We start from the raw sequence: 65042 nt of genomic DNA on the forward strand, positions 1-65042 counted from the left end.
AAATTGAATTGACCTGAAACTAACTAAGTTTAAATTGGGCAGTCTGTGCTACAAATTAATTGAACTTGAATGGACCTGAAACTTACTAAATTCAAATTGGATAGTCTGTGCTACAAATTAATTGAACTTGAATGGACCTGAAACTTACTAAATTCAAACTGGGCAGTCTGTGCTACAAATTAATTGAACTTGAATGGACCTGAAACTTACCAAGTTCAAATTGGGCAGTCTGTGCTACAAATCAATTGAACATGAATGGACCTGAAACTTAGTAAATTCAAACTGGAAAGTCTGTGCTACAAATCAATTGAACTTGAATGGACCTGAAACTTACTAAGTTTAAATTGGGCAGTCTGTGCTACAAATTAATTGAACTTGAATGGACCTGAAACTTAGTAAATTCAAACTGGATAGTCTGTGCTACAAATCAATTGAACTTGAATGGACCTGAAACTTACTAAATTCAAACTGGGCAGTCTGTGCTACAAATCAATTGAACTTGAATGGACCTGAAACTTACTAAGTTTAAATTGGGTAGTCTGTGCTACAAATCAATTGAACTTGAATGGACCTGAAACTTAGTAAATTCAAACTGGGCAGTCTGTGCTACAAATCAATTGAACTTGAATGGACCTGAAACTTACCAAGTTCAAATTGGGCAGTCTGTGCTACAAATCAATTAAACTTGAATGAACCTGAAACTTACCAAGTTCAAATTGGGCAGTCTGTGCTACAAATCAATTGAAATTGAATTGACCTGAAACTAACTAAGTTTAAATTGGGCAGTCTGTGCTACAAATTAATTGAACTTGAATGGACCTGAAACTTACTAAATTCAAATTGGGTAGTCTGTGCTACAAATTAATTGAACTTGAATGGACCTGAAACTTACTAAATTCAAACTGGGCAGTCTGTGCTACAAATCAATTGAACTTGAATGGACCTGAAACTTACCAAGTTCAAATTGGGCAGTCTGTGCTACAAATCAATTAAACTTGAATGAACCTGAAACTTACCAAGTTCAAATTGGGCAGTCTGTGCTACACATCAATTGAAATTGAATTGACCTGAAACTAACTAAGTTTAAATTGGGCAGTCTGTGCTACAAATTAATTGAACTTGAATGGACCTGAAACTTACTAAATTCAAATTGGATAGTCTGTGCTACAAATTAATTGAACTTGAATGGACCTGAAACTTACTAAATTCAAACTGGGCAGTCTGTGCTACAAATTAATTGAACTTGAATGGACCTGAAACTTACCAAGTTCAAATTGGGCAGTCTGTGCTACAAATCAATTGAACATGAATGGACCTGAAACTTAGTAAATTCAAACTGGAAAGTCTGTGCTACAAATCAATTGAACTTGAATGGACCTGAAACTTACTAAGTTTAAATTGGGCAGTCTGTGCTACAAATTAATTGAACTTGAATGGACCTGAAACTTAGTAAATTCAAACTGGATAGTCTGTGCTACAAATCAATTGAACTTGAATGGACCTGAAACTTACTAAATTCAAACTGGGCAGTCTGTGCTACAAATCAATTGAACTTGAATGGACCTGAAACTTACTAAGTTTAAATTGGGTAGTCTGTGCTACAAATCAATTGAACTTGAATGGACCTGAAACTTAGTAAATTCAAACTGGGCAGTCTGTGCTACAAATCAATTGAACTTGAATGGACCTGAAACTTACCAAGTTCAAATTGGGCAGTCTGTGCTACAAATCAATTAAACTTGAATGAACCTGAAACTTACCAAGTTCAAATTGGGCAGTCTGTGCTACAAATCAATTGAAATTGAATTGACCTGAAACTAACTAAGTTTAAATTGGGCAGTCTGTGCTACAAATTAATTGAACTTGAATGGACCTGAAACTTACTAAATTCAAATTGGGTAGTCTGTGCTACAAATTAATTGAACTTGAATGGACCTGAAACTTACTAAATTCAAACTGGGCAGTCTGTGCTACAAATTAATTGAACTTGAATGGAACTGAAACTTACCAAGTTCAAATTGGGCAGTCTGTGCTACAAATCAATTGAACATGAATGGACCTGAAACTTAGTAAATTCAAACTGGGCAGTCTGTGCTACAAATCAATTGAACTTGAATGGACCTGAAACTTACTAAGTTTAAATTGGGTAGTCTGTGCTACAAATCAATTGAACTTGAATGGACCTGAAACTTAGTAAATTCAAACTGGGTAGTCTGTGCTACAAATTAATTGAACTTGAATGGACCTGAAACTTACTAAATTCAAACTGGGCAGTCTGTGCTACAAATTAATTGAACTTGAATGGACCTGAAACTTACCAAGTTCAAATTGGGCAGTCTGTGCTACAAATCAATTGAACATGAATGGACCTGAAACTTAGTAAATTCAAACTGGAAAGTCTGTGCTACAAATCAATTGAACTTGAATGGACCTGAAACTTACCAAGTTTAAATTGGGCAGTCTGTGCTACAAATTAATTGAACTTGAATGGACCTGAAACTTAGTAAATTCAAACTGGATAGTCTGTGCTACAAATCAATTGAACTTGAATGGACCTGAAACTTACCAAGTTCAAATTGGGCAGTCTGTGCTACAAATCAATTAAACTTGAATGAACCTGAAACTTACCAAGTTCAAATTGGGCAGTCTGTGCTACAAATCAATTGAAATTGAATGGACCTGAAACTTACTAAATTCAAACTGGGCAGTCTGTGCTACAAATTAATTGAACTTGAATGGAACTGAAACTTACCAAGTTCAAATTGGGCAGTCTGTGCTACAAATCAATTGAACATGAATGGACCTGAAACTTAGTAAATTCAAACTGGGCAGTCTGTGCTACAAATCAATTGAACTTGAATGGACCTGAAACTTACTAAGTTTAAATTGGGTAGTCTGTGCTACAAATCAATTGAACTTGAATGAACCTGAAACTTAGTAAATTCAAACTGGGCAGTCTGTGCTACAAATCAATTGAACTTGAATGGACCTGAAACTTACCAAGTTCAAATTGGGCAGTCTGTGCTACAAATCAATTAAACTTGAATGAACCTGAAACTTACCAAGTTCAAATTGGGCAGTCTGTGCTACAAATCAATTGAAATTGAATTGACCTGAAACTAACTAAGTTTAAATTGGGCAGTCTGTGCTACAAATTAATTGAACTTGAATGGACCTGAAACTTACTAAATTCAAATTGGGTAGTCTGTGCTACAAATTAATTGAACTTGAATGGACCTGAAACTTACTAAATTCAAACTGGGCAGTCTGTGCTACAAATTAATTGAACTTGAATGGACCTGAAACTTACCAAGTTCAAATTGGGCAGTCTGTGCTACAAATCAATTGAACATGAATGGACCTGAAACTTAGTAAATTCAAACTGGAAAGTCTGTGCTACAAATCAATTGAACTTGAATGGACCTGAAACTTACTAAGTTTAAATTGGGCAGTCTGTGCTACAAATTAATTGAACTTGAATGGACCTGAAACTTAGTAAATTCAAACTGGATAGTCTGTGCTACAAATCAATTGAACTTGAATGGACCTGAAACTTACTAAATTCAAACTGGGCAGTCTGTGATACAAATCAATTGAACTTGAATGGACCTGAAACTTACTAAGTTTAAATTAGGTAGTCTGTGCTACAAATCAATTGAACTTGAATGGACCTGAAACTTAGTAAATTCAAACTGGGCAGTCTGTGCTACAAATCAATTGAACTTGAATGGACCTGAAACTTACCAAGCTCAAATTGGGCAGTCTGTGCTACAAATCAATTAAACTTGAATGAACCTGAAACTTACCAAGTTCAAATTGGGCAGTCTGTGCTACAAATCAATTGAAATTGAATTGACCTGAAACTAACTAAGTTTAAATTGGGCAGTCTGTGCTACAAATTAATTGAACTTGAATGGACCTGAAACTTACTAAATTCAAATTGGGTAGTCTGTGCTACAAATTAATTGAACTTGAATGGACCTGAAACTTACTAAATTCAAACTGGGCAGTCTGTGCTACAAATTAATTGAACTTGAATGGACCTGAAACTTACCAAGTTCAAATTGGGCAGTCTGTGCTACAAATCAATTGAACATGAATGGACCTGAAACTTAGTAAATTTAAACTGGAAAGTCTGTGCTACAAATCAATTGAACTTGAATGGACCTGAAACTTACTAAGTTTAAATTGGGCAGTCTGTGCTACAAATTAATTGAACTTGAATGGACCTGAAACTTAGTAAATTCAAACTGGATAGTCTGTGCTACAAATCAATTGAACTTGAATGGACCTGAAACTTACTAAATTCAAACTGGGCAGTCTGTGCTACAAATCAATTGAACTTGAATGGACCTGAAACTTACCAAATTCAAACTGGGTAGTCTGTGCTACAAATCAATTGAACTTGAATGGACCTGAAACTTACCAAGTTCAAATTAGGCAGTCTGTGCTACAAATCAATTGAACTTGAATGGACCTGACACTTACCAAGTTCAAATTGTGCAGTCTGTGCTACAAATCAATTGAACTTGAATAGACCTGAAACTTACTAAATTCAAAGTGGGCAGTCTGTGCTACAAATCAATTGAACTTGAATGGACCTGAAACTTACTAAGTTTAAATTGGGCAGTCTGTGCTACAAATCAATTGAACTTGAATTGACCTGAAACTTACTAAATTCAAACTGGGTAATCTGTGCCACAAATCAATTGAACTTGAATGGACATGAAACTTACCAAGTTCAAATTGTGCAGTCTGTGCTACAAATCAATTGAACTTGAATGGACCTGAAACTTACTAAATTCAAAGTGGGTAGTCTGTGCTACAAATCAATTGAACTTGAATGGACCTGAAACTTACCAAGTTCAAATTGGGCAGTCTGTGCTACAAATCAATTGAACTTGAATGGACCTGAAACTTACCAAGTTCAAATTGGGCAGTCTGTGCTACAAATCAATTGAAATTGAATTGACCTGAAACTAACTAAGTTTAAATTGGGCAGTCTGTTCTACAAATTAATTGAACTTGAATGGACCTGAAACTTACTAAATTCAAATTGGGCAGTCTGTGCTAAAAATCAATTGAACTTGAATGGACCTGAAACTTACTAAATTCAAACTGGGCAGTCTGTGCTACAAATCAATTGAACTTGAATGGACCTGAAACTAACTAAGTTTAAATTGGGCAGTCTGTGCTACAAATTAATTGAACTTGAATGGACCTGAAACTTAGTAAATTCAAACTGGATAGTCTGTGCTACAAATCAACTGAACTTGAATGGACCTGAAACTTACCAAGTTCAAATTGGGCAGTCTGTGCTACAAATCAATTGAACTTGAATGGACCTGAAACTTACCAAGTTCAAATTGGGCAGTCTGTGCTACAAATCAATTGAACTTGAATGGACCTGAAACTTACTAAATTCAAACTGGGAAGTCTGTGATACAAATCAATTGAACTTGAATGGACCTGAAACTTACTAAATTCAAACTGGGTAGTCTGTGTTACGAATTAATTGAACTTGAATAGACCTGAAACTTACTAAATTCAAACTGGGTAGTCTGTGCTACAAATCAATTGAACTTGAATGGACCTGAAACTTACCAAGTTCAAATTGGGCAGTCTGTGCTACAAATCAATTGAACTTGAATGGACCTGACACTTACCAAGTTCAAATTGTGCAGTCTGTGCTACAAATCAATTGAACTTGAATGGACCTGAAACTTACTAAATTCAAACTGGGTAGTCTGTGCTACAAATTAATTGAACTTGAATGGACCTGAAACTTACTAAATTCAAACTGGGCAGTTTGTGCTACAAATCAATTGAACTTGAATGGACGTGAAACTAACTAAGTTTAAATTGGGCAGTCTGTGCTACAAATCAATTGAACTTGAATGGACCTGAAACTAACTAAGTTTAAATCGGGTAGTCTGTGCTACAAATTAATTGAACTTGAATGGACCTGAAACTTACCAAGTTCAAATTGGGCAGTCTGTGCTACAAATCAATTGAACTTGAATGGACCTGACACTTACCAAGTTCAAATTGTGCAGTCTGTGCTACAAATCAATTGAACTTGAATGGACCTGAAACTTACTAAATTCAAACTGGGTAGTCTGTGTTACAAATTAATTGAACTTGAATAGACCTGAAACTTACTAAATTCAAACTGGGCAGTCTGTGCTACAAATCAATTGAACTTGAATGGACCTGAAACTTACTAAATTCAAACTGGGTAATCTGTGCTACAAATCAATTGAACTTGAATGGACATGAAACTTACCAAGTTCAAATTGTGCAGTCTGTGCTACAAATCAATTGAACTTGAATGGACCTGAAACTTACTAAATTCAAACTGGGTAGTCTGTGTTACACATTAATTGAACTTGAATGGACCTGAAACTTACCAAGTTCAAATTGGGCAGTCTGTGCTACAAATCAATTGAACTTGAATGGACCTGACACTTACCAAGTTCAAATTGTGCAGTCTGTGCTACAAATCAATTGAACTTGAATGGACCTGAAACTTACTAAATTCAAAGTGTGTAGTCTGTGCTACAAATCAATTGACCTTGAATGGACCTGAAACTTACCAAGTTCAAATTGGGCAGTCTGTGCTACAAATCAATTGAACTTGAATGGACCTGAAACTTACTAAATTCAAACTGGGAAGTCTGTGATACAAATCAATTGAACTTGAATGGACCCGAAACTTACTAAATTCAAACTGGGTAGTCTGTGTTACAAATTAATTGAACTTGAATAGACCTGAAACTTACTAAATTCAAACTGGGTAGTCTGTGCTACAAATCAATTGAACTTGAATGGACCTGACACTTACCAAGTTGAAATTGTGCAGTCTGTGCTACAAATCAATTGAACTTGAATGGACCTGAAACTTACTAAATTCAAACTGGGTAGTTTGTGCTACAAATCAATTGAACTTGAATGGACCTGAAACTTACTAAATTCAAACTGGGAAGTCTGTGATACAAATCAATTGAACTTGAATGGACCCGAAACTTACTAAATTCAAACTGGGTAGTCTGTGTTACAAATTAATTGAACTTGAATAGACCTGAAACTTACTAAATTCAAACTGGGTAGTCTGTGCTACAAATCAATTGAACTTGAATGGACCTGACACTTACCAAGTTGAAATTGTGCAGTCTGTGCTACAAATCAATTGAACTTGAATGGACCTGAAACTTACTAAATTCAAACTGGGTAGTTTGTGCTACAAATTAATTGAACTTGAATGGACCTGAAACTTACTAAATTCAAACTGGGCAGTCTGTGCTACAAATCAATTGAACTTGAATGGACCTGAAACTTACTAAATTCAAACTGGGTAGTCTGTGTTACACATTAATTGAACTTGAATGGACCTGAAACTTACCAAGTTCAAATTGGGCAGTCTGTGCTACAAATCAATTGAACTTGAATGGACCTGACACTTACCAAGTTCAAATTGTGCAGTCTGTGCTACAAATCAATTGAACTTGAATGGACCTGAAACTTACTAAATTCAAAGTGTGTAGTCTGTGCTACAAATCAATTGACCTTGAATGGACCTGAAACTTACCAAGTTCAAATTGGGCAGTCTGTGCTACAAATCAATTGAACTTGAATGGACCTGAAACTTACTAAATTCAAACTGGGAAGTCTGTGATACAAATCAATTGAACTTGAATGGACCCGAAACTTACTAAATTCAAACTGGGTAGTCTGTGTTACAAATTAATTGAACTTGAATAGACCTGAAACTTACTAAATTCAAACTGGGTAGTCTGTGCTACAAATCAATTGAACTTGAATGGACCTGACACTTACCAAGTTGAAATTGTGCAGTCTGTGCTACAAATTAATTGACCTTGAATGGACCTGAAACTTACCAAGTTCAAATTGGGCAGTCTGTGCTACAAATCAATTGAACTTGAATGGACCTGAAACTTACTAAATTCAAACTGGGAAGTCTGTGATACAAATCAATTGAACTTGAATGGACCCGAAACTTACTAAATTCAAACTGGGTAGTCTGTGTTACAAATTAATTGAACTTGAATAGACCTGAAACTTACTAAATTCAAACTGGGTAGTCTGTGCTACAAATCAATTGAACTTGAATGGACCTGACACTTACCAAGTTGAAATTGTGCAGTCTGTGCTACAAATCAATTGAACTTGAATGGACCTGAAACTTACTAAATTCAAACTGGGTAGTTTGTGCTACAAATTAATTGAACTTGAATGGACCTGAAACTTACTAAATTCAAACTGGGCAGTCTGTGCTACAAATCAATTGAACTTGAATAGACGTGAAACTAACTAAGTTTAAATTGGGCAGTCTGTGCTACAAATCAATTGAACTTGAATGGACCTGAAACTAACTAAGTTTAAATCGGGTAGTCTGTGCTACAAGTTAATTGAACTTGAATGGACCTGAAACTTACCAAGTTCAAATTGGGCAGTCTGTGCTACAAATCAATTGAACTTGAATGGACCTGACACTTACCAAGTTCAAATTGTGCAGTCTGTGCTACAAATCAATTGAACTTGAATGGACCTGAAACTTACTAAATTCAAACTGGGTAGTCTGTGCTACAAATTAATTGAACTTGAATAGACCCGAAACTTACTAAATTCAAACTGGGCAGTCTGTGCTACAAATCAATTGAACTTGAATGGACCTGAAACTTACTAAGTTTAAATTGGGTAGTCTGTGCTACAAATCAATTGAACTTGAATGGACCTGAAACTTACTAAATTCAAACTGGGTAATCTGTGCTACAAATCAATTGAACTTGAATGGACATGAAACTTACCAAGTTCAAATTGTGCAGTCTGTGCTACAAATCAATTGAACTTGAATGGACCTGAAACTTAGTAAATTCAAACTGGGTAGTCTGTGCTACAAATTAATTGAACTTGAATAGACCTGAAACTTACTAAATTCATACTGGGCAGTCTGTGCTACAAATCAATTGAACTTGAATGAACCTGAAACTTACTAAATTCAAACTGGGTAGTCTGTGCTACAAATTAATTGAACTTGAATAGACCTGAAACTTACTAAATTCAAACTGGGCAGTCTGTGCTACAAATCAATTGAACTTGAATGGACCTGAAACTTACTAAGTTTAAATTGCGTAGTCTGTGCTACAAATCAATTGAACTTGAATGGACCTGAAACTTACTAAATTCAAACTGGGTAATCTGTGTTACAAATCAATTGAACTTGAATGGACATGAAACTTACCAAGTTCAAATTGTGCAGTCTGTGCTACAAATCAATTGAACTTGAATGGACCTGAAACTTACTAAATTCAAACTGGGTAGTCTGTGTTACAAATTAATTGAACTTGAATAGACCTGAAATTTACTAAATTCAAACTGGGTAATCTGTGCTACAAATCAATTGAACTTGAATGGACATGAAACTTACCAAGTTCAAACTGGGTAGTCTGTGTTAGAAATTAATTGAACTTGAATGGACCTGAAACTTACCAAGTTCAAATTGGGCAGTCTGTGCTACAAATCAATTGAACTTGAATGGACCTGAAACTTCCCAAGTTCAAATTGGGCAGTCTGTGCTACAAATCAATTGAACTTGAATGGACCTGACACTTACCAAGTTCAAATTGTGCAGTCTGTGCTACAAATCAATTGAACTTGAATGGACCTGAAACTTACTAAATTCAAAGTGGGTAGTCTGTGCTACAAATCAATTGACCTTGAATGGACCTGAAACTTACCAAGTTCAAATTGGGCAGTCTGTGCTACAAATCAATTGAACTTGAATGGACCTGAAACTTACCAAGTTCAAATTGGGCAGTCTGTGCTAAAAATCAATTGAACTTGAATGGACCTGAAACTTACTAAATTCAAACTGGGAAGTCTGTGATACAAATCAATTGAACTTGGATGGACCCGAAACTTACTAAATTCAAACTGGGTAGTCTGTGTTACAAATTAATTGAACTTGAATAGACCTGAAACTTACTAAATTCAAACTGGGTAGTCTGTGCTACAAATCAATTGAACTTGAATGGACCTGACACTTACCAAGTTCAAATTGTGCAGTCTGTGCTACAAATCAATTGAACTTGAATGGACCTGAAACTTACTAAATTCAAACTGGGTAGTCTGTGCTACAAATTAATTGAACTTGAATGGACCTGAAACTTACTAAATTCAAACTGGGCAGTCTGTGCTACAAATCAATTGAACTTGAATGGACCTGAAACTTACTAAATTCAAACTGGGTAATCTGTGCTATAAATCAATTGAACTTGAATGGACCTGAAACTTACCAAGTTCAAATTGTGCAGTCTGTGCTACAAATCAATTGAACTTGAATGGACCTGAAACTTACTAAATTCAAACTGGGTAGTCTGTGTTACAAATTAATTGAACTTGAATGGACCTGAAACTTACCAAGTTCAAATTGGGCAGTCTGTGCTACAAATCAATTGAACTTGAATGGACCTGAAACTTCCCAAGTTCAAATTGGGCAGTCTGTGCTACAAATCAATTGAACTTGAATGGACCTGAAACTTACCAAGTTGAAATTGTGCAGTCTGTGCTACAAATCAATTGAACTTGAATGGACCTGAAACTTACTAAATTCAAACTAAGTAGTCTGTGTTACAAATTAATTGAACTTGAATGGACCTGAAACTTACCAAGTTCAAATTGGGCAGTCTGTGCTACAAATCAATTGAACTTGAATGGACCTGAAACTTACTAAATTCAAAGTGGGTAGTCTGTGCTACAAATCAATTGAACTTGAATGGACCTGAAACTTCCCAAGTTCAAATTGGGCAGTCTGTGCTACAAATCAATTGAACTTGAATGGACCTGACACTTACCAAGTTCAAATTGTGCAGTCTGTGCTACAAATCAATTGAACTTGAATGGACCTGAAACTTACTAAATTCAAACTAAGTAGTCTGTGTTACAAATTAATTGAACTTGAATGGACCTGAAACTTACCAAGTTCAAATTGGGCAGTCTGTGCTACAAATGAATTGAATTTGAATGGACCTGAAACTAACTAAGTTCAAATTGGGCAGTCATGTGCTGGTAATGTGAAAAACCCTTGTTTTATATGTGTATGAAACGATGATTATTTGAAAATAGATTGAAATTGATAAACACAATTCATTCTCGCTAACTAGAGTGTGTTGTTTTTCTACTCGCTTGAAAATGTATGTAGAACGGATTAGTATGTTGCCGCGAGAGGGCGTGATCAATGACGATAACACAATATTCAAGTTGTTGACTAAATGTTTTATTATGTTGAGCCATTTCTATGGGGTATTTTAAATCATGTTTTTTAGGTGTGGAAAGGGGAGTCTTCGGATGAGTAGATCATCTCTAATTATCACATTATATATACATGTATTAAGAAACCCGTAACAGATCCAGTCTCTGAAATTCAACAAATTAAATTACAATGTGTACTTAACACAATGCAAAAAGCCACAAAGGTTGAATCTCATTGGTCATTCTTGATAAAATGCACAATATGAATGAGATTGACAATTATATATGCAGGGGGTGGGGTATTATTGGAGCTTTCAAGTTTTGTTGTCCGTATGTCATGAAAATCTCAAGAATATTTTAAGGCAATCTGGTACAAGTGTGCTTTTGGATACTCCTCAGATCTGATTAGGTTGTGTACCAAATATGTTAATTTCAGAAATTAGCTAATTTGCATATTTTTGGATCAAACTTAGTTGGAATATGAATGGCATACCAGTTTACATTTTAGGAAAATGTGGGAACGTCTTCTGCTCAAACAGCAAAAAGACGCGCAATTCACATTGATTTACCGGGTAAGTAATTGTGAGTATCGGTCGTCGTTTCGACGACTCAAAAGTGTCACGATGCAGTGGCGAGAGATGTCAGCCTTTTAAAAATCACAGATGAAATGACATCCAGCTGAAATGTATGCAACAAGTAACTAATAATACACAAAATCGCTGCACAATGCAAGAACTACTTTGCGTGACCATAGTACATTTACCAATTACGCCCGCTACGATCGTCCATATACAAAAATACATTTTACCCACATTTTATTATTTCCCACTTTTATTTTTCAAGTAAGTAGATCATTAAGACCTGGATTATGATGTTTTAAATGTTTAAACATTAAAAAAATGTTATTCGATAATATTAATATTATCCTTTGATACTTAACCTCTGACCTCTGTAAAGTCAACCACACCGTCTTTACACAGATTTGTTCAACCATTTATGAAAATAACAATTATTTTTAGCTTCGCTGTCGACTTTGTCGAGCGGAGATTATCGACTTCGTCTTGAAAACTACAAGCCTGAATGCTTTGATACTTGGGTAGACCTCTCTTAGATTTGTTCATTTCATGATAATATCTTCAATTTTCTAATTTTGGTGAATATTTTTGTAATTTTTGGTAAAAAGTGATATTTTCGACTTCTTGGTAAAAACCGTAATTCCGATTGTTTTGATATTACATATATATGTAAAACATGTGTACCTCTCTCAGATTTGTTCATTTCGTACTGATATCTTTAATTCTTTCATTTTGGTGAATATTTTTGTCATTTTTAGTAAAAAGTGAAATTCTTGAATTCTTGTTGAAAATAACAAGTCCGATTGCTTTGATACTATACATAGTGTTCATTTTCTAATGATATCTTCAGTTTTTTAATTGAAATGTGCATTGCTAACAGCGGAGCTATCTCAGCCGATAGGCTGCTTGTTATTATATTGTTATACTTCATTGCTTTCAATGCGCGTCACAGGTCATGAGCCACATATTAAAATAGGGCGATTCTGAACGAAAATGTTATTCTTAGATTACGAATAGTATATATTCTTTCTGCTTACATAACCTAACACATTACTCTGTTCGGGAACATATCAGTAGTTCATGGCGGAGAAGTCAGAAATAGATGACCTGTCATGTCAAAGTTATCGTTTTCAAACGTTCTCGCCCACGCGAGATCTTGCCAGAAACAGGAAATCCACTGCTTGATTACCCGAAAACATTTGTATACGCCATAGTTAAAGGGTCACAAGTCCATTCTGATGTTCACAGTGAAGAAATCGCATCATCTTCGTCGGCAAAGACCTGTTTATGTAGCCATTCTATCACCACATTCTCGGGAAGAGTATGTTTATTTCGAGTTCGGAAAACCACACGATTCGAACGAAGCCATCGCACACGACATAAGTTGTTGTTGGACTTTGAACTATTGCACGATCTTACGGTCAAAGAGTGCTATTGATTGCTTACTTGGGCAGACCATTACCCCGAACCTTTACTGACATACTGCTCTACTTGCCGTATATACGTCCCGGAATGAAGCGTTTATGTAAAGTCGATGGAGAGTGGTATGGTTGGCTTGTTGTTGGTGCGAGTCATTTAACCTTAATGTTAATCATGGGATCAGTCGTTAGCATGGGGGTTTTCCTGGTGGTATTATTGGACTATTTTGGTGAGAGCACTGGCAAGACGGCTACAATTCAATCATTGCAATCATTCATGATGCTTTTCCCAGGTAGGAAAATATGATGTTATAACAGTATCGATCTCGGCAGCAACAAAACGCAGGTTAAAGGTTACAGATCAGATTGCAGGTCAGGTTACAGGTTGTCGATCAATAAAAAAAATTCTCAATATTTAATCTTTTTCACGATTTTTTTAATAACAGCGGTCACGATCCCGGGTCGTCCTCGTCATCGAAAGCGATGGTCATTTAAGCCGAACTCAGACAGCCTTGCTCGACACCACAGGAAAATCTTCTGAGACCGCCATTTTAGAGGGGCGGCAAAGGGGGTAGCTGGTACAGTTTTACGGGAAATAAATAGGTTTTTTTTTTACAATTTACAAGGAAAAAAAGACGTTTTTACAGTTTACAGTGAAAATTGAATGTTTACAGTTTACAGAGAAAATAAAGGTTATTTTACATTTTACGGAAGATTAAGAAAAAAAACCTAGAAAATTCTTGTACGTACCGAAAAAAATGAAACATTTTTACAGTGTACGAAAACAATATTTGATCGATTACATTGTACGTCTAGCCTGTGATTACAGAATTACGGAATTTATTTTTTTAACTTACGTTGTACGAACAAAAAAAATATTGCAATTACGTTGAACGAAAATAACCCTTACCCCCTTCATCTTACACTACTGTCGCCGACGAACGCGGGGACGAACGTCTTGTCTAAAATATTAAACACGGGTCGTCTTGTTTTGCGACAACTCACACTGAAGCGACGCGACATCCGTATTCGTCGGTGAACGTCGGGCGAAGCTGTCTGAGTCGGCCTTGAGGGGTGAACCATTTGAGATCTTGGGGGGGGGGGGGAGCTTGGAAAATAACAAGTTTGTAATTTTTTCTCGTATAAATCTTGGGTCAATTTTTTTACATTAATACCTATGCTTCCTAAAATGAATATTACGTTCTATTTTTTCTACTTGGATTGGTATGGACATTTGTTTGTCCAAAATCTTTCAAGCCCCCCTGGATTTCAAATATTCCGCACCTTATCCACAATCCCTAATTGTACCATTTTGTAGCTTACAAAATAGTATTTTATCGCATCGTAATACTGCTGACACGTTGTACTGTGTAACTCCGGTTGTATTCCACATGGTTGTTGGATTAATTTGAATTACAGTTTTAGAGTCTATTTTTTTACAATTTTTAATATGTTTACAACAAAAAGTCGTCCAAAGTGCATAGGATAGTGCAATATTCAAAGATTTATGGCGGGAAAGAATGTGTAAGCTTAACGATTCTAATTTGAGTTTAATTCAATGTTTTAATGACTTCTAATTTTAATGTGTTGTTTGTTAGGTTTATTCCAAACCGAAACAAAGTTTGGAACTGAACTCGAATGAGAGCGCCCTCATGTGTTTGAAGTGTTTGTTTATTTATACACACCTTCGTCTGAATTTTGACTAAAAATAAGTGGTTAGATTTCTTAACCGCCAAACAGAAATGTTTTTCTTTTTCTAAACTTGCACTTTATATTACAGATACATTTTTTTTTCAAAACCGCAATATATTAATTCTTTTTCTTTTATATTCAGAGCTACGGGTGTGGTCATTTAAACAAAGTATATTTTCTTTTCTGAGAAAATTTTGTTTTGTTCATATTTTTTATCACATTTCTGACCTCAATATGAAAAGGGCAAAAGTTGCAATACTTATTATTTATCTTATAACAGCCATCTCCGAATTGTGTACCCTCCAAAATAGTGTATATGCTATACATCAATGTTATACATTCAACAACTTTCAACTGAAAAAAGATGGTCACAAGTTTGTATAGTTACCGAATTCTTAGATAGCAAATCTAGAGGGCAACATCTTTTGAAATCCAGCATTTCAGCAGTACTAAGGAAAGGTTAAAGGGTTAAAGTTGCAGCTATTACCCCTTTAAACGGCCCAACCATGATAAAAGTATAGACAGCAACATCATTCCATAGAAACTGGTTGGAACCTGCTCACTGTTAACTATATGAATCAACTGAACGGATTAATTCATATCTAAAACGTTTATTGATATTAGTTACTCTTTTTTATTGTCAAAGTTTTGTTTATGACTAAACAAGTACACAAACTAAAGTCAAACGAAGCTTAGAAAGAACTCCTGCGTGACAAAAGATTTGAATGTCTGAAATAAAATAACAGCAAATTATGGAAATATGAATAGCTGCTTTGTAATCACAATTGTGAAAACAGAGAAATAAACACTGTACATCTGTGGCATGTTAACATTTTTAGTCCTCGTTTTGACGTAGTCTGAAAACGGAGACTTATGGACTCCCCAGATCTAGTACGTCGATGATATATCAATGCACATTCTTTTATTTCAAAAATATTTTAAAGTTAAATATTGAGAAAAATTTTATTCATCGACAACCAGTAACCTGACCTGTAACCTGCGTTTTGTTGCTGCCGGTATCGATCTCATGTCAACCCTAGGTTAATTACGCACTGGCTGACTATATACTCTACGGTGTCTTTGTAATAACCCCTCTCGCCCACAGGTGCTCGGAACGTTTCCTGGATAATAAAAATGACCTAAAGTGGGATCTTTATTATATGAGTAGTAGGGGAATGTACCGGCGACTGACTAACTATGCCGATCCCAATTTAGGTCATTTTTTATTATCCAGGAAACGTTCCGTGGCCTGTGCTCTCGCCCGCTCGGAGCGCTCGCTATAGTATTATTTATACTAAACTCCAAAATACAACGACAGATCTTAGATTTTTGAAGCTGTTATTTGCATATTCATGAGTAAACGTCATGAAAGTAAATGATCAATTAGTGCTTGTTTAACACGGGGTCACTGACCGCCTTCTACATGTACCGGTATAGATTTAGTTCTGAACACCTAGTCCCCTTCCCTTCCCTTCCTATCTATTAATGTGTAATTAAAAGGTGGTGGTCGTGACGCCGCGTTCTGTTCGATACGGGACTGATAGTGACGTATACAACGCGTGTAAAATACGTTGTTTGTTTACATGAAATTCCAACACTCGCTGCACGAAGACCACCACCCTGTACAAAGAATTGGGAAATCCTTGTTTAGCGCTTTCTAACATCACACAACTGATGTATCACATTATATTTGGTTTAAAAAAGTCCGTTACCAAGATATGTTTAAATTAATGTTTATTTTTTTTTTCACAGGTCCCGTGATAAGCAGTTTGAATAATAAATTTGGTACCAGACCGATGGTTGTTATTGGTGGAATTTGCTCAAGTGCTGGTTTACTACTATGCTCATTTGCAAATAGCATTAATGCATTACTCGTGACGTATGGTGTAATTGTTGGTAAGAAATGAAATATCCACGTCAAACAACGTATGATCGGTGGTATGTTTTCCTGTGTTTTCTGGTTTGATTATTTTGACATTTTGTAGACTAAACTTCCACACGTACGCAATTTAATATCACAGCATTGTGGCATGACACGACTGCTATAAAGTTACTTAAAAGTTGAGCTACCTTTCTGACCAGTGCTCATTCATTGCCTTAACATTATCTGTCTGTGTGGAAACTAAAACTAATAGTACAGAACATCTAAAGCCTTTGCCCCCTAAATATATTTGGAATCAGGAGTCCAAAAAAATATAGACTGGCATGTTATGTAGCCATCAAATAGAAAAACAATTTTCTGACTACTTAAAAAATAATACAGAAGAAATAGATGTGAATCTACAAATTAGTAAAGAGATATTAATAAATACAGCTGAAACTTGACACACAAAAACAGATTAGACAACCTTGGTTTGACAAATCTTGTAGTGAATTAAAGCGAGGGAGTTGTCACCGCACATGCGTCAGATGGCCATAGCGTGTTATGTGTACAAACAAGCGTCGAGTCTTAAGCCTTTGCGTTGGGACTCGATTTCCGCGCATGCGCAAGTGACGAGAAACTTACCAAAGTATCAAAACTGCTTTCTAAAGAACCTCTATATGAAACACAACTTTTATTTTATTAAAAAGGTTTATAAACTTTCACTAACTAATAAGAAAAAAAGAATTCAAACGTCAGATGATCAAAGCGGGAGGGTCGTCACCTGCGCGCGATAACAACACACGCTAACAACGCAAAGGCTCATAGGTAGACGATTGTTTGTAAACAATGACACGCTATGGCCATCTGACGACTCCCGCGCTTTAATCAATTAGAAATATCAGACAAGAACAAGCAGAAAGAGTACTGCGCAATATTGAAACAACTACGCTGTCACCAAACTTAGAACAGTCCATTTTAAATTCTACTAGGCTGAGTCATTTCAAAAAAATTTATAAGTTAGAAAATGTAAATAACAATGAAATTAAACAAGAACCGTTGAGCAAAGAGAAATAAACACAGGGAAATTGTAGATGCAATAAAGAGGTGAAAAATCTAGTGGTGGTGATGCCGTTACAAATTATATGCTAACAATAAAAAACAAATCACTTATTCAAAGTCTATGCAAATTATTTAATAATATTTTAGTTAGTACATTTCCGAATGCTGGAGTCAACTTTCTTAAGTCCCTTTACATAGATCTGGTGAAAAGTCAGATCCGGGAAATTATAGAGCAATGTAATATCCAGCTATGCTTATCTAAATTGTTCATGAATATTCTGAATGGAAGATTAGTTTTATATTTGGAATCAAATAATTTGCTAAGTTTGGTTTTCAAAAACAGCGTAAAACCACAGATGTCATTTTTCTCTTAAAGACATCTGTAGAATAAAACCTTGTACAACAAACAAAAATAAATCCAGAAAATAATATGCTTGTTTTATCGACTTTAAATAGCATACGATAGTGTCTGACGAGAAGGTTTAGTAATATGTAATAGTAATATGAAATACAAAGTAAAGTTACCAACCGGTTATCTGATGATTTTATATCTAGATGTGGAGTAAAACAAAGTGAAACCTTTCACCAACTCTCTGCTGTATTTGGTGAACAAAATCCTGTTTTAATTAATAATACACCACTGAATGACATTTCCTATGCTGATGACTTGGCTTTATTATCATAAAGTGCTGAAGGCCCACAAAACTGTTTAAATAAATTATCAAGTTATTGCTCACAGTGGAAATTAACGATGAATATAAAGAAAACTAAAATTATGCTATTCAATAAAAGTAACTATTTATTAAAAAAATAACTATATATTGAATAATGAGACTATTACAACAATGAAAGAGTTCTGTTATCTTGATGTAAGCTTTACACCAAACGGAAAATTTAAACTAAATCAAGAAATGCTAAAAAAACAAAGCATTGAAAGCACTGTTCACTGTCAGACATAGAGTGTTGCATCACAAGATGTCTGAAATTAATTTCACCAGTTCTGTTATATGGATTGGAGGGTTAGAATTCAAATGCTGCCAAATAATCACATCATTAAGCATTAATGTTCTAAGCATTGTAGAACAGTGTGAACTTGAGGATTTAAAGTCTGACAACCTTAAAGTAAATAACATAAAACAATTATCAGATTCAATAAAATAAAAACTATACATTAAATATTCTTTATTCTGGAAAGATCAGCCAAATAAATCAAGTGGTAATACAAATGGGGAGGGAAATAAGCTGAGCAAGTTATTCAAAAAAAGATTATTTCAGACAACATCATTAATTTCAATCTACCGAAATTGTTATAAAAATTTGGAGTAAGTGATCACACTCTAATAGAAATAGAATTAGGTCGCCGAAAAAAATCCACAAATCCAATTAAGGATAGAAAGTGTAAGAAATGTAATAATGATGTGATGAAATGCATTTTATTCTGGAATGTGCATGTTTTGAAATTGAAAAACGATGTTTATTTCTAGATTGTAACATTACTAATAAAATCACAGGCAAGCTAACTGCAGATGTTTTTCTTAAAATAATGAAGCATGACCTTGCCCTCTCCAAACTTTTGAAAAATACATTATTCGATTATATAAATACACATCTAACCCATGACAGAACCAATGCCTTTTCCCCTAGTTTTTTTCTTTTTATTTATTTAGTATTATTATTTTAGTCTTTTGTTATTTACCATACAAAGCCCTCTGATGATTTTGGTTGTGTAATAACATTATTATTATTATTATTATTATTATTATTATTATTATTATTATTATTATTATTATTATTATTATTATTATTATTATTATTTAACATTCTTGGAACACAATGCTGATATCTGTTTAGCTGAATGTGTATTAGTCACAGTTGAAACAAATACCTCAAGATGTATATAATGATATGTGAGGTAATTAGTGACTGAATGAATTTAGCACTGTAAGCATCTTTACTATGAAGCTAGACTATTCTCATGTACATATATGTCATGTGCACTTAATTGCAATATACGTTTATATGTATTGATGAATACAATCTATTTCTCTTCTGTATCAGGCCTGGCTAGTGGAATGTCTTATGGACCTAGTATTGTGATTATTGGACACTATTTTCACAAACGACATGCCGTAGCCAATGGAATTGTCTTTGCTGGTACAGGTACTGGCATTATGGTACTCCCACCCTTGTGCCAGGTATTAATCGATACATACGGATGGAGAGGAGCAATCATTGTAATTGCAGGAATTAATTTAAATATTGTTGTCTGTGGAATGTTGATGAGAGCACCAAGGCAATGTGTACGGGAGAGAGAAGATGGCACGAGAACTAAAGACAATATCAACACTAACGTGGAATGCATAGATGATGATAATGCTGCTGCTGATGATGATGATGATATAAACAAAGAACGTCTGCTCGAAGCAGGAGACGTGGTAGGCACGAATAACATCCAAATCGACCACTATAGAGATAGTTATATGTTATCTCAGTCTACTAACGAACAGACAGATGACGTCCAGTCTATACACAATGCTAAATCACCATTGAAGAAAATCGGGGTCATCCTGGCTCTGCATTTATTCACCAATTCTTGGTTCAGAATATTATTGTTTTCTGTATTGTTTTGGAGTACTGGTCATCTTCTATTTCTTTTCCATTTGGTAAACAGGGCAGTATCTGACGATATACCAATACTTGATGCTACGTTTGTAATGACAATTCTGGGTATATGTTCAATACTTGGCAGAGTATTGCATGGCTGGTTCGTAGACCTCGGATATTTTTCCCCAATGTTCCTTTCGTCCTGTGCCTTTTGCGTGTGCGGTCCTTTTGCGTGTGCGGTGCGTCAGCACTGCTCGTTCTTGTCGCCAATGGTAACTATTGGGTATATGCTTTGATGGCGATATTATACGGTACCTCCTGTGGTATTGGGGTCGCATTACACGGTTCTGTGTCCATGAAAGTATGCGTTGGCACAGAACATTTATCAAGTGCATTCGGTTGGTATTTATTTTCTGCTAGTTTTGGAAACGCACTTGGACCATTTCTTGGAGGTATGATATTTTTTTTACTAATGTAGTATGTAGATTATATTAAACCTTTATATTAATTAATGACACTATAAAGTGAACTGACGCATGAAGCAATGGAAAAAAGCATTATGGCTTTGGTTCAGAACATCTACATTCAAACTTGGTGGATCAAAGTTGGTTCATTTCGTAATATTATGCAATGCATGTCACATAATGGTATGTAGGATTTAAGATTCCAATTTATTCGGTTTTGCTAAGATTATGCGATTATTAAGTAATACAACCCGTTATATAGCTTTTACATGATATATTATGTACATAAGATAAATGCGATAAAGAAGATAAATGCGTTTTACCAATATAAGTTGAACCATTAGAAGGAAATGTTCCTTGGCCTTTCTAGTGGCTATACAAAAACAATAAACATCATTTCAACACCACTCTTGTGGTGGAGTTGGAATTTTGTCTATTTCACGTACACATTATAACCTTACTTTCAGATTGGATATATGACATCTCATTGAATTATAATCATTCATATTTGCCGGTTGTGTATTTTTGTTACCAACACTCTTCATTTTTATGCAAATTGTCCCCAAAAGATGCCAATCAAATTGTCTCTTTTTCTTTCAGGTTGGGTATACGACACTTCGTCGAATTACAATCTATCATTCATATTGGCGTGTTGTGTATTCTTGTTTTCAGCACTCCTCATGTTTATGCAAATTCTCTACAAAAGGTGCCAATCAAATCGTTACTCGCGTCACAAGGCAGATGTACAAGATCAACACAATGACAACACTGAGTTGTGAGACAAATAAAGTAATGGAGGACCGTTGCGCCACATCAAATATTGTAATATCAGACTTCATTTTCTACGATTTACAAATGACCACATGCAGTTTTTCAAAAACGCCACATTTCAGACAGATTACTTAGGTGCAGTCAAATCACCGAGACACTCGTTGCACCAGAAATGTGTTTATTCCAGTATTATTCCGTAGTGTACGAGTATGTGAGTGTAACATTGTTATAAAAGAACGTTGAATCATGAAACATCCAACGCCCAACTAAGTTATTGTATATTTCACTGCCATGTTCTAATTTATGCATCCTTTGCAAATGTCGCGCTGTTTTAATACCAAAATAAATGGAACTTCAAAACGCTACAGATAACCGGTATTCTTTCGTTTCGTATAGACGCATGCATGATGCGTGCTGGTCTAAAGTAAAACAAAATAGCAAAAACAAGTTGACCAACATTTTTCAAAGCACAATATCACTTTTATGGTTTTCCATAATTTGAAAATGCCAAAATTGCGAGTTGCCAGTAACCGTGCCTCCACGCAGATGAAATTTAAACATCTATGTACATTCCGATCAGAAATTTTCAGACGCACATTATCATACGTCGTCGAATTACAACGTATCATTTTTTATCTTGTGGTTACACACATCTCGTTTATGCAAATTACTTACAGATGATGTAAAGCAAAACGGATGCATAAACCATCTCAATGACAAAAAGGAAAAAGTAACGCAGGAGCATTAGGTATACATAGTACTACTATAACCTTGTCCGTTGTATATGCCAAACGATGTACATCTGTTTTTGTTTTCAGTCAGTAAACGATCAAATGATAATTTAAAGGGCGGTGGTCGTCGCTCCGCGTTCTGTTCGATATGGGACTCATAGCAACGTATACAACGCGTGTAAAATACATTGCTTATTTACATAAATTTCGAACACGCGCTGCGCGACGATCACCGCCCTTCAAGGCGAAAATAAAATGGCACACAGGGTACCAGTAAATCAAATACTGAATAGAAATATTATCAGTGGTTTTAACATTAACATCAAAGGGCGATGGGCGTCGCGCCGCGTCCTGTTCGATATGGGACTCATAGCGACATATACAACGCGTGTAAAATACATTGTTTACATGAAATCCGAACACGCGCTGAGCGCCGACCACCGCCCTTTAAGCTGGTGGTTTGTGAACAGGTTTACGACGATAAAGCTGTTGATGAAGTGCAATACACACCTTCCAAACATTTCAGTAGCTTACCTGTTTTATCATTTGAATCATTCATAAGCCCCATTTTCGCACAATGTTGGCAACATACAGTTGAAAGCACTTTTATTTTTTATAAATAACTTGGTAAACAATGAAATCTGAATGTTACAACGTTCACACATTTTACTAATCAAAAGCTGACATATTGTGCCGTTATGAGTTATTGTTTATCTTCATTACAATAAATACTGGCCTGGATTTCGAGAGGAGTGTAGTAAACACAACTAACCTAGGAAGAACGCAATGTCAGCAAATAACGCCGAATTAGCGGTGTGATAAATACTATGTCAAATCAAAGTAAACTTGAAGTTCGCTTGAACACCGTAGTAACACGGGTAAAATAGTCGTCCAATAAACTTCAAAAGAGGGAATATTTTGATCACAAACAACATGAAAGCCTGTTAGGGCCATATTAGTTCAGGAAAAATAAATATTATCACGAAATCACGAGATACTGTACCGAGATCACGAGATACTATCACGAGATCACGAAATACTATCACGAGATCACGAGATACTATCACGAGATCACGAGATACTATCACTATCAGTATATAGAAATCACTTTTCCTGGCAGCAATGTCCGCGAGATGAGTGGAATTTGCAGTAATACATTTTTTAAATCTAATTTCTCAAAATTTAAAGAGAACTTAGAAAAAGTTCCTTGCTCTATCTTAAACTTACAAGTTCAACATATTTTTAAAGACACAACTGTAAATTGTAATTAACTTCACTCGAAAAGAACAATCCGGAAAAAAACGAATAACACAATATATAAACCAAAACAATCTATTATTGTATTTCACAATAGACTCAGTAATGGACAAGGAAAACAAGTTAGTTGGAATGCAATATATAAAATAATTAAAAAAAAAACCTCCAGAAATTTGACACTAATGGCGTTCATATCTTACCATGGAGATCAGAACTGTTACTTAAATGACTGGTTTATGAATACGAGCGGGAAAATAGTTTAGTATAGTTTAAAGACTGCTGAAAAGACTGAAACATCATATGTACCAATCAAGAATTGAATAATAATGGTCATTGTGTTCTATATGGGCCCCAGGACAACATATATAGCATAAAATACAATGTTTGTTCACAGAAAATTTCAAAACATGCTGCTCTGTGGTTGTATTGTAAAGATTTACATGTCATTATACAACAAATATTTCCTAATGAAAAAAAAACAAAAAAAAAAAAACGAAAAATCTAATGGTTGTTAAAAGTTATTGTAACCTCAAAAATGCACATGATAAATATATTTAAAAATGGCCAATTATCGCCACGGACAGTTATTATAATTTCAATTTATTACATGCTTCACGCATGATTTGCTTAAAGAGGGAGGGATGTCACATGCGCACGCGCGGGAATTGAGTCCCAAGCGATGATAACAACACACGCTAAAAACGCAAAGGCTCATGGGTATACCCTTGTTTGTAAACAACGACACGCCATGGCCATTTGACGTATGCGCAGACGACGACGCTCTCGCTTCAAATAGTTATGAAATGGTATAAACTTGAAAACAACAGCCTACAATGGTTCACGGTCGTCAAACCCCGCCAACGCATGCAAACGTTGTACTCGAAAATCGAACATGCAGCACGACCACACTGCCTTGAAAGTATACATCACTTTTTGTGCATTTAGTATTTATCCAATATTTACATACTATAACAACAATTTTAATTCATAGTGATAAAACCGGAAATTTGATAGTTGAAAATAAAACCACATCACTTCTGGTAACAAATATTACTTTTAAAAAAGCAAAAAAATAATTCACATAATTATATCAAAGAAAACTTAAAACAAGCATAGGCTGACGTATTGGAGGTACATGAAGCGAAATTAAGGAATATTTAAAATTATTTCAAACATTCCCTACCTACTGTTACAAATAGTATCACATGGGGGTGGGGTTGATTTGAGCGGATAGAGAAATGTTTACTAGAACGAAATACACAGCACACCATTGAATCAATAACAAATATACGTAATTATAAACACTTAAAAACAAACGAACGCGCAGTATAATATTCTATACAGACGCTCTTATTCTCTACCCTATCTTACTGTCTTTGATTCGCACAATGCCAATGATGGCAAATCAGCCTACATACTGACAAGTTGATGTGGGCCGTCAGCGGTGAAATAAGAAGGATGGTCGGTGTTGCTTCACTTTCCATTTATCACAAATCGCCTATGCCAAATGTTAAGTACTTCACTAGTATTACATTGTCTGCGTACGCTGTATATGCACAGAAAATCTGCATTCTTCGCGTTCAAGACACTTCCTTGTGTGGCATTATTACATATCCATCTATTAAATCTGGACGCGTTGAATTAGTCTTGGTTAAATTAGGAGCACATCTACTTAATAATATATTCTCCGCCGTTTTGATGGGCGCCCTGGTGATGAATCTGGTCTTTTCATGAAACTCCTAGGAGACGGTTGTTCCGATGTCTACAGGATGAGAAACATACATACAGAAACACATAAATACCTTTGAAACATAAATCGCCAGAATAGATAGGCAGGCAAACACACGGACTTACATACATATTCATTTTTTTTATCTACATACCAATCTGCGTGCTGTTGGGGACCAGAAATGTGGATCTGATCGTGTTCTTGTTGACGTTGACGGCGCATGTCCCTGCAATATAATATAAAACAATGCATCCATATGTGAGTGTTTCAATAAATATAGACAAACACTCGAACAGACGCTGTGTTAGTTGACTGTTGAATTTTACTCAAACGTCGAGTATTATCATTCAATAAGCGTCTAATTATAAATGAATTTTAAAGTCAAGTAAGACAGTTCTTTGTTTCCTGTTATCTGGCAACAGTTTTGTTAGAGACAGATCTGTGACATACCCAGCTTTGATTTGATGTAGATGCTGACGAATCATTTTTCAAATCCCCTAGAAGATATACTCTATTTTGGATAGTCGTTTGATGCTTAGTTTGGGGTTCATATTCAGGATCGACCTGTAAACAAAATAAAAGAACTTATGAAGTTGTAGCTAGATGACGAGTAAAATGGAGCTAGGAGCTATAACAAGGGATTGCTTTTGTGACCTTGTTATCAAATCTACGTGCTGTGAAGAAAATGGGTGGTTTTGTATCATTAGTATTTATTGACAACTAAAAAATACGAACAAGAGTTTTTTTGTAGGGCTTAAATTATTAAAGCGTCAATAGATATCTTACGAATATTTCCTTGTAAATATAACCACATTAAGATGGCCAAATATTAATATATACACATTGCATGGGCAAAGTAACATAACATGCGATGCGGAAGCTAATGGTCCAAATAGACGACAACTGTTACAAATTGACACAAATGTCATTAGTCATTACAGCTACTGTCGCTTTATTTTGTCAACACGCACATTATCAATATGTTTGACATGTTTTCCATTCAGTCGTATATAGTTTGTGTCAATCTAGTTATACTATGATGAAAAACGAAATATGAAACACAAACCACACAAATATTTAAAATATTACTAAAGATGCAAGTCGTTGATCGCACCACTATATTTTAGAATTTTAATTGAGACCAATTCCAAGACTTTCATTCAATTCCTTTACTGGATCAGTTTACTGGATAACTGTGCAATATGAATAATCAGCGATTAAATGAGAATGTAGTCACCGTGTATACACTTACCATGCTTCCCCCTGTGTCACGTGGTTCAGCTTCCTGTGTACACTTGGGACACTTTGATATTGGTAACGTAGAAGCATCCTCCACTGATGTTTGTCTGCAGGGATTGAAGAGAAAATGTCCTTCAGAGCATTTGTACCAATCTCCCATTACTAAGGACTTGTATTGATCGGTGGATGTACAATTCATTCTAGAAGGTATGTATAGAGCCCCCAGAAGCTCGTGATGTCGTTGTTTTAGGTGAGTGAGAACAGTGCTTCTTGCAAAAGTATCCAAACCAGTGTTATCCCACAGTTCTGTAAGTCGATGTTGCAGGTTGTCACAGGTTTTATAATTTAAAAACGGACTTTTCGATTCCATAAAATCCCGATGTAGTTCTCTTTCGGTTAATAGCACATCAGCATAGAATATACTACTCTTCCATAATAGATCGTGAATATGGTTATCAGGGTTGAATACAGTGTTCATACAGTTTGGGTCGCGAGTATGTTCTTGTGAATCCAGTGTCACAATGGAAGACTTAGCTTTCAAGATTTTGGTCAGTAAACTGTTTACAACCTCTTCCATATCTCGTAGATGATATTCATATTTAGTATATAATGTGTCGTTATCTTTGTTGGTTACTCTAGGCAGTAAAGGTAGAACTTTGGCAACCTGCAGTTGAGCAATAGCAAGTTGTCTGTACTGCATGATGTTTTGTTCAATCAAGCATATTTTTTGTAGCGTACTTGCGGAATGAAGACGTATCTTCAGCTCTTTTTGGTAGCGTGTGGGAACCACTGATACCATCAATTGGTGCACTTGTTTTCTTGCTGCTTCGATGAAAAAGCCCTCTGTGTAACCATTCAAAATGTCCTTCACTTTCTTAATATCCTCACGGTTTTGCCAAATAATATTGTTATATCTTTTATTATTTATAGCTTTGTGACACCTAGGACATACTTTAATTCCCACAGGAACGGGACAGTTTGAGCCAGCAGACAATCTACCAGACATCCAGCTGTCTAGATCGGTAACTTCAAATATATGGCCACAGTTCAGCTGAATAAAATGAATGTTTTTTCTGTTGATCTTACCAAAAAAGGCAGCTGCAGTTTGAAGTACATTAGGGTTACATTTCCAACAAGCATCTGGGCATGATTCACCGCATAAACCAGCACATCGGTGACCACATCTCAATGTAAGTCGACATGGATGATCACAAGCTGGCCTATCACATAGTTCACTACACTGTTTAGTGCACTTGTAATGTTTACATGACCAGGAACATCGCCTTATGCACTGTTCTTTGTTTCGCTTGTGTTCACACGTGTAGGTGTGGCTAGCAGAACATTTAAATGGAACTTTATCACATGATTCAAAGGATGTGTGCCCACAGATAAGCAATACCCCACACTGATTGGTGCAACGTGCATGACTGCCTACAGCTTTACATATTCCACAGCAACTAGTACATCTATGACCACAATTAAGAATTATATCACATTGAAATGGGCATATAATTTTGTCACAGCATTTCATATGGACAACATGTCCACACTCCAGTTGTCTTGTAACCATTTCAACACACACAGTAGAACACAATTCGTGGCATAGCTGTTGACACAAGTGACCACATGATAGACGTTTTGGACAATCACTCCTGCAATCTGGGTGTGAACCATTTTCTGTACATTTGCCACAATAACCTCCACACATGTGACCACATGACAGTCTGTTCATGCATTTCATTCTGCATAATGGATGCGATGCTTGTCTTTTGCATTCATCACAAAAACCTTCACACCTATGATTGCATGGAAGCATTTCTTTACACATCCTTCTACACACCCGATGAGATTCATTTGTTGTACATTCACCGCAATATCCATTACACTTATGACCACATGGAAGCATTTCTTTACAAATTTCTCTGCACACCTGATGTAATCCATTTGCTGTACATTCACCACAGCATCCTTGACATTTATGACTACATGATAGAACCTGTTGACACTCCATTGTGCAAGTTTTTTCCCAACATGGTCTATACTTCTCATGCATACAGGACCTGTCATGCAATACCCTGATTTCACACTTTGTTGGACACTCCATACTACACAACTTCGGGCACTTATGGCCACATGCTAAGGACAGTGGGCAAGGAATTTTGCAATCAAACTCTTGAGGATCTTGACAGCACTTCATATCTTGCATATGACCACAACTGGGGACAATCTTCTCTACTATTGTGTTACATTCTTTTGAGCAGGTTTCCGAACAAGTCAAAGTGCATGCATGTCCACAAGGCAGTGTTTTAGAACATTGCTCTTTGCATTTGAATTTCTTCTGGTTAAGGTGGCAAGGAACCAATTGGGTGTGTTGACAATCTGGTATTGTTTTTTCAACTGGTACCATACAGTCATTGAATACATCAACATAGCAGGGTAGAATTTGCGTGTGTTTACAGGTCGGAATCATCTTTTGAACCTTCACTTTGCAATCTCCACACTCTTGAAAACAATAGTAATGACACCCATGCCCATTAGGACACTTTCGTGGACAAGGTTCTTTGCACTGCTGGTTCTTATGCTCATGGTCATCTGGGTGACAATGACGTTTACATACATGCCCACAATCCTTACGAAATTCGCATGGAAGATGACATCCTCCATCAGGGACAGCTTCAAAGTCTTTTCCACATGTAACATTGATCCTTTGTATTGGATGGTTTCCACATTGTAGTTGAAGCGATGAACCAATGTTACCAGTAGTCTCTAAATCACTTACTATTATTTTCCATAATTCAGACTCTGCTGCAAGTAGCTTGAAATTCCCAATGCAGTAGAAACCCATACGAGCTCTACTGAGTGCCACACATACCCTGTTTGCAGTACTAAGAAAACCTATCTTTCCCGTGGTATTACTACGAACCAATGATAGCAAAACAATGCAGTTCTCTTCTCCTTGGAAATTATCAACAGGACATACTCGCACATTATGGTAATCATGTTGCTTCATCAGTTTCCTGAACTCCAACAGCTGAGCTGTGTACATGGTGAGTATTGTTATTTGAGAAGGGTTGTATCCTTGCTGTAAGAAGTAGTGACATAGAGCAATAAGGAATTCAGCTTCATGACTATTTGAACGACTTTTTGTTTCTTCCATAAACTCCTCTTCTTTGTCATGTTTTATGAAGAAGATATTCTGGTTAACACCTCTGATGTTTTCATAGTCTTTGACTGAATCATGATTTGCAAGATTGGTGTAAAAGTGTTTCATCAATTCTGCAATCTCAGGTCTCATCCGATGCTGAAGGCTTAGTTGTTCATGATGTAAATTATTTCTAACCAAACGCTCAAAGAGAGAAATTTCCAAATTATAAATCTTTGCTAATTTGTACACTATGGGATTCGGTCGCAGCTGTTGATGATCACCAATAAGAATTAAGTGCTGACATCCAGATGAAAGAGTTGTTACTATGTGAGACTCAAGAACTTCAGCGGCTTCCTCAACAATTACTATTTTGGGACGTATATGCTGTAGGATAGATCGATATTTTGCAGCACCTGTTGTTGTCATTCCAATTATTTGTGCAGCCTTCAGAATTCTCAAATCTTCTTCTGTGCGGAATTCTCTTCGCCTCAGAGCTAGTTCTTCAAATTTATATAACATTTTATTCAGTTCACTTGATTTATTTATATACCATTTGTTATACCAATAGCGACATAGTTGCCAGCGTTCTTCCAGCCCTAAAGCCCACACATCTTTGATACGAATAGCCTTCTCCTCTTCCATTGAAGTAGTAGTTTGTATTAGTATGTCAATGTGACGTTTTGATGAACATTGTTTACCTCTGTTATATTGTTTATAATCGTTGTTTCTTCTCTGTCTTTCTACAAACTTATATGTAGAGTCATTGGTATCAGTATGTTGCTGCCCCATGGTTAGGTCTTGTGTCCAATCGCCCTCTAGATATCTCTGATCGGCAAGGAAGTCTGTTTCAAACTCAACAAGAATTCTATTATCATCTTCATCATCGTCATTTTCTATTGCTGCAGCAAGTTTTGTAGAATCAGAGTTTGGATATTCCATGTGCATTTGCTTGCTATTTGTTGCGTCTCTTATTTTCTCCATTAACCAATAATCCAAAATGGACTGCTCATCATTCAGTTGCCATCTGGACTTTCCAGGTTTTACCGTCAGAAGGCTATGTCGGTGTTGTTGGGGTACACACAAATTCTGACAATAAATCATGCAGGATGGATTAAATCTGTGTTTTTCAGTCCACGTCAGAATGCGCTCCTGATATTCCTTCAACTCTCTTAAAATTAAACGACCAACAACTCCACCCTTTTTTCTTTTCTCAGAGATCAAAGACTTTTCTAATGCTTCACTTTTGCTTCGGCCTCCAACACGGACAATTTCAGTTCCTTGGAATTTGTTGATACCTTCTAAAAATTGGTCAAGGGCGTGGTTTGTATAGCATACTATGAGTATTGGTGATGGAGCTGGCGGATTCATTGTACCAGACCACACTTTATGATTGTCAAGTAGTATCTTGACAATTTCAAGGCCAATGTAAGTTTTCCCTGTACCAGGTGGCCCTTGAATTATTGCAAGCTCCTTGGTAAGGGCAGTTTTTAGAGCCTGCAGTTGAGATTCATCGAGACCTAATTCTCTTGATGTTGGCCAAGAGCTAGTGTCCAAAACAGGTGCAGAGATACTTCGAGATTTAGTTACATTATCATTACATAATTTATATGTTACATCTTCAGAGTTGATATATGCTGGAATTCTCACCTCTTTCTCACACTCAACAAGATATTCTCTGAAGGGCAGGGAATTGGTATTCAAATCTTGAAGGCCTTCAAGAACATATCTGTATGATTCAAAGTAAGCATTTGATTCTACCATTTTATAAGGCTGGTCAGGGAGTTCGTAAATAACATCTTCTAGTGAATGAAACTTCAAGGCTAAAAATCCCGATTCAAGTTGCTTAGGTTCTCTGTGCGCTACTGTAGCAAAGTGTGCAGTGTTGAAGTTGTCTTTAGAAAGACATACTAATGAACCATATATTAAACGTTTGCTACTTTTCCATCTTATACGCTTGAGGCATCCATTGTGGAACTGAACCATATGACATATCCCGTCAAAGTCCCTACACATAGGACTTAATATGAACACCTCTTCATAAACTCGAATATCGGTCAGCCTACTGTGTTTTTTTCTGGGGTGTGACTGTTGAGAAAGATATTCCTGGATTCCCTTTCTCAAGGGTTGAATAAAATCTTCCCGCAGAAGACGAAAATGAACATCTAGATAATGTTCCGTGTCTCGGAATGGTCCAATGGCAATATTTGGCCGTAAAAATGGTTCGACATTGGCCCTTATGTCACTGGATGTGGGAAACACTGAAATGGATCTGAAATTTTCTGGTGGGTGCCATGATTGATGATCCTCAGACAGTTGCTCACTCTCTGGTTGTGTTTGACCTGTTCGGACATCTGCCATCACCTGGCTTCTGTCTTCTTGCAAAGCGTGGATCTCCTGAATTACAACCGGATCTATCACTACACCTGATTCACTTGTCGATGTAGATTTTGCAATTACATTAAGAAGATCGACTGCAGAAGCTATTTCCAAGAACTTTGTAGGCATGATGTTTAGGATTGCCTTTAAGAGTGTTAGAATATGTCTGATCATAGCTTCTGATTTGTTGTCAAATATGCCTCTCATAACATATATGTATATAGTTGAAAGTTCTCGGGAAATGAACGTAAATAACCTAGATTCAATAATTGTGTTTAGTAAATGTATCTGATTTTGTGGGGCAAATGTACATCTGCTTGCTTTCCCAAGTACTTGTAGTAGTAAAAATAAGTCTTGGGTTGTCTTCCCGGTATCCTTTAACATGTTTTGCAGACGCTTTGTATCCTGGGTTAACGATATCACAATGTCCTTTGGTTCTTCTAGAAGCAACTTTTCTAAATCATGTGTAGTGTTTTCTTTCATCGGCTGTCGTTTATGTCTTCCTATGTTATTGTGGTGCCTACTGGTATCATTCCTACGTGGCAAAGCAGAACGCATTGCAGTCTGTGGTCCATGTTGCGAATGATTCATTTTCCGTTTTGTTCCCCTTCCAGTTAAAGCCACTCTGCAAACTGAAGCATCAATTGATGGTTGCTGCCTTGTATTCATATTTCAACTACAAAAATAATAACAATCTGAAAAGTAGAATTAGAAATTATATCATTGGTTGCAAATAATATTCCAATTAATATTTTTATAACCATCGACCGGTATTTTACTAGAGTTGGTTCGATGCCATATGGTTACTCAAATACAACAGGACAAACCACCATTGTCGCGAGATAAAATGAAACATAACACAGTGATTTTGTTATAAGGAACATTTTCGAATCGTCGTACAAAGTATCCCTTGTTATTAATACTGTGGTAGGACTGAATTTCAAATTATATATATATATATGTTACATTGTACGCTGCACTTCTCAAAGTATAACCCCCATAGAGACTGATATAATATAACGATGGCAGACAATTTTAACTCCCTCGCAATAAAAATTGTATTATATAACGTGTGCGTGCGTATTCTATATTTATTGTAAACTAAACAGAGAGAATAATCAAAACACACATAAGGTCACACATTTAATTAACAATTAATATTATTAATGTTAAAATCTTATTTTTCTACACCTAAGGGACTAAGGGTATGTGAATATTTCATTGTCTCATTTAGGGCGTTTGATATTGTATTTATTTAAAAAATGGTACATAGATTTGCCTGACACAGGGAAGTTTAGACTCGATTTCCAGTCTCTGTCCCACGCGTATATTGTTTGCCGTTCGTATTTGGTATACTGCCCTCAACGGTATTGTGTTATTATACACGGGAACAAAATCGTCAGAAGTCACAGTGTCGCAGCTGCAAGCGACTGGAGCCGAGTCTGGGGGACCTAACACACATACCGATATTGAGTGAACATTTGTTTGTACAAATACAGAATGTCGAGGTTATTTTATCGATAGTTGCCATGGTGTTAAAATCACTTTGTATTTCCCGTAATCAATGACGTGAGCGTTGTTCCACTAACACAGAATCACTCAAAACGTGACGCAAATATTCTCAGAAAAATGTACTCATTCTTTCACTGAACATACACTGAAAATCGCCATCTTTATTTATATGAGACCCATATCTCGCGCATGCGAGCGCGACAACTACCGCACCTTAAAACACAAACGTCACATGTATTTTATCGATAGTTGTCATGGTGTTAAAATCACATTCTGTATTTCCCGTAATCAATGACGCGAGCATCGTTCCACTAACACAGAGTGACTTAAAACGTGACGCAATTATTCTCAGAAAAATGTACTCATTCTTTGGGGGGGGGCAAGGGTTATTTTCGTTCAACGTAATTGCAATATTTTTTTGTTCGTACTACGTAAATTGAAAAAATAAATTCCGTAATTCTGTAATCACAGGCTAGACGTACAACGTAATCGATCAAATATTTTTTTCGTACACTGTAAAAATGTGTCATTTTTCTCGGTACGTACAAGGATTTACATCCAAATAAAAAAATCGTAAAGAATAATCCAGGGAAATTACATTATAGAAACTGTAAAACGACTAGATGATAAAATTCACTACAAAATTGAATGTCAAGACGTAAAAGGCCCTCTAACCGAATGAAGAGCATTACGAGGGTAATATGCGCATGCGTCTCTTCACACGGCGCAGCAATGGCGGAGAATTTGAGCCGGAGAGCTCTTCGGACCATTCAATGTTCCATTTTTTAACACTGTAAACTGTAAAAACGAATTTTTTTCCCTTGTAAATTGTAAAACGCCCTTTTTATTTCCCGTAAAACCGTACCAGCTACCCCCCTTGCCTCCCCTCTTCTTTCACTGAACATACACTGTTATTGACGAGCATGCGCATTCCAGACAGCAGTTTAAATTTGCGCTTGAAGAACCCCATAGAGGTAAAGAAATCGTATATGGCGGTCTCGGCAAAGCAGTGATGGGTGCGACGTTGTCTCAGTTCCTTAACTAAGGTGTTTATGTTTTCCAGCGTACTCATATTTTCAAAATGGTACGATCTACAATGCACTGTAGTGTAATTAATATATATACTGTAAAATGACTAATTTTCACTGGGTTTAAATATCGCTGATTTACCATTTCAGACATATTTAGTGGGTTTTAAATTTACAGTTTTATCATTTAGATAATGTGTTCTATGCTAAATTTTACATATTCGCTGGGTTTTAATTTAGCGCATTTTCCAGTCAGCGAAATGAGCAAAATTAAAACCCAGTGAATAATTAAGCCTTTTACAGTACCACGACATCATTCATCATGTGAAAATACGTTGTTGTAATTCGCCCCAAACACTACCCATACAAACTAATTAATTCGCTGTGTATAATAAAATAATATTCCGGATAATTTGATGGTCCAAAGCAACAATGAGGGCACGAACCTGTGAAGTGAAGTCTTCTGGGTGGATTTTGACACAGTATAGTGTATTGACATACGGGATATCAGTGGTCCGCACGCCGCAACATCAGCGTCAGTCGTCACCTGTACATAATGTGGGTAAAGGTGTATAGCTGTGACTGAAGGTGACGCACTTTTAAGAACTCATTATATATGCACTACATGTATACGCCAGAGGCAGAGTAACAGTAGTGCAGCTGCAAGAGACTGGAACCGAGTCTAAGGGACCTGATACGTAAACACAAACGTCACATGTATTGTTTTGATAGTTGCCATGGTGTTACAATCGCATACTGTATTTCCAGTAATCAATGACGCGAGCGTCGGTCCACTAACAGAGGGTCTCTCAAAACGTGACGCAAATATTCTCAGAAAAATGTACTCATTGTTTCACTGAACATACACTGTTCTTGACGAGCAAGCGCATTCCAGACAGCAGTTTAAATATGCGCTTAGTATCACGCCCTGAAACCCATATTTTCAAAATGGTATGATCCACATTGCACTGTAGTACACGGGCGGTTGTTGGGAAATATATCCGAAAATATCGATATAATTCATGTGAAAATACGTTGATGTGATTTGCCCGAAACACTACCCTAAACACACTAATTAATACGTTGATGTGATTTCCCGTAACACTACTGTACATGACACACTAATTAATACGTTGATGTGATTTACCCCAAACACCATCCAAACACACTAATTAATATTTGTGTATAATAAAATAATATTCTTAATAATTTGATGGTCCAAAACAACAAAGAGGACACGAACTTGTAAAGTGAATTCTCGACGGATTTTGACACAGTATAGTGTATTCGATACGCACGTAGCAACGTCAGCGTCACCTGTGGAGCTTATGAGTAAATATGTATAGCTGTGACTGAATGCAGCTCACTTCTAAGAACTCATTACATTACATATGCACTAATATGATGTCATAGCTGATACCCCGATAACAATGCCCGTGCCTGTCGTAACTGGTCTCTAGAAGCTATTGACAAAGTGGCGAGTAAGTTGCAGCCTGTCGCACTGTGCGCGTTTTACTCGGTAATATGAGTTTCATAGAAAAAGCTTTGTATAGCTCCCCAGATCTAATATCACCTCTGCGCTCAGATATATTGCGCAATCCATGGCGTATATCACGCTCGTGTACATATGGAGTGTATTGCGCAAAATCGGCGGTGGTTTATTGCTAATATATTATGCCAACTTCATTTTAACAAATGTAATTCTGAGACAACAACAACAATAACAACAACAACAACAACAACAACAACAACAGCGATAACAGCCACTTTCCCGCCACATGCCATGACCATACAACCATACTTTGTTATGAGCTACTCATACACACCGTCGAGGTGGGAGGGGGTGGGGTGGGCTATCCGATTTAGCTCGAGACAAATACAAATAACTGACCACTGAATCTCGGGGTGGGGGTGGGGTTTACAATTGACAGTATAACAATCGCCAGGTTACAGGTCAGGCCGGAGGGATCAGAGTAACCCAAGTCGCGTGATCTATGTATTTACGTGATTGGAAATCGTTAAGTTGACTCGAGCATCCAATGAATGATTACTCACCCCGGGGGCACGCGATAGTTTGAATAAAAGCTGTATAAATAAGAGCTCATATTGAATACAATGAAAAAAAGCCACTAAATTACAATAATTTATAACTTAAGTGGACATACCGCACGTGATTAGAATATGGGAGTTAAATCTAACAATATCGCCTCTGTGCGTGTGTGCGTACTTCATTAACAAAAACATACTGTAAAATGGTTAATTATTCACTGGGTTTTAATTTGGCTTATTTCGCTGACTGGAAAATGCGCTAAATTAAAACCCAGTGAATATGTAAAATTTAGCATAAAACATATTATCTAAATAATAAAACCATGAATTTAAAACCCACTGAATATGCCTGAAATGGTAAATCAGTGAAATTTAAACCCAGTGAAAATTAGTCATTTTACAGTAAACTGAAATGAAATCGAAGCAAGTCATCTTGTTTTCTTTGTTACATGCAGCCACGTGTAACATGTTATGGTAGGCATGGAATACGTTACGTGTCTAAGTTAAAATTGTAGGGCGACTACAATATGTTGGGGAGTAAATGTAGTGTGTAGCAGTTAACTCCCCGGGGTAGGATTCGGGAAGACTATACCGGAACAGAACCAGACAGATCAGTTGTATACAAAAAACACAGTGGTGGTTTATTGCCAGATAGACTGATATAGTAAGTAGTAACAACAGATGAACACTGGTGAAATACACAAATTCTGAGTATATATACTCTCTGAACGAACGTGATAGAAAACACAACTCTATAAAGTAGTAATCGTAACGCAAATATAAATTGGCGGGAATGTGTACGATAGGTCAATAACATCTCGCCTGTGATAGGCTAAAATTAAAACAATCTGATTGGCTGAGAGATTTATCTCAGAATCCGAGACGTAACGTTACATGACTGCTTCTCTAAATTCTCCGCGCCTCAAAAATAAAAACATATGAAAATGTATGTCTACTACATTATCAATGAAATCATGTACCTCGAACAATAATAACGGTATTGGATAAAAGATTCAAGTAAATAAAGTGTCCACAGAAGGCATTTCAGCCGACTGTCCATATTTATTTTTTTTGAATATTACGATTAAAAACATAATAATGAAAATGAAATTGAAATTTCGAAAGTCACATTAAATCAGCAATTCTTATTCGGGCTGCCACAGCAGAATCCCTGGTTGGTCGCTTAGGAATAGTGTCACCAGTCATCTGGGTGGTGGTGACATCTTTGTCAGCGGTTAGTCCAATATTTTGTATTGTCTCTGCAGGTAATCTAACATCTGATTGATTATTACTTTCAGGCGACGTTAATTCCTTGGAAACAACTTCTAACGGATACAATTTATGTATCGGCCGATTGGTAGGTCCGTTAGCTGTATTTAACTCAGCGGATCTCACAAGTTGGTCGTTGCCGTAAACTAATTTAGTTACGGTGCCAAGATGCCATTTCTGGCGTTTATCCACATCACTGTGGATTATCACAACATCTCCAACTTTTATTGTATTCCCTTTACTTCCTGTAGTTGGGTGTCTCTCTCGAAGGGCAGTCAAATATTCGGTCGACCATCTTCGCCAAAATTGAGCATGTAATCTTGACAAGTGGACATAACGATTATTCATTTCACGGTGGTCTGAGAACTGATAAGTAGGATCGCATATTTCGTCGTCAGTGACTTCGATATATGGTAATGAGGTCAATGTCCGCCCGTGAAGTAGGTGATTCGGAGTCAATGCTATGTTGTCATTAATACTTGATGACACGTACGTAAGGGGTCGATCATTGAGAACGGCTTCAATTTCTGTTACTAATGTTGAGAGTTCGTCAAATGTTATTAACGCTCGACCCAGTGTCTTCTTAATAGCATTTTTTGTTAGCCCAATTAATCTCTCCCAAAAACCTCCATACCACGGGGCACGTTTCGGTATAAAAGTCCATTGCACTCGGTGTGCAGCGAGAAAGTCTCGGACTTCCGGTGTATCAAATAGTGTGCGAATTTCATCAGCCGCGGAAATGTAGGTTGATGCATTATCAGACAACATGCAACTTGGAAGTGAACGTCTGGCAGCAAATCTTCTGAATGCGTGCATGAACGTTTTTGTTGACAAATCAGGCACAAGTTCGAGGTGAATCGCACGTGTCACCCCCGCAAGTAAATAAACAAACGTACGCTTTATCGCATGTTCCATCAGCTGATTTCGTAAATAGATTTCCCGTGAAATCTACACCAGTTATAGTGAAAGCAGGGACAATGTTCACTCGGTAACTCGGCAACGGTGCCTGAACTGGGTTTGCGTACGATTCCCTGTAACTTTATTGCATTTCACACACTTATGAATGACGTTACGCACAATAATCCGTATTTTAGGTATCCAATATTTCTGCCGTATATGCGTCACTGTAGATTGAACTCCTTCATGACACATCAGATTGTGTGCTTTCCAAATGATCTAGTCCGTTAGTTTGTGATGCGAGGGTATTAATGCTGGAAATTTCGTCACAAAATCTAATGCAGCATTATGGATTCTACTCCCACAGCGGAGTATATCATCTTCGTCCACGAACAAATTCAGTTGTTGAACGATGGGAGCACATCGAGTTAAATTAAATTTAACGGATTGGATTGTATCGCCGTAGTATTGACGTTGAATATGTTTGACCCACATATTTTCAGCGCGGTTCAGTTCATCAGCGGTTATCATTCCAGTGTTTATATCGTTAGACTTAATCCGGTTGATAAAACGTAGCACATAGCTGGTCACACGTAATAATTTGTCCAAATCGTTATATCTGGAAATATCCATAATACGATGAATTCCCCGATCAGTAGGATTAGTAACAGCACACGATTGATTATCAATAGTATTTTCCCGTGCTGGAGTAGTGATAATTCCAACATCGTGGGCAGGTAGTTCATTGACCCCACCTCTCGTGCGTGGGTTAATTAGATCAGTTTCATTTGGCTCAATCGCAGAATGCAATACATTTGCATCAAAGGCAGGACAACTCGGCCAATAGCTTGTTGTTGGTAGCCATTTTGGGCCTTTCCACCACAAATCAGAATTTTCCAGGTTTTCGTAGGTAATCCCTCTGGTTAGTAAGTCAGCGGGATTTTCTTCGGTGAGACAATATTTCCTAGTAGACTGAAATTCACAAATTTCATCCACACGATTTTTCACGAAGATCGGCAGTTTCTTGTCACTATTTAACCAGTGAAGCGTGATTTGGCTGTCTGACCACAAATAGAAATTAGTAATGTTATATGTGTCAGATAGCGCAGCTTTGACATATTTACTGAGACGTGTAGCAATTAATGTTGCCATAAGTTCCAATCTTGGTAGCGTAGTTTCGGTCATTGGCGCGATTCTGGTTTTCGCCATCACAAAGGAAGTTTGTTGTGCACATCTTAGGTAGATCACCGCACCATATGCTTTGGGACTGGCGTCGGCGAAAGCGTGTAATTCGAACTCGGCATCAGGATTGACTTCAGGGAAATATTGACGTTTCACCTGAATATTTCTTGCATCGTTTAGATCCTCAGCGATATGCATCCACATCGAACATAGGTCCGAGTTAAGCGGTTCGTCCCAGCCTAGTTCGAGTTTCCATAACAACTGTATGAATAACCGGGCTTTAACGTGGACTGGAGTTAGATAACCAATCGGGTCGTATAACGCGGAAGTGAAACTGACAACGTCGCGTTTCGTAATTAGATCAGTTAATAGCGGTACATTATTAACTTTGGGGTAGGTCAACTTATCCGATTTTGTCGACCATCGCATTCCCAAAACAGACACAGTTTCGGCGGGCTCATTGAGGTTGTCGCGTTTGGAAAGTTCGTTCAATTGTTCACAATTAGAAGACCACGCCCTGAGTTTAAATCCGCTCGTCGTCATTAGCTTGTTGGCTTCTTTATAGTATTTTATGGCATTTTCCGTAGTATCAACACCATCGATCACATTATCAACATAAATATTGTTCTTTAATGTTTTGGCTGTAGAAAGTGTGTTGTTGGCGTCTAAATGCGTTTTTATAACCGCATTTAAGATAAACGACGAGCAAACAGCGCCAAACAATACTGTTTTAAATTGTAATGTTATGAATTTACCTTCTGGGTCAGACGCGTCTAACAGCCACAGAAATTTCGTGAATTTCCTCTCGTCTTCTTCCAATCTAACATTCAGAAAGGCCTTTTCAATGTCACTCGTTAATGCAATGTTATTTGAGCGAAATCGTAGTAGAATGGCTGGTAGGTCATTTATCAACGATGGGCCGGTTTGTAGACAGTCATTCAAGCTCGGAAAGCTAGCACCCTGACTACAACTGAGACGTGTAGCAATTAATGTTGCCATAAGTTCCAATCTTGGTAGCGTAGTTTCGGTCATTGGCGCGATTCTGGTTTTCGCCATCACAAAGGAAGTTTGTTGTGCACATCTTAGGTAGATCACCGCACCATATGCTTTGGGACTGGCGTCGGCGAAAGCGTGTAATTCGAACTCGGTATCAGGATTGACTTCAGGGAAATATTGACGTTTCACCTGAATATTTCTTGCATCGTTTAGATCCTCAGCGATATGCATCCACATCGAACATAGGTCCGAGTTAAGCGGTTCGTCCCAGCCTAGTTCGAGTTTCCATAACAACTGTATGAATAACCGGGCTTTAACGTGGACTGGAGTTAGATAACCAATCGGGTCGTATAACGCGGAAGTGAAACTGACAACGTCGCGTTTCGTAATTAGATCAGTTAATAGCGGTACATTATTAACTTTGGGGTAGGTCAACTTATCCGATTTTGTCGACCATCGCATTCCCAAAACAGACACAGTTTCGGCGGGCTCATTGAGGTTGTCGCGTTTGGAAAGTTCGTTCAATTGTTCACAATTAGAAGACCACGCCCTGAGTTTAAATCCGCTCGTCGTCATTAGCTTGTTGGCTTCTTTATAGTATTTTATGGCATTTTCCGTAGTATCAACACCATCGATCACATTATTAACATAAATATTGTTCTTTAATGTTTTGGCTGTAGAAAGTGTGTTGTTGGCGTCTAAATGCGTTTTTATAACCGCATTTAAGATAAACGGCGAGCAAACAGCGCCAAACAATACTGTTTTAAATTGTAATGTTATGAGTTTACCTTCTGGGTCAGACGCGTCTAACAGCCACAGAAATTTCGTGAATTTCCTCTCGTCTTCTTCCAATCTAACATTCAGAAAGGCCTTTTCAATGTCACTCGTTAATGCAATGTTATTTGAGCGAAATCGTAGTAGAATGGCTGGTAGGTCATTTATCAACGATGGGCCGGTTTGTAGACAGTCATTCAAGCTCGGAAAGCTAGCACCCTGACTACAACTGCAGTCATACACAATTCTAATGGGTGTAGTTGCCGAGTCCTTCTTTATCGCTCTATGCGGTAAATAGTGTCCGATTCTTGTATCGTCTTCGTTAACTTCTTCGATGAAATCACGACGTCGTTGCTCGGCGATGATGTCATCATACTTTTTGATTACATCGGATGTTAGTCGGCGAATCATGTTACGTGTACGGTTCACAGTAACACTATAGTTCGTCGGCAGTGGTGGGTGATCCTCTTTCCATGGTAGTCGTGCGACGTATTTTCCTTGGTCGACCCTCAGATGCGTGTCTTTATACGATTCGTTCATACGTTTGTCAGTTTCCGGACTTTCTTTAATTCCAATTAGTTCCAAGTCCCACACATTTTGGACTTTTGCGTCGTCGCCTCGGCGAGTATATTGAATATCCACGTTATCAACAATTTCGCGGCCATCTTCCGTTACAATAGTATTCTTGGTAACATAATTGTCCGGAGTAGAAATCACGTGAAGCATACGTACATTAGAATCCACTGTATTAGTAGTTCCAGAGGGCCCGGAGAGCAAATATCCAAATTTGGAGGATACGGCGGTTGGACCGACCATACCAGAAATTACTTGAGATCCAACGTAATTCCAATATTGATCAGCCCCTATTAATATATCAATAGGAAGTTTCTCATCATCAGAAACTGGATGAGCGAAATGTAATCCCTTCAAATGGCTCATGTTATGAATTTCCTGGGAAATGTGATTAGTCAAGTCCGAAGATATTTCAGGTATAATCATTGCGTCGATCGTCGAGGTATTTCCATTCAATTCATGTGCGGTTAACTCAGTGAATGCCATAGCGCGTACATTGGACGTTTTGTCACCAAATGTTGATAGTTTGATGTGCTCGCGGCGTGTCGTTTTCGCGGACAACTCTCGGGCAAATTTCTCTGTTGTGAATGTCATATTTGCCCCTTCATCGAAAAGAACAACAGCGCGTATAGGATTTCCGTTCCCGGCTGATATCGGCACAAGCACGGTTTTCAACAGCACGGGTCCGATGGCGGTTTTCTTATTTAGCAAAGGGTTAGCTTTGGTCAGGGTCACGGTGATTTCAGAAGTAGTAGTTGACGATGTAGATGACCGTTCAGGCTTGTTCGCGTCGTAGTGTAGAGCGGTATGATGGCGTTTCTTGCAGACGCGACACGAGTATTTCGATTTGCACTCAGAAACTCTGTGCTTACCGAAACAATTGAAGCAAAGTCGATCTTTCTTAACAATGTCCAGTCTCTTACGTGTATCAGTAATTATCGTACAGTTCGATGCGAAGTGCGTACCCTTGCAAAAGGGACAAGTTTGCGGTCTCTTTTTCGTTGACTGTGCTGTTGTGTGAAACGCAGCGGTTAATTCCGGCTGCAATGTATCATTCATGGTGAATAAACCGTCTATTGGCTTACCGGCTTGCAGTGTGTCTATTTCACGTAGAATTGCTTTGCGTAGGTCAGGTAAGGTCCAGGCTGAACTACCATGATCTCTGGCAATCTGTTTGCGTATGCTTGGAGGTAGTTTCTCTCTTATCATAGGAACTAAAAGTTCGCCATAGGTAAGCTCATCCTTCCCTAACGATTGTAGTCCTCGGACGTGACTCTCGAGTGAGTCATAGAAGTGTCTCAAACTGTTCGCGTCATCCACGGGTTTACTTAGATTCCATAACGCAGTCATATGGGCGTCAATAATTTGATGCTTTTGTCCGTATCTTTCCTCTAGTAGCTCGATTGCGTGTGAGTAGTTAGCATCCGTCAGCGTCAAACCGCCGACAGTTCTTGCAGCTTCATCTTTCAACATACTTCGTAAATAAACAAACTTTTGAATGTTATCTAAGGTAGTGTCAGAGTGAACGGATGACTTGAAGATATCAAAGAAACTTGCCCATTCTAAAACATTACCGGAAAAGGTTTGTAATTCGATCTTTGGTAGCGCGACTGTTTTCCGCGTTGGATGTGGTTGAGTGTTACTGCTGTTTGTTGTCTCAGGCGTCGTCTTCAGTCTGTTCTTTCTCACAAACATGGCGATATTGTGATTGCGTTCATATATATCAGCTTGATAGTCACCGGACGTTTCGTTTTCCGCATCAAAGTCTTCGTCTGAGGTGAGGTCCAAAATGTTAACTTCTAGGTCGGCAAGTAGATGGAACTTACTGGTAAGTTGATCATTAAGCCCTTCCAGCGTGTCGAGCGTGGCCTGTTTATCGGCGCTGTCTTCTTCGTACTTGGCCATGAGAGCATCGGCTTTGTTGAATAGTCTGGTCATCTGTGAGCGTTGACCTCGACGCGATCTTTTCAGTTTCTGTAACGCTGTAGTTTGTTGATCACCATTGGCGTTTTCTCCTTGCCCGGCGGATTGTTCTGTCTCCGGCATCTTGCTTGTTGATCCTGGTCTCGGCACCAAAATGTTGGGGAGTAAATGTAGTGTGTAGCAGTTAACTCCCCGGGGTAGGATTCGGGAAGACTATACCGGAACAGAACCAGACAGATCAGTTGTATACAAAAAACACTGGTGGTTTATTGCCAGATAGACTGATATAGTAAGTAGTAACAGCAGATGAACACTGGTGAAATACACAAATTCTGAGTATATATACTCTCTGAACGAACGTGATAGAAAACACAACTCTATAAAGTAGTAATCGTAACGCAAATATAAATTGGCGGGAATGTGTACGATAGGTCAATAACATCTCGCCTGTGATATGCTAAAATTAAAACAATCTGATTGGCTGAGAGATTTATCTCAGAATCCGAGACGTAACGTTACATGACTGCTACTCTAAACAATTCCACTATTTCTGTATACAGAATATAGTGATTGTGTGCAGTGACGAATGTTTCACCAACCAATGTTATTACAGTATGGAGTAGGTATTATTCCCATGACGTTTTGCAATTTTTCATATTTTATATGTTGGAGGTTTTATTTCCCATTTTTCATAAGCATTTATCGGCATTTACAACATTAGATTCAATGAAAATATGTCAGATTTAATACATTGCCAAATTTATAAGAAACAACTTAAATCTTAAGAAAAACAGTACATTGCTGTAAGAACACTTAATTATCTATATAATTGTCGAATATTGCCACATACAGGAGGCATTCAGTATAACACACCAGACGGCATTGGGTGTTACAATGCATTTACATTCATTCGATTAATAATAAGACGTCACAAATTACCGCCCCGCCCACTCTGCTGAGTTGTCCCGGGAAGGAGAAAACGACAAAATCGCGTAAGTAAAAACAGGTTTTGGAAATGAGTTTTGATACAGAATTTGCGTCTTTTTTAAAATAAATTGCATTTTGCATTAGTCTCGCTTGCAGCGCAGCGAATAAAATTACGCTATGGTGAACTTCTTTTCATATTCGCATATATGACTTCCCCCGCGCGAGCCCTTTAATGCCACTGATCACAACTGTGACATCACTCAGTGCGTCCCGGGCCATTTAAATCGAATGTGCCTATAATAAAGTCATTCAAATGGGCGTTACTCATCACAAATAGTCAACAAAATATAGTGTGATTATACATGAAAATATTTGTCAAGCAAATTCTACAAAGTAATTACATTTTGTATGACACGGAGTATGTGATATATGAATACAACTTTCAATAGTAAAGACCCGCGTTTTCCCTGCCCTTATATACAGGTTGAACTTTGTAACTATTTGACTAAAAACATGAATATAAGCATTCTTTCCTGAACACTGAACAACTCAGCTTTTTCTAAAACAAGATACATAAATGAAATAATACAAAGAACAAGAACAAGAATAAATAGAAATATCACACTACAGTTTTGAAAAAAATATGGTTTTTTTTCAACGATACAATCTCATCTATAAAGTTTTAATGCTTACCATTATTTAAATTTACATTTTATAATAATGACATTCTTTGTAAATGATTAAACTATATAACAGCAATTACAAAAATACATTGAAAAAACACAGTCCCACAATCCCTGTTAGAAAATGTACTACATCATTCAAATCATAAAGTGAAACCCTCTCTATTTTATCTATATAAAATTATTATTATTATTATTATTATTATTATTATTATTATTATTATTATTAATGCGCATAGAATAAACTAGGGAATCGAATCATACTGCTACGTTGCTGTTACAATTGATATGCAATGCGATTATGCAGATTGAAAATATGAAATCGATACTAACAACCGACAATGTCAAAAGCGGCATAGAGTTGCTGGTGTCCAAATATAATTCTCATTTCAATATTGAACTTGTACTGGAAAATATAGTCTAGAACTTAGGATGTTAAATGTAACTCGCTGCAAGTTTGCTAGGTGGGGCAACCATACGTACTAAGTGGCTACTAGATGACTGTTATTAACAAAAGTGAGTGCGAAAAATAAAATAAAAGTGATTACCCAGATTTGTTTCTAAGATATTGCTGACGTCACTTTAGTGTATGTTAATTGTTTGATCGTGAAACTATACACTAGTGTTAGTAAGCTATAATGACAGTGATGCATAGGTGACGGAAACCTGTCAGCAAAAGTGTGAGATAACATTCTTCCTGAAGGGAAACATTGGTAAACAGACAAAACACGTTATTTTCACTGAATATTATTGATAGATTTTTTTTTCAAACTGAGTACAATGACCCCATATTTGTAATTGGTTTACTTTATCATGATATTTCAAATACGTAAAAATAAAGAAAAAGACAATATTTTTACTTGTGTGCTGTATTCTACATTAAATATAATGTCGCTAAAAATAAAAAAAAAGTACGTGATTATAGTCTCATTTTCTCAAAATATAACATTTAAATACCCGTTGCATTCTTGAATAATATTTCAACCATCAAATTTACACCGAATTCTGTGGTTTTGTTATTGTCAAACAGATGTATAGCATAAGTTATTTAAAATCAAGCCCGTATTTAAAATATATATCTTAACCCATTCTACTTCTAAAATCATAAATATCATCATTTGAACAGTATGTGCTATATCTCACAATAACTATACGGAATAATATTTCAAACGCTGAACATTCTCTCTGAAATTTCAAGGCCTAGTTGCACGTCCTCGGTGCCGACGACCAGAAGGTCTAGTGGCAGACTTTCCTCGTCTTCCTCGGCCACGATTCGCACTGTGCGTGCCCGTGGAACCAGCTGGAGGCGGCGAAGCCGGTCGCTGACTGACATGGCTTGGAGACGGATGGTCAGCATACTGTTGATGACAAAGAAAAGATTACCATTGATACGATATACCGTATATATGTTCATAAATAGGCTACTGCACTCTAAAGTAGCAATTTCAAATATATTACCCATTGAGTTTTGGTTCCCCCCGGCTCATTTGCAGTTTAATAGGTCAGCACCATGCGCATACAATAGATCTTAAATCCGTGTGCTGATTTCACCATATATCAAAGGGTAGGTTTACCTGCAAAATGTGGTATATCAAATGACTACAGGTACCAGCGATTAAAGAGCGGTGGCCGTCGTACAGCGACGACCAACGCCCTTAAATGTCTTATCATACATGTATATATACCTTTCCCCGGTGATTATCATGTGTTGAGTGAAACCCTCTTTGTGGTCCACGTTTGCCATATGCTGACTTGGACATATGATGATATTGTCTGTTATAGGACCCGGCTCTAGGTGGAGAAACATGTCTCTGAGTGAAATTCCTTGGATATGGACGGTTTAAAAGCTATTGATGAAAAACAAGTTAATTATTAATACGATATCTCGGGTTACAGAACAACGATTATGAATCTTTCACTACAGATATGACGAGAGTCAATATACAGTTTCATGTCTTGAAAATGACGTAGCGGGGTGCGAACTTGCAAGTCCAGTTGACAATACTTCACAAACCTGGTATCGGTCTTATAGTAAACGGATAAATGGGATACTACTGAAATAGGATTGTTACCGTGACATGCTATAGCTAGCCTCGAGTAGGGACAGACAACATCGCATTATGTCTAATATTTGATGACGTAATTGAACGAACAATTACGTAACACTCGTAAGGAAAAATACTAGTAGTTTATTGCACATACCCTTCCCCGATGACTGCCACGTGGCGGGGCATTCAGTCGGCCAGGGTTAAAACTTCTCGGTGTTCCGTGTATGTCATATCCGGCTTGAGACATCTCCCCAGCATTTCCCATGATGTGTACTATATTACGACGACGAGACTGATATTCATTATATTGTCGAATTACTGGATGTTCCTTGATGATGGAAATAAAGGAAATGATAATTACATAAGATATAGTAAAATATGATCTGATACGATATATATTCATTATTATAATTGTACTAAGAACTATGACAATGTGAAAAATTGTCCTGTCGCATATGGTTGATAATTTTACTGATTGATTAGTTAATGGTATAGATGAAAATATAATTAATTCCAAGCGCTATAGCCGCCGCGGATCTAATGTGACACATACAGCGAGTTTACAATTTATTGTATGTTTGTGCAATACGAATACACACTGTCCACCACAGTGTCGTTATATGTCATTTGAGTACACGTTACATGGTGTCATACCTCGTTCGTTTCCACTACATCCGAGATTGAGTCATATGACCTTGGGAACATTTGTACCATTCGCCCATAGCCAGTGAATTGTATTTACAGGGGTCAATTTTTACAAGCTTCGAAGGAATGTTCACAGTTCGTAGAATTTCTGGATAATCGTGCTTCAGCGCGTCACTTGCATGCTTCGGTAACTTAAACTTCAAATCTCTAAAATCAATGTATTTGGTTAAGATTAATTCCTTATTTGACTTGGGTAAACGTCGCCTATATAATTTCAGTATTATGTATAATGTGCAGCTTTGCGTTATCAGGTCGAGGACAGTACTCTCTATTCCTCGTTCAGCGATTGACGTCATAGTAGACTTTATTTCAGAGAGTAGAGTTTCTGCTCTTCCATTCACGTCATCAAGTGACCAACCTTTTGTGGGAGATTCTGCTTCACCTTCACCGTTTCTTATCTCTGTTAACACCAGCATAACGTACAACCTTGCAATAGCGAGGCGTCTGTAGTACATTATTTTACTATCAATTGATGCAACCTGATTTAAATCTTTAGCACAATAAAGTTTATCACGCACCTCCTCTTGGTGCTCGGACGATATTATGGAATCCAGAGTTCGATTAACTTGCTCAATAGCAGATTCCAAGAAATGGCTACTCCCCATAGTCGCCTTCACTTTATCTAAGTCGGCAATGTTATCTTTGATAGTATTATTGTATCGTTTATTGATGATTGGTTTGTTACATTTAGGACATGTTTTTAGTCCTACAGGGGTAAGTCCATTTGATGATATTCCCAGCATCCATCGATCTAAGTCAGTTACCTCAAACACATGTCCACAGTGCAGTTGAATATAAGAACAATCTTCTCTGTCTACTTTACCAAAAAACTCGGCTGCATGCTGTAATTCTAATTTGTTGCACACTCGACAAATGATCGGACATATTTCACCACACATACCAACACAAACATGTCCACATCTCAAAAGTCGTTTACAAGGATGGTCACATGGTGGCCTGTCACAACGTTCATGGCATTTTCTTCTGCACTGGTAATGTTTACACGCCCATGCACAAGGCTTCATACACGCTCTGTTTCTTGTGTTGTGTTCGCATGTATATGTATGGTTTGTAGAACATGTCTTTGCTGCTCCATAGCACGGTCCAATAAAGATGTGCCCACATATCAACTCTGTTCCACACTGACTACTACATGTGTTGTGGCTTCCTACAGCTTTACATATACCACAAAAATCAGTACATTTATGTCCGCATACCAAAATCTCACCACATACATGTGGACAAATGTTTTCATTGTCGTAGCATTCAGTTTGGGTACTATGTCCACACTTTAGTGTTTTTTTGACAGTTTGTAGGCATGTTTTGTTGCACAATTCATAACATTGCCGTTGACACATGTGACCACAAGACAGCTTCTTTGTACATGGCAGCCTGCAATCCGCATGCAATCCATTCTGGATACATTCTCCACATGTTCCTTGGCACTCATGACTACAATGAAGTACGTCTAGGCATTTTTCATAACAGTATGTCTGCCAACATGGACGTTTTTTAACATGAGAACATGGCCAGTCATGTAGTATGTTGACATTGCATTTGCTAGGACACTTCACGGAGCATATCTCTGGGCATTTGTGTCCACATGGTAGACATTGTTTGCAAGGATTCTTACATTTAATATCACGGGGGTTCTCATAGCATTTCATTTTTTGAGTATGACCACACGATGGCACAATCTTTTCCACTAACATATTACAGTTTTCTTGGCACAAATCCGAACATTTCAAAGTGCACCTGTGGCCACAGACGAGCTGCTTGTCACATTTTTCTTGGCATTTGAATTGTTTGGCATCAATATGACAAACCAAAGTGCACTTATGGTAACAAGGTAAAATCCTATCACATAGCTCCTTGCATTTAAACAGCCCAGCATCCAAATAACAGGCGACGAGCTGAACATGTTCACACTGAGGAATAGTTTTGTTTACAAGTTTTGTACAGTCTCCACATTTTTCGAAGCATTTAAGTGGACATTGGTGCTTCTCTGGACACATTTTTGTGCATTGTTCGAGACATTTGAATGTTGCAACATCAATATAACAGTCCAAAGTGCGCATGTGGCCACAAGGCAGAAGCCTATCGCATGGAACCTTGCACTTGAATTTGTTTGGATCAAGATAGCAAGGCACAAGTTGTGTATGTTGGCAATCGGGAATCAGCTTTTCCACTTTTACAATGCAATTTGAACATTTTTCATAACATCTAAGTGGACAAGCATGGTCGTTAGGACACCTTGAAAGGCAAGGCGCCCTACATGTAACTTCCTTGTGTTCAGGATCTTTTGGGTGACAAAACCGTTTGCAAATATGTCCACAGTCCATACGCTTATTGCATTGTAGTTTGCATCCTCCTTCAGGCGCGGCTTTAAAGTCTATTGCACAAGTAGCATTAATCTTTGAGGTGGGATGATTTCGGCAGTGCAGTTGAAGTGATGTACCAATGTTGCTATTTGTTTCCAAGTCCAAAGTTATTTGCTTCCATAATTTATTTTTCTCTGCGAGTAGCTTGAAATTACCAATACAGAAGAAACCTTTGCGTGCCCTACTAAGGGCTACACAAACTCTGTTTGCAATACTCAAAAAGCCAATATTGCCAGCTAAATTGCTACGAACTAATGATAGCAGAATGATGTCATTCTCTTCGCCTTGGAAGTTGTCAACAGGACACACACGTACACCAAAGAAATCTCGCTGTTTCATAAGCTTTTTGAACTCAAACAACTGAGCTGTATACATAGTGAGTATGGTTATCTGGGGAGGATTATATCCTTGTTGTAGGAGGTAACGACACAGAGCGACAATGAATTCAGCTTCATGACTATTTGAACGACTTCGTGTTTCTTCCATGAATTCCTCTTCTTTGTCATGTTTTATGAAGAATATATTCTTGTTAACACCTTGGATGTCTTCGTAATATTTGACTGAATCGTGATTTGATAAATTGGTATAAATGTGTTTCATCAATTCTGCAATTTCTGGTCTCATCCGATGCTGAAGGGATAGTTGTTCATGATGTAAATCATTTCTAACCAAACGCTCAAACAGAGAAATTTCCAAATTATAATCCTTCGCTAATTTGTACACTGTAGGGTTCGGTCGTAGCTGTTGATGGTCACCAATAAGAATTAAGTGCTGACATCCAGGTGAAAGAGTTGTTATTATGTGAGACTCAAGAACTTCAGCGGCTTCCTCAACAATTACTATTTTGGGACATACATGCTGTAGAAGTGCTCGATACTTTGAAGCTCCTGTTGTTGTCATTCCAATTACCTGTGCATTATTAAGAATTTTTAAATCTTCTTCTTGGCGGAGTTCCTTTAGTCTAAGACTCAGTTCTTCAAACTTTTGTATCAATGGATTTATTCGACATGAGTTACTTTTATACCATGTATTATACCAATACCGACATAATTGCCATCGATCATTCAAATCTAAGGACCATACATCTTCTATGTTCAAAGCATGGTCTTCATCCATGGGTGTAGTATCATTTATAAGAGTATTTAGTAGGTGTTTCTGCTTCTGATTTTGCTTTGTTTGACTTTTCTTGTCTACTTGGAACTCTGGACTAGAGTTTGTATTGATATCTTGTATTACTTTCAAAAGTTCATGAAGTGATTGAATACCACCTATCTTAGTCTGCTTCTTATTTTTTTTTTGCTCCCAAACATGTTCTGGAAGTCGTTGCTCATTCAAATATTCCACTTCATACGTAATTTTAATTGTAGGTTCTTCATTAGCAGACTGACTTGTTGCTTTTGTGTTTGTATTAGAATCAATTGTTTCATCATGAGTTTTAGATTCCTTTGTTATGTCTGATTTATTTTCAGAGATGTCATTAGCATCACTGAGATCAGTGTCTGTAGAGACCTGCGGAATTTGAAAGATTTTCTCAATTAACCAAAAGTTCAGAATAGATTGATCATCTGTACATTGTTTTAGTGACTGTCCTTGTCGAAAACTGTGCAGATGCTGATTTGGAAAGCACAAATTTTCAAAATAGACCATGTTGGTTTGATCAAATATTAGTTTTTCACTCCATGATTCAATTTGTTCTTTACATGTATTTAATTCATCATAGAGATGCCTACCAGTTCCCCTTGGTCGTAATTTGGAGATCATGAATTTTTCGAGTAGTTCACTTTTACTTCTGCTACCAACTCTAACAATTCCCTCATTTAAGTACATTGCGATACCTTCTAAGAACTGATCAAGGGCATGATTTGTATAACAGACGATAAGTATTGGCGATGCAGTTGACTCATTCTCTAACAGGTCATCATGTTCATCATCATGTTCATCATCATGTTCATCATCATGTTCATCATCCATGTTCGACCATGCATCTCTGTTGCTGAGTAACAGTTTTACAATTAGTAATCCAATGTATGTTTTTCCAGTACCAGGCGGCCCTTGAATTATTGCCAGTTCTTTAGTAAGGGCAGTTTTCAATGCTTTCAGCTGAGATTCATCAAGATGTAAAGCTTCTGATGTTGGCCATGCATTTGTATTCAACACTGATACACGTTTTCTTTGTTGAAATGACAGCGCATGACTCATCAACATATGAATATTCTCATAGCCATCTGCAGTCTTGATATGTTCATTATTTCCTATACACTGTGTAAAATCATAGGCTATATACCCATTTCTAAGGTATTGTGGTACTTCAACTTCCTTCTCACAGTGAACAAGATGTTTACAGAATGGCAAAGAATTTTCGTCTAACTCTTGAAGACCTTCAAGTACATGTCTATATGCCTCAAAAAAGGCATTTGACTCCACCATTTGATAGCGCTGACCGGGAAGCTCCATTAAAATATCATCGAGTGACTGAAATTTCAGATCCAGAAATCCCTTTTCAAGTTCTTCAGGGTCCCTATTTGCAACTGTGGCAAATATGACTGTATTAAAGTTGTCTTTAGAAAGACATACCAATGATCCATAAATTAGGCGCTTGCTACTCTGCCATTTAATTCGTTTGAGGCACCCATTGTGAAACTGAACTGTATGACATACTCCATCAAGATTCTGACAGATTGGACCTAATATAAATACCTCTTCATACACTCGAACATCACTTAGTCTGCTGCGTTGTTTTGGTGGAAGTGTTCGCTGATAAAGGTAATCTTGAATTCCTTCTCTCAAGGGAGCTATGAAATCTTCTCGCAGTAAACGAAACTGTACATCCAAGTAATGTTCTGCATCTTTGAATGCCCCAACTGCTATGTTTGGTCGCAAAAATGGCTTGTTGTTCATTACAATATCAGCAGTCGTAGGAAAAGCAGGAATACATCTAAAATTCTCTGGTGGTCTCTTTGATTGTCGGGTATGTCGATGGTCATCTGGTCGATGGTATGTAGTTGCTGCTTGGCCTGTTCGTTTATCTTCCATCAATTGTGTTCTGTTTTCCTGCAGTTCCTGAACTTCATGCGTTATATTAGTGTCCATATCCAGACCAATTTCATTTGCAGAATGTGCAATTGCATTGAGCAAATCAATGGTAGGACAAATCTCCAAAAATCTAGTTGGCATAACTCGTAGAATTGCTCTCAACAGCATTAAGATATGTCTGATACAAGCTTCGGATCTGTTGTCTAAGGACCCTTGTCTAACATTCGTGTATATCGAACTGAGTTCACGTAATATGCAATTTGTGAAAAACTCTGATGTAATTATCGTGTTCAGGAGGTGAATCGTATTATGTGGGACTGAAGTACAGGAGAATACTTTTCCAAAAATTTGTAAAAGTAGAAGAAATTGTTGTTTAGACATTCCAATATCGCTCATCATGCTGCAAAGTCGATCTGTGTTTTCACATAGTTTCAACACAATGTCCTTCGGGTCCTTTAAAAGCAGCATTTCAAGTGTTTGATAGGTTAGCTTGTTTTTCCTTGGATGATGTTTTTGCAAATGGTTCTTTGTGTTTGTACTATTGTTTCTACCATTTACACCTTGATGGTTACCACCATTTCCTTGTTGTTGATTGCTCCCTTTGGTGGTTGTCACTTGTGATACATTTTGGACCCTTGTTGTAGCTTGACTGGGTGGTCCTTTGGCTCGACCTCGACTATGAGAATACTGGCGTTTTGGTATAGCCCCATGTTCTCTAGGTTTCGTAGATGTTGCTGATAACCTTTCAGTCATCGCTGGTGGCTCCCCTAGTAGTGACTGTGGCCTGGTAAACATGTTGAACTAGAAAAAGGATAGGTAATGGTAAACATGTTGAACTAGAAAAAAGAATAAGTAAAAACATCAATAAACATGCCTGTTATTGCTTTATAACTTTGGACTATTGATAAACAGAAAAACAGGTGATACTATAAGCATATGACACCCCTAGTATAATTAGCATATGATTGGACAATCCCCTCTACTGTTTTCTACCAAGGACAACCCCCTTATCAACAGGCCCTGAAATTTAGATCCAAATCAGATCATTTAACTTACATTGGAATACGATGTGTAAACTGAACGAATATCGCGATTTATTTGTCTTGCATCGACAAATAGAAATAAAAAAAGTTGAATAACTGTGCATAAACTACTCTCTCAATTGAGATAAACAAACAGTTAGCAAATTGTTCACTTCTGTCGGCCCCTACTCAAGCTGCATAATGTAACCCAGAATGTCTAATTTGTTGTCTTGAATATTGACGTTGTTATTATTGGTGGCCATTAGCAAATTATTGCGGACATGAGGGACTTTGAAAACATTACATTTACCAACATTCAACTGAAGAGTAGGTAGATCTCATAATACGCACAATATATTCATTGAGAACAAAATAATACACGACAAAGTTAAATTTGGAACATTCCTTAATTTAGTAGTGTAAACACTGTTATCAAACCTGGGGAATAAACAGTCGGGAACAATATAACCACAACGTAATACAAACAAAGTAACAAGTATATGATTTAACTAATTAAAGTAATTATAAAATAAATTATACAGTATAATAAAAAAAATATACATGTATAAGTACTGGCAAACTCTACATATTAACATGCACACATATAAACACACCCACAGGATCCGCGTAAGTAGACGCGCACCTCAGTGCTTCACAATACCTGACCAAGAGCAGTTTGCATCAAACAGCATCTAATGAACGCACTCTCACGGTGACTAGATACAAATGTGTAACATAGTTTATTTTTAAATTGATGCCACATGAGTAATAATATTGAGTAGACTGCTTCTTTAGTTTACAGTAGCTAATAAAGCTAATCACAGTTATTGCTGTTAGTCTGATTTGGCTGAGTTTGCTGTCACAATATATGTTCTCATATAATTACAACATCTAAATAAATTAAACAAGAAAACCATCAAAACCAATACCCCTCCCCGGCAACCTTGCATGAGTTTGTAAAGCGATTATGTTTGTTATATACACCGTAATTAGCTTACAAATATGCATTCAAACAAGCATGTTTAGGAAATACTTAGTACTAAATTATTATAGGACTAGTACAACTAAAATATGCAAATGAAAAAGTTGCTGTTATATATGCAAAGCAGCGTATTATTCCATGCTTCATGGAAATCTGTTTAATAGAACACGAGGGAAAATGTGAAGATGCTTAAAATTGGCCAATTAATAAACAAATTAGACAATTAATATTCACAGTTTCCAACCCAAAACGAAACAGATCTGCTAATTACCTCAAAGTTTCATTATTATGCAAATTAGGTAAATAATTAAGGTCTGAGTATTATCCTAGAGCATCCAGTTATCAAGTTTCATTTAAATCATTTCATTAAAATATGAATAGTACATGAAAAACATGCAGCCTCTCGGCTGAGATAGCTCCGCCGTTAGCAATACACATTTCAATAACAACAATTTACAATATTATCACAGATAAATCTGAGAAAGTTTTTTTTTCTAGAAAACAACTGCAAGAGGGAGCACTGCAATTCAGCTGCGCCTCCAAGTGGGAGAGATAGGGTACTCCCTACCAGGGTGTGGAGGTTTTGATAATTCTAAGTTAAAATGAAGCATTCTATGGCTTCCTTAGGGTCAAAATTACTATCAGACAGGTCACAGTTGAAGACTGTGGCCACATGTGATCCCTGCTCAATCAAAATTTGATGGTTGCCAGAGGATCTTCTCCCCAGGGTAAGGGGCGCATGGCCATAGCATGAGGGCACCGCGCCCCTGTTCCCTTGTTTTAAACAAAAAGTCAAAAATATCACTTTTTAAGAAAAATATTCATCGAAATTAGAGAATTGAAGATATCACCTCGAAATGAACAAATCTGAGAGGTCTACCTGCAGTACCTTTATGTATAATATCAAATCAATTGGACTTGCGTTTTTTAAGAAGTCGAAAATATCATTTTTTAGCAAAAATGACAAAAATATTCATCAAAATTAGTGATTTGAGGAAATCATCACGAAATTAACAACTCGAGAGTTTTACATGTAGTACCCATATCAATAATAATATCAAAGAAATCGGCCTTGTGGTTTTCAACAAAAAGTCGAAAATATATATTTTTACCAAAAATGACAAAAATAAATTAGAGAATTAAATATATTATCATGATACCCAAGGTACATATACACCAAGTAACAAAGCAATAAGACAGTAGTTTTCAAGTCGAAAAAGTAAAACGTTTATGCGGACGACGGCGACGGACAATCACTCATATGATAAGCTCAGCTCGACAAAACCGACAGCGGAGCTAAAAAGTGAAAAGGCTAACATTTATTAATTATTATTATTATTATTTGTTAATTAATATGCACGGATTTCAGCCAAAATCAGATCTGCGCATTATTCCAGAGCATCTAAGTACACAGTTTCATTAACATTTGTTTAATAGTACACGAGATAAAAGTGAAGATGCATAAAATTGGTTAATTAATATACAAATTAGGTAATTAATATTCACAGATTTCAACCAAAAACTAATAAGATCTGCGCATTATCTCAGAGCATCTAAGTACAAGGTTTCATTGAAATCTGTTTAACAGTACATGAGAGGCAAATTAAAATGGCTTGTTTCTCTTTGAAGCATACCAACATTCATTTGGCGAGTTGCCAAGTCGTCAGAGTCAGTGGGTCGTGAAACAAATTTCACTGGGAACTGTATAGCTTCACTCTTATTAAGAATCATTTTTTTTGCTCACGCACAGCGTGAATAAAAACACATATTACGCTCATTTGAAACACATACCGAGAATACATTATTAACAACTCTAAGGTTAATAACCCAGACGTGGTGCATTATTGTTGACCTTATTTCCGCTTTTTGCGACGCATGCGCAAAAACACACAGATTCGTTCTGTCACTGAGACAATGGCCAATAATATGTATTGTTCAACACTGTGCTGCGAGAGGTTATCGCGAGTTAAAATTGGCGTTATAATTGAATTTTTAAATCGGGGAATACTGGATGCGAAACTAATAAAACAATTAATACACACACTCAAACAATTGATTATAATAATAAAGAGATATGTCCGAAATTTTTACCTTCAGATATTTGTACGGGTAAGTGATTGTAGGGTAATCCTAGCGGAACGAGCGGAGCATCAATAATCTGGTCAACCAAACAGTGATCATGTATGCTCATTGTTTGACTCCTGGTTCTGCCTCCTAAAATATTCTGGTTCTGGTTTCTGAAATATGGGTGTGGTCATTTTTTTAAGTTGATGTTTTCAGAACTCGATGTTCGTAACTCGATGTCCGTAACTCGAACAATTAATCATCTCATTCGCAATATGAATACACTGACATGAGGTTAACACGCTTTTGCTAAGCGCTTTCATTGGAACTATGGTGTCTTAATTTGACGAGCAAACTCGAGGAAATAGTGTCACAATTACTTTGAATAGAATTGTTTGGGGTTTCCGAAGGTGAACCCTGACTCCGTAGAAATATGTAGTCACTTTAGGCAGTTATTTTTCTACAGTAGTTTCAGGTTTTGCCGCACATATCGATTCTCGGCTGTATTGTAGAAATCCAACAATACTTTTGAAAGCTCGCCAAGTCCTCATACAATTCAGAAAATGTGTTACACAAATCCATAATATAAAAATAATATCAACGAAGTATGGTATCCATACATACTTGTTTAAAATATTTCTGGGGGACAACGCACAAGCATGTAAATTCAACTTACAAAAAACTGATACAAACTTGCTTACAGACGACTTTACTAGGGGGTCCGGGAGAATGCCCCTTCACAATCTTGAAATCTAGACTCTCTAGAACGCTATTTCCTGCATTTTAAGGGGCAAATTTGCTGACACAGCTTGATTTTTGAGGGGCGACGCCCCAACATTTTTTTCGAGGGGCGACATTCAAAATGCATTATTATTCAAAATGAATTATTACTGTCATTTGAAAATATACTGTTGATACACATAACCTAAATAGACATGTGAATTTTATGAAATCTAATAAATAATGCAAATTTTTCTAATTAGCGACCCCCTAGAGTAAGTGACTCACTTTATTTATGCGAAAAGTCGCCGAGGCGTCGTACTTCATTTTTACATTATTTCCAACTTTTACAAACCACCCGCCCAGACACAGAAGATCCATGGTGAAATCATGGTATGTGGCAATTTAAGGAATGCGTTTTGTCACAGAGAACACAACTAACACTGTGCGGCGAGTACTTACCAGTGAGTTTCAATTGGCGTTCCATTTATGGTATAAACCAAGTGAAAACTAAACTCGAAACTATAAAGACAATTAGTATACCAACCTTGTATTTATAAGGAAGTCGAAAATATCGTCAGGTGAATCTCATCGCAGTCGATGGCAAGGCCGTTCAACACTGTGTCCGAACTGGAACGTGAATTCTATTTATGCAGTGAGGCGTTCCACTTCTCAGAACTCATTAAATCTATATTTATACCGTTGCCCGGGCAGTAATTGTCCTAAATCAGGTCTACGTTGGTACAATACAAAGGTTGACGTGTCGTTCACTTCAAGGTCGGTATGTCCTTCGAGATGTACTTGTAAATTCTCGGAAGAGGTGAGTCACGATTCGTTGAATTGTTCCTGTGCGTCTACGCATGTGCATGGCTGTGCGGTGTCATTACATCAACTTTACAATCGGCGGATTAGTTTTTCATACCGTGCACTGAATATTGTCATTTAAGCGTGGGCGGTAAGGGTTATTTACTGGCAAGACGGTTTTGTCAACTCATTATGAACCCCTGATCGGGAAGTGTAGTAGACAGCTCCCCCGAATAGCCTTACGGATTCACTCGGATGCGTAACAACTGACTCTGATACAAAAAGTGAACGCGGTGCATATATGTGTGTTATTGACTCAAGGCGGCGCTGTGGTCAACTACCCGACGCGTTTGAGTGTTACGATCGCAGATTCCACAATAAACACAATAAATCCAAGTTTCATGATGCAGACAATGACTCTGCATGATTGAATTATCATGTGGAGAAAATACCCCCGCCCAACTATTACAAATTAAACACCCTCGTGTATTGATCCCACAAATATGTCATATATTGAGGTTGAATTCTTTCGTTTTTATGCAGAAAAACACAATATTTACAGTCATAATTCAAACAAATAAAAGGAAAAAATATAAAAGAACATAGCAAATTATCTTTTTTTGTGATGAATACATTCCGTTACGGATTATTCCTAATATGCATTTCTGAACTATCCTGTCAAAATCGTTTTTTCAGGGTGTCGAAGTAATTTTGCGGAGATCTCACTGTGATAGTATGCAGATATCAATGAAACATTCCTTGTCATTATTGATGTCACCAGGACGACTAGTGTTTAGCAAAGATATTTTATATTTCCATCGTCTTGGCTCTTTCCCACAAAAAAATTAAATAGCATTTAAACTTGAAGTGAACATGGTAATTCGTTATCATGATAATATGATAATTCCATGCTTTGATGATCATTGAGTACATCAACAATATACACGTGGTGTGCAGAATCATTTGAATATGAACTGTTAATATATGCAACGAACAGACCGACCATCGCCTTGTTATATACAGCTTAAATGTGATTTATATTTGAAAGTAAGTTTGGAGTACATTTTTTTGGAAATCACATGCACTTCATCGGCTATAATATTTACATAATTGTGAACTTTATTTCATTCTAGTGTCTTTAAATTTCCGAATAGTTTCGTTACACAAATGCCCTTTTTCGTGAATGCCCTTTTCAGCTTGTTGCCCTTCTAGTAAAAAGTAATATGATCAAGTCAACGTTAAACAAAGGAGATTTTTTCTTTAAGGTAGAGATGCAGGTTCGTGGGCATTTTTCGTGAATTTTTTTTTTTTTGCTTTTTCTCACCCAGACAGTCTTGGCTAGATAGTGTTAAAATTTCGGAGCATTGTCATTGTTGGAACATACTCAAAAATCAATTTTAAAATATAGGAAACCGAGGCACGCGTATGTGATTAAAAGTCCCGAAAGTTTGTTTGCGTTGCTCTTTGATTGACAAGTCACTGTTGATGTTATATGCAAATGATTGCTGGCCCCAGTTACGGAGCAGCCGATGTGCGACTTCCTGTCCTGGCTCTCTGTTTACTTACCTCAAGCGCGATCAACTGGCAAACAGACAAGACGTAGACGCTTCCAGCATGCAAGCGGAATGAAACAAAACATACACTTGTAAACTTTTTCACCCTTAAATAAATTGGTTTTTCATTTATTTTCATGTAGGAGGTAGCGTCGATAGGGCGATTTAATTTTCGCGCAAAACAAGGCCACAATTTTTTTTGTTTTCTTGGTGCATAGATTTCAAGCTTTTTCGCATTGTGGGCGAAACTAAAAAATGTTTCCACAAATTTTTACTCCAACGGCATTTTAAAACTGAAGTAAACATTTTTCGTTTCGATGTAATGATTATCGTGCTGATAGAATTGTGATGCAATTGACAAACAACACTGCTGTTGCTGTCATCGATAACTAACTTTTCAGTGCCAAAATACACAAACATAAAATGCTCGGTTAATTAAAAATAAATAAAAAAACCTGGAAATTACCGAAAAATCGGCAATGAGATGCTGTTTTGAAACACCGCGGACAAATCATGCACTCTGCGATGCCATCTTGGTTACCTTAATCGGAAACCCCCTTGTCAGCTAGCATGCACCGGTAGCGATGTCGCAAACTACGTTGTATGGTCGTGATCGGCGACCTCTGGTACTAAGGAACTATATGAATGAGGTATTTCTAGAGGTCAGAGTTCGTTTTATTTGCATCGACCTGTCTCGTCTGTAGTTGAATGAAACCTGCATCGATTTACAATAGTTCCCTTTCCAATGTGACTTTATTTCGAATATAGCCGTTGTGTAGTAAAATATTAGGGCCCATTTCAACCTGGTCGTCTAACTTCGCATGGTCCACGGAAACGGCGTCATACAAAGTATTTTTTAAAGGTTTGAGGGAAGGTAAATTTAGACTCAACCCACCCAATGGCGATCGCTATGTTTATATAACTGTATGAATAAGTCATCGGCTTTACGTAATCCATTGTGTCCCTCCCTCAGCGGAATTGATAACACGACGCCATGACAGTTTTCACGCTAGGTTGAGACTTCGCGGACGATTTTTTTGTCCGTTTCCCTCGAATTGTACATGTTTTTATTTTATTTTTTTTACCTGACGATTTAACATCGGCAAATTACGGTGTATGGTGTATTTCTAGGAGTTTTTGTTACACATATGAAGCGAATGATTCGTTTTAAATCTTTTTTTTACAAAATGGCGATTATCTCAGTTTCATTTTTTACTCCAAATTTCAACTTTAAAACTATTTAACTTCAAGACAGTTCATTTGTTTTCGATGAAATTTTCGGGGGTCATTATTCAGGTCTATCCTAAGTAAATGGCTTCGTATGGTTTCACTGTCTTTACTGGAACAGAAACAATAGAGCTGCCAATTAGCGGCTCTGTTAACTGTGAACGATTTATAAAATGTGAATGTTTCAAAGAGCACTGTGTAAAAACTTTTCAATGGAAGCACTAATAAATAAGCCATTATGTTCCTAGTAAACAGAAGTTTTAAATAAGTGTTCTTAAATTAAAATCAGGGTATGCATTCAAAAGTTAAATAGTTTTAAGTGCACTTTCACCTAAAATGCATGATTTTAACCCAAAATCAACACCACTTAATATGGTATCATAGTACATTATTGTAAACCATAAAACTCAAAAGTTTAAATAAAACTCTTTCAAATGATATATAACTTGATTGGTAAAAAGTATATTTTACTCATGTAATTACAGTAATTAGAGACAATTAGAAATATAGTCTCCCAACCTGCATCTCTACCTTAATGTGATCTTTGTTTTTTATTGTCGTCGGTTGTTGTAACTGACGAATCCTGGTTCTGCTATTGTCACTCAGAACATCGATTCTAACTGTGTATCTGTACTGCACGACAGTTCTCGGCACGGCGATGTCTTTGCAGAAATTTCTAGGGTAAAAAAAAGACACAGCCGCTGATGGCGTTGTATAGATTCAAGTTTTTGTAGCTCGCAAAGGTAGAGTTATCGTATGTGTAGAATTGTATAGAAGAGATTCGGGTGGATAGAGATAACGGAGGCGATATAAAAGTGGCTTGAGGAAGTAACGAGGTTTATTACACTAACATAAAACAGCATCTGACAAGTACAAGGACAAGGAAGGGATCTGATTGGCTAAATTATATGCGTTGTGATAGGCTGAATATGTTGTATGCAGAATCCAAAAGTTGCATTAAGCTCGAGTGCTTATAATGATTCCCGATACGTATAAGGAACAACACTTGATAAATCTGGTGACCAGTTTAGTATGATAGAGGGCGTGTACAGTTTTCTAATAACCACAATATACAGAGTGGACGTCAAAAGTATGTGCTGGCGGTATTTCATAATAAACGCGTTTTGAATATTGTCATTGGAAATTGTGCAAATCAGATATTGCACTGCAGCCATTCATAAAATGTTTGTCTTTTTCTGTATAATAAAATTAATACGGAACCCTGGCATGGTCACTTTACATATATGTCGACACTCAGAGCAACACATCCTGTGATTACACTTTTATTAATTTTGTCTAATTTTGACTTCCCTTTATTTCATGTGGGTTAAAATAAATTGTTCAATAATTTAAGTTTTTTTTCCCATTGATTGTTATTATGGCCCGGATGTTCCAGAGCGTAGTTTTTATTTGTGTGCACGTGTCATATGTAAACACCGTAGCTCTGACGTGTTAGATAGTTGCCGCGTAGATTGTTTATGCTTACCAAAGTCATACACGTCATCGGAAATCGGGCAATAGAGATAATGCAGTGCAGCCTTTTTGCAGATTTGTTTTTTGTTTTGGTATAATGAACTACTGTCCTTGACATGATCAATGTACATATGTGCTGACTTTAAGAGAGCGTTGCTTTTCCCACGATCGGCTTTACCTCGATCAACATCGATCTCTTTAGATCTCGAACTTGGTTGGAACTTGGTAGATGCAACGATTCATTTGAATTTTAAGTGACTTGTGGTCTTGTGTAGAGCGTGCAGGTAATAGTATTTGCATAAACTGAAATGGAGCTTCTTTTTTTACATATATACATGCACGAATGTTTTCATGAATCACGATAGGGTTCAATCATTCATACAATAGCAATACAAAAGCACATTGAACATATCTCTGGAATACTAACTACACTGTCGTTTTTATTTATAATATTGACAGATTGAAGCAAACGTTGGACATAAGATTTGATGTATTTAATTGATTGGCTTTGATCAACATGCCCAAACAATATTATGCCTGACACAACAAAAGTATATACGTCTACAAACAATGACGATAATATGAGGTTATTACGAGGATACCTCAAAGTATGCACGGAGACATTACAGCCAAAGGACGGGCGCGCAGCGGGGGTCGATGCGACGGCGTACTGTCTAAGTATATATCTTTTCCTTCCAAGGAAATCCAAAAAGTGTAGAACTTCTTTACGTGGAGTCCGGTCAAAACCTGGTGACAGCCATGTTTTTTTTTGTTATTAGAGGACGCTTACGCGCGTAATCATTCCATATATTTGGAATTAGCATTTTCTAATATGGTAGGATGAAATTACCCCCGTAACACTACGACACGCTGTAACGTATAGCGTTATGGTGACAGATGTATAATAAAAAACCTTGTTTAAAACTATAAACACTGCTAAAATGTCAATAGCATTATGAGTAGAATGTCATTAAATACAAAAGTACAGGGAATAGAAAAGAATATTTTCTGACAATATGGAA

General features: G+C 37.0%; 6 protein-coding genes across 7 annotated transcripts; 2 read left to right on the plus strand and 4 right to left on the minus strand.

Annotated features, from left to right (window-relative positions):
• Positions 1–13085: 13085 nt before the first annotated feature.
• On the plus strand, positions 13086–20710 carry LOC146741839 (monocarboxylate transporter 9-like; the record flags this gene model as incomplete). The annotated part of the gene is made up of 3 exons (XM_085500600.1): positions 13086–13557; positions 16709–16852; positions 19938–20710. Coding segments are annotated over exons 1-3 (1116 nt in total), but the record flags the coding sequence as incomplete, so codon positions are not given.
• Positions 20711–20713: 3 nt separating this feature from the next.
• LOC146741840 (monocarboxylate transporter 12-B-like) lies at positions 20714–22090 on the plus strand. The gene is made up of 2 exons (XM_085500138.1): positions 20714–20935; positions 21548–22090. Exons 1-2 carry the CDS (start codon positions 20779–20781, stop codon positions 21724–21726), a joined length of 336 nt encoding a protein of 111 aa, XP_085356264.1. The 5' UTR covers positions 20714–20778; the 3' UTR covers positions 21727–22090.
• A 948-nt stretch (positions 22091–23038) lies between these two features.
• On the minus strand, positions 23039–36054 carry LOC102809256 (NFX1-type zinc finger-containing protein 1-like). Its single transcript, XM_085500137.1, has 6 exons — positions 35979–36054; positions 35182–35282; positions 26688–32890; positions 25886–25999; positions 25590–25661; positions 23039–25468 (listed from the first exon to the last, which is right to left on the minus strand). Exons 3-6 carry the CDS (start codon positions 32862–32864, stop codon positions 25379–25381), a joined length of 6453 nt encoding a protein of 2150 aa, XP_085356263.1. The 5' UTR covers positions 32865–32890; positions 35182–35282; positions 35979–36054; the 3' UTR covers positions 23039–25378.
• Positions 36055–37909: 1855 nt separating this feature from the next.
• Positions 37910–38869, minus strand: LOC146741841 (uncharacterized). Its single transcript, XM_085500601.1, has one exon. It carries the CDS (start codon positions 38867–38869, stop codon positions 37910–37912), a length of 960 nt encoding a protein of 319 aa, XP_085356727.1.
• A 5771-nt stretch (positions 38870–44640) lies between these two features.
• Positions 44641–48345, minus strand: LOC144344651 (uncharacterized). Its single transcript, XM_078006529.2, has 3 exons — positions 48211–48345; positions 47694–47855; positions 44641–47366 (listed from the first exon to the last, which is right to left on the minus strand). Exons 1-3 carry the CDS (start codon positions 48319–48321, stop codon positions 47202–47204), a joined length of 438 nt encoding a protein of 145 aa, XP_077862655.1. The 5' UTR covers positions 48322–48345; the 3' UTR covers positions 44641–47201.
• On the minus strand, positions 48249–59575 carry LOC100371500 (NFX1-type zinc finger-containing protein 1-like). Of its 2 annotated transcripts, XM_002742402.2 has the most exons (3): positions 59511–59575; positions 48711–54976; positions 48249–48384 (listed from the first exon to the last, which is right to left on the minus strand). In XM_002742402.2, exon 2 carries the CDS (start codon positions 54968–54970, stop codon positions 48725–48727), a length of 6246 nt encoding a protein of 2081 aa, XP_002742448.1. In that variant the 5' UTR covers positions 54971–54976; positions 59511–59575; the 3' UTR covers positions 48249–48384; positions 48711–48724. The 2 variants fall into 2 exon arrangements, with proteins under 2 accessions (XP_002742448.1, XP_085356265.1); XM_085500139.1 differs by lacking the exon at positions 59511–59575 and having other exon boundaries at positions 48711–55311.
• Positions 59576–65042: the final 5467 nt, after the last annotated feature.

Source organism: Saccoglossus kowalevskii, chromosome 6, assembly GCF_978046115.1.
Source record: "Saccoglossus kowalevskii chromosome 6, keSacKowa6.1, whole genome shotgun sequence".
Taxonomy (NCBI): domain Eukaryota; kingdom Metazoa; phylum Hemichordata; class Enteropneusta; family Harrimaniidae; genus Saccoglossus; species Saccoglossus kowalevskii.

Bases quoted from the DNA above. Each gene is read 5' to 3' on its own strand.
- LOC146741840 (XM_085500138.1), top strand. From the start codon at position 20,779: ATGGCGATATTATACGGTACCTCCTGTGGTATTGGGGTCGCATTACAC. The intron at 20,936-21,547 runs GTATGATATTTT...TTTTTCTTTCAG, and splicing joins ACTTGGACCATTTCTTGGAG to GTTGGGTATACGACACTTCG.
- LOC102809256 (XM_085500137.1), bottom strand. From the start codon at position 32,864: ATGAATACAAGGCAGCAACCATCAATTGATGCTTCAGTTTGCAGAGTG. The intron at 26,000-26,687 runs GTAAGTGTATAC...TTTTGTTTACAG, and splicing joins GTGACACAGGGGGAAGCATG to GTCGATCCTGAATATGAACC. The intron at 25,469-25,589 runs GTATGTAGATAA...CTCATCCTGTAG, and splicing joins CCCCAACAGCACGCAGATTG to ACATCGGAACAACCGTCTCC.
- LOC146741841 (XM_085500601.1), bottom strand. From the start codon at position 38,869: ATGCACGCATTCAGAAGATTTGCTGCCAGACGTTCACTTCCAAGTTGC.
- LOC144344651 (XM_078006529.2), bottom strand. From the start codon at position 48,321: ATGGGAAATGCTGGGGAGATGTCTCAAGCCGGATATGACATACACGGA. The intron at 47,856-48,210 runs GTATGTGCAATA...TTTCATCAATAG, and splicing joins GTGGCAGTCATCGGGGAAGG to CTTTTAAACCGTCCATATCC. The intron at 47,367-47,693 runs GTATATATACAT...TGTCATCAACAG, and splicing joins ATGATAATCACCGGGGAAAG to TATGCTGACCATCCGTCTCC.
- LOC100371500 (XM_002742402.2), bottom strand. From the start codon at position 54,970: ATGTTTACCAGGCCACAGTCACTACTAGGGGAGCCACCAGCGATGACT.